The 68,705-nt window shown below is 46.9% G+C and overlaps 4 protein-coding genes across 16 annotated transcripts in view; 2 read left to right on the top strand and 2 right to left on the bottom strand.

Annotated features, from left to right (window-relative positions):
* Positions 1–266, top strand: part of SLC30A3 (solute carrier family 30 member 3) — an 8,414-nt gene extending 8,148 nt beyond the window's left edge. Inside the window, exon 7 of the mRNA XM_055327407.1 lies at positions 1–266. This exon is cut by the window's left edge and continues 556 nt beyond it. The gene's annotated coding sequence lies outside the window, so the exon portion shown is untranslated.
* Positions 267–9,530: 9,264 nt separating this feature from the next.
* CAD (carbamoyl-phosphate synthetase 2, aspartate transcarbamylase, and dihydroorotase) lies at positions 9,531–32,925 on the bottom strand. Of its 4 annotated transcripts, none has more exons than XM_055327649.1 (45): positions 32,822–32,925; positions 32,018–32,157; positions 29,909–30,038; positions 28,902–29,044; positions 28,587–28,728; positions 28,214–28,385; positions 27,819–28,004; positions 27,524–27,636; positions 27,049–27,194; positions 26,648–26,779; positions 26,320–26,553; positions 25,969–26,190; positions 25,576–25,764; positions 25,204–25,328; positions 24,900–25,030; positions 21,870–21,982; positions 20,778–21,022; positions 20,334–20,580; positions 19,842–19,940; positions 19,438–19,662; positions 19,178–19,360; positions 18,751–18,969; positions 18,302–18,469; positions 17,523–17,705; positions 17,282–17,386; positions 16,611–16,850; positions 16,286–16,367; positions 15,835–16,001; positions 15,527–15,691; positions 15,216–15,347; positions 14,800–15,001; positions 14,057–14,247; positions 13,818–13,958; positions 13,523–13,624; positions 12,949–13,045; positions 12,652–12,702; positions 12,316–12,360; positions 12,042–12,211; positions 11,856–11,930; positions 11,136–11,348; positions 10,836–10,961; positions 10,481–10,636; positions 10,295–10,396; positions 9,999–10,093; positions 9,531–9,895 (listed from the first exon to the last, which is right to left on the bottom strand). In XM_055327649.1, exons 2-45 carry the CDS (start codon positions 32,141–32,143, stop codon positions 9,793–9,795), a joined length of 6,633 nt encoding a protein of 2,210 aa, XP_055183624.1. In that variant the 5' UTR covers positions 32,144–32,157; positions 32,822–32,925; the 3' UTR covers positions 9,531–9,792. The 4 variants fall into 4 exon arrangements, with proteins under 4 accessions (XP_055183624.1, XP_055183623.1, XP_055183621.1 ...); XM_055327648.1 differs by having other exon boundaries at positions 32,819–32,895; XM_055327646.1 differs by lacking the exon at positions 32,822–32,925 and adding an exon at positions 32,411–32,741.
* Positions 32,876–37,891, bottom strand: ATRAID (all-trans retinoic acid induced differentiation factor). The gene is made up of 7 exons (XM_055327660.1): positions 37,760–37,891; positions 36,947–37,068; positions 34,344–34,415; positions 34,062–34,133; positions 33,840–33,961; positions 33,454–33,551; positions 32,876–33,234 (listed from the first exon to the last, which is right to left on the bottom strand). The coding sequence occupies exons 1-7, from the start codon at positions 37,856–37,858 to the stop codon at positions 33,130–33,132; spliced, it is 690 nt and encodes a 229-aa protein (XP_055183635.1). The 5' UTR covers positions 37,859–37,891; the 3' UTR covers positions 32,876–33,129.
* Positions 37,424–49,829, top strand: SLC5A6 (solute carrier family 5 member 6). 10 transcript variants are annotated; one of them, XM_055327653.1, is made up of 18 exons: positions 37,424–37,487; positions 38,655–38,720; positions 40,994–41,087; positions 42,291–42,830; positions 43,146–43,211; positions 43,550–43,601; positions 43,976–44,043; positions 44,367–44,521; positions 44,928–45,068; positions 45,269–45,398; positions 45,924–46,012; positions 46,440–46,552; positions 46,907–46,974; positions 47,401–47,487; positions 47,636–47,817; positions 48,012–48,115; positions 48,334–48,452; positions 48,853–49,829. In XM_055327653.1, the coding sequence occupies exons 4-18, from the start codon at positions 42,441–42,443 to the stop codon at positions 49,000–49,002; spliced, it is 1,914 nt and encodes a 637-aa protein (XP_055183628.1). In that variant the 5' UTR covers positions 37,424–37,487; positions 38,655–38,720; positions 40,994–41,087; positions 42,291–42,440; the 3' UTR covers positions 49,003–49,829. The 10 variants fall into 10 exon arrangements, with proteins under 10 accessions (XP_055183628.1, XP_055183629.1, XP_055183627.1 ...); XM_055327654.1 differs by lacking the exon at positions 37,424–37,487 and adding an exon at positions 37,841–37,970; XM_055327652.1 differs by lacking the exon at positions 37,424–37,487 and adding an exon at positions 38,138–38,249.
* Positions 49,830–68,705: the final 18,876 nt, after the last annotated feature.

Below are 68,705 nucleotides of genomic sequence, written 5' to 3'. Positions count from 1 at the left end.
TGTCTATGCAGGAGCCCCAAAACCCGCACTTTGTCTGTTTGTTCTAGCCTTGTGGTTTTGTCTCCATGTGTATGTGTTTCCTGGTGCTGTGGCCTGTGTGTCTCTGTGCCTCTGTGGCTGTGCTATGGTCTCTCTGAGTCTGCACCATCCATGTGTCCTTTTGAGGATCTGTCTGTCCATCCCTCTGTTGGTGCTGTGCCCTCGGCTATCCCAGAGAGAGGGAGGACTCCACCACAGCTCCACCAATAAACTTGTGTCTAACTGCATCTTCCGGTCCGTGTACTGACTCCTCAAAAGAGGGAAAGAGAGCCTCATAGCCAGAGTGACCTCCCACAGCCCTCCTCCCTCCCACCCAACTCCTCCATCTTCTCCACCCTCAAATATCCATTTCCTTGTAGGCTAAAACCCACCAGTCCCTTTGTTACCTTCCCCTACTGCATGCCTGGGTCTCTGGCTCAGGGAGAGTCCTTGCATGCCCTGGGCTTGGTTGCAGGAGAAAGTTGGAAGGCAAGGAGCCAAGGGATCCTGGAGAGTCATTCCTAAATACTCCTATAGGCCATCGGAGCCTCGGGCTGGTCAGAGGAAGCTTAGTCCCTTTGGGGAAGAGTGGTTGCACCACACTCACTCTTTGGGCTGCGGATACCAAGGACCTCTTTTACCATCCCCCTTTGTCTTAAAGAATCATATATTTGGACAGATTTAGTCTTTATAAACCAAACTTTTTTTAAAAAATATTTTTATTTATTTATTCATGATAGAGAGAAACAGAGACACAGGCAGAGGGAGAAGAGGGACGAGATCCCAGGCCTCCAGGATCATATCCTGGGCTGAAGACGGCACTAAACCGTGGGGCCACTGGGGCTGCCCTTTATAAAGCAAACTTAAGGGATTATTGTTACTATTAAGGGATCCCTTAAACTTAAGGGACTGTGGATTTTCTCTTCTAAGAAATCAAACTCTGTGCTTTGATTTTAGATCTAGTGCTTTGGATCAGCAGGAGTTTGCAGGCCCTGCCACCCTAGGTTGATACAATTCCAGCCTGAAGCAAAGACACTGAGCATTTTCATTAGCCCGTGCATACTTCTGCAAGGCTTTCCTTTGCATAGTGGAAATATCTTTAATATAAAATGATTTTTTGGGCAGCCCCGGTGGCGCAGCGGTTTAGCGCCGCCTGCAGCCCAGGGCGTGATCCTGGAGACCCTGGATTGAGTCCCACGTAGGGCTCTCTGCACGGGGCCTGCTTCTCCCTCTGCCTGTGTCTCTGCCTCTCTCTGTGTGTGTCTCTATGAATAAATAAATAAAAATCTTTAAAAAAGGGATCCCTGGGTGGCGCAGCGGTTTGGCGCCTGCCTTTGGCCCAGGGCGCGATCCTGGAGACCCGGGATCGAATCCCACATCGGGCTCCCGGTGCATGGAGCCTGCTTCTCCCCGTGCCTATGTCTCTGCCTCTCTCTCTCTCTCTCTCTGATGACTATCATAAATAAATAAATTAAAAAAAAAATCTTTAAAAAAATAAACAAAATTATCTTTTAAAAATTATTATAAAAACAATATATGCTTGCCTTAAGAATCCAGCAAAGGGGGCAGCCCGGGTGGCGCCGCGGTTTGGCGCCGCCTGCAGCCCAGGGCGTGATCCTGGAGACCTGGGATTGAGTCCCACGTCAGGCTCCTGCATGGAGCCTACTTCTCCCCCCTCCTGTGTCTCTGCCTCCCTTTCTCTCTCTCTATGTCTATCATAAATAAATAAATCCTAAAAAAAAAAAAATCCAACAAAGGATGAGGATCCCTGGGGGCCTCAGCAGTTCAGTGCCTGCCTTTGGCCCAGGGCGTGATACTGGAGTCCCAGGATCGAGTCCTGCATCAGGGTCCTTCCTGGCAAGGAGCCTGCTTCTCCCTCTGCCTGTGTCTCTGCCTCTCTCTCTCATGAATAAATAAATAAATAAATAAAATCTTAAAAAAAAAAAGTCCAACAAAGGAAAAGTGTACAAAGTAGAAAGTGAGTGTTTCCCCTATTCTATTACTCCCAGAAGTAACTGCTATTTACAGTTTGGAGTCTCTCTGCCTATATTTTTACGTTCGTACAAACAGTTCTACATAATAACATAGGTGGGATCACTTTATAGGTGAGATCATGAAACCTGCTTTTATGATTCAACCATACATCCTGGATGTGTCTTTCCATGTCAATACACATAGATTTCATTGCTCTGTGTAAGGTGAGGCTTTTGGACTCATTGAAAATAGGCCTGCCTCCCCACTCTGGTCTCAGCTGCACCCCCGTGCCCCCAAGGCTGAGTGAGTCTTGGCTGGCTGGCTGGCTTGAGTCAAGTCAGGTGTGGGAGGCTGGGCTGAGGTGAAGGGCTGGCAGTCCATCACACTCGGGGCTGCCGAGGCTGCCCCAGCTGCTCTCCATGCTTTGCTAGTTCCTGATACTTTCTCATTTTACGACTCATTGATTATAGACCCCAAGCGACATGATGGGGGTTGGGAAAAGGAAGGAAATGGAGGGTGGGGAAAATGAAGGACAAGATTTCCACCCTATGACCAGCCTTCAGCTGCAGCCCCACTCTTTATCATATTGTTGGGTCCCTTTGCAGGGTGAGGAACAGTGTTCTGGGTGGAATGAGACCTCACAAAGGATGCAGTCCATTTCTGCCCTACACCCTGGCAAGATGAGGAAATGGAAGCTAAGGCTCAGAGAGGGAAAAGGACTTCCCCGAGGTCACCCAGCAAGTGACCAGTAGCAGAGTTGGGGTTCTCACCCCCCACTCAGGCCTCTTGGAAGCTCTGCCCGGTTCAATTTCTCAGCAAACCTTTGCTCAGCTTTTCCAGCAACCTGCTGCCAGCTGGCATGGCAGATACAGGGGCTCTGGATTCAGGCTTCTCAGTTCTGCCTTGGTCTTCTATTAATACACTGGTCACTTTAACCTCTCTGAGTTCCTGCTTTCCTAATTATAAAAGGAAGGATTACATAGCACTGTGGCATGAATGTGCCTGGTACATAGAGGGCAGGTAGGAATAGGTTTTCTTGGGTGGAATCCAGGATGCAGGTGAGAGATTTCAGGGGAACAGGGTGACCCAGCACCCTAATAGCAGGGATAGGAGCCCAAATCTACTGAGCTTACACTGGGTGCAAGACATCCTAGATGGTTTGACCTACACTTTTCAGATGGAGAAACTGAAGCATACGTGCCCAAGGTCGTGCAGTCATTTTAATAACTGTCAGGGTTGAGATGCAAACTTAGTTCTGGCTGCTCTAAGGCTGCAGGCCTTTTACACACTGCCCTCCCTGCCCACCCACCTCCCAGCTCCAGTCTTTGCTCAGTCAGGACAGAAGGATCAGGACCTTTCTCCCTCATTCATGTAGCCCTCTCCGGGGAGCTGAGGAAATCCTTATCTGCAGGAGCTGCCCGCATCCCCCCATTATCTCCCCCACCCACCTCCACTTGCTTATCCAGAAGGTCCTTTCCTCCTGGTGCCCTTCCCTGATGATAAAATATGTATTAGAAGGTGAGGTGAGGAGACAGGGCTGGCAGGGAGGGGATGGAAGGGAAGCTGGGGAAGGGCCCATCCATCAGCCCAGCCCTGGCAGCTCTTTACACAGCTGGTTAACCAGGGGATAGGAGAGAGGGCAGCCTGCGAGGCAGGCAGGGACCAGAGAAAGATGGGGTGGACAAGGGGTGGGTGGAGCGAGGGACAGGCCGGTCGTGCTTAATGCAGTTGTCAGGAGTGAGTGAGTGAGTGAGTGAGTGTGTGTGTGTGTGTGTGTGTGTGTGTGTGTGTGAGAGAGAGAGAGAGAGAGAGAGAGAGAGAGAGAGAGAGAGAGAGATGCGAGACCAAGGAGCAGACAGGAAAGCCAGAAGCAGGTGCGCGCCCGGAGACGGGGCGTGGGAACATCCGGGCAGAAGGGCCGGCCCCGCCCCCCTCGCTGGGGGCTCACCTGGGCCTGCTGGCCGGGCGGGGGCGGAGCGGACCCTCACCGACCGTCGGCGAGACCTGAAGGCCGGCGGCCCAGGGGCACAGCCTGCCTGAGGCCAGGAGGAAGCACAGGGTGATAAGTTGGCGTGCTCCTCATTCTGGTGACCCTGCTTCCTTTCCAGGGACTTCAGTGAGCTGGGAGCCCAGTCCCGCCGCCTTTAGCCAGGCCATCAGAGGGGAGCAGCGCCCCCCTGAGGCCCACGCTAGGATAGCAGCAGAGGCGGCCGGAGGCTCTGGAGGTTATTTAGGGACCGAGGCTGGGTGGGAAGAGCCCTCCCCCGTTCCTGGCAGATTGCCCCAGCCCCGTGGAGAACTGCGTTCAGGGAGTTCCCTTTGTACTTGAAGGAGTCTTTGTCCCCAACTCTGGGAGTTCCCAGGGCTTCTCTGTCTCTGCTTTGATCACCAGACCCATCTCATCACCACCAGGTCGACACCTTCTAAGGGGTGCTAAGCAGTGGGGCAGAGACGGAGGCGATCACAGATGGTCCTACAAAGTGGGTCCTGTTGCTAGGATAGCGGGAGAAAGTGGGCAGCGAAAAGGTGCAGGTAGGAGGGGCCCCGTGTGGTCAGAGCCAGTGCCTGTCTCCTTCAGCCCCCCACTCCCTGCCCTCTCTCTACCCCGTCTCCCCCTCTGGCTGCAGCATCTTGAAGCCCCAGGAAGCAGCACCAACTGGACCTGAAGGAGCTAATGCAGAGAACAGGTTTCCTCCCTTTCAGGGCTGACTCTCAGGGCCACTCATAAGCTATTCCCCTCCTCCCCTGCAGCACCAGAGCTCCTACTCCTGGGAGACTTTCTGGTCAGTTCCCAAGCGGGTGCCTCAGGATGGGAGAGAAGGAAAGTGCAGCAGCCATCAATATACCCTCTCCCACCCTAGCTTAGTACTATGCTCCTAGGAGAAGGCTATAGGTTCCTTGTACAGAACAGCTTCCATTCTTAGAGGGAAACAAGAGCTTCCCAGAATAGAACAGGAAAGCACTGTAGGGGGCCTCCAGGTACACCCCTTCTATCTAAGATTTTCTCTCCAATTTGGTGCTATGCCTGTGGCACCTGGTCCCAGGGATCACTGCCTGACTTTCTCTCTGACCCAAAGAGTCTGAACATTCAATTCCACTCTCTTGTTCTCTTTGGCTCAACCAAGACAGACTATAGATTTTAAAAGAGCTGGAGCCAAAAGCCTAAGGAGAGAGAAGATGGAACCAAACCCAGGAACTAAAAGACAGTTAAAACTTACCAAAATAAGCAGGTTTCAGGCCTTACACTAGCAAACATGCTTTTTCTTGGCCCAGAGATTGCCTCTCTGTTCCCTTCCATCCTGCCCACCTGCTGCACCAGAGCAGGGTTCGGTTCAGAACTCGGTCACACAGGACTTCTGGGAAGCACAGTGATGGGGTAAGATTGCTCTGTAAATCATACAGATTTACAGAGCCCGGAGGGGGTGGTGGGGGTGGAAGGAGGCACTGCTTTCCTCATGTTTGCCTGGCACTTAGACATTCAGTAATGGCTATAAGTGAAGGAATGAATGGAGGAAAAGAGTAAACAAATGGGTGTGAGAGTCATACAAAATCTATAAGGTACCATCTTTTTTTAAAAAATTATTTTTAAGTAATCTCCCCAACATGTGGCTTGAACTTGCAACCCCAAGATCAAGTCACCTACTCTACTGACTGAGCCAGCCAGGTGTCCCTATTAAGTGCCATCTTAGTCCCCAGGCTCCCACCCATAGGCAAATGAGCCGGTGCCTTACAAGCTGGCCCTCCAGGACAAATCTGCAGCAGCATTTGGTGGTAACTTAACCAAGTGCTTCTCAGGGAAGAAGTCATTGACATTGCCAGAGTCCTCCAAGGTGAGTGACTCGCCTGTCCCTGGTCCTGCCCTGGACATTGCTTCCCCCCACCCCACCACAAGCTCACAGTTTGTCTTCCTACTAAGCCCCACCTGGTGACCCTTTTATTACTCTCCTAAGGATTCATCACAGCTTTCCCAGCTTCTTCAGGTCCCTTTCTGGTCCTAAGGCCACACACATTTTTTCCTTGCCTCTTGGTGAATGACAGCTTCTAGACCAGTCCATCACTAAGCCCATGAAATGTGGTGTCCCCCTTATAGCCAGAAAGCATCAGAGTAACTATGATACCAAGTCCCTGCCTCAGACTTCATTCTCTTGGATCTTCTTCAGAATCTCACCTGCTGACACCTCATTCCAGACCTCACACACCTGCAACTCTGGGACTCTTTGATGGCTTTCTTCTGAGTTCTCCTCCACCCTTTCTGAGATTCTGCTCATTTCTCCTTGCTCTCATTCTCTCGGTGAACTAATCCAGAGGTACATATTTAAAGAGCTTCGATCAGGATCCCTGAGTGGTGCAGCGGTTTGGCGCCTGCCTTTGGCCCAGGGTGTGATCCTGGAGACCTGGGATCGAATCCCACGTTGGGCTCCTGGTGCATGGAGCCTGCTTCTCCCTCTGCCTATGTCTCTGCCTCTCTCTCTCTCTCTCTCTCTCTGTGACTATCATAAATAAAAAAAGATTTAAAGAGCTTCGATTACCCTTATGCTGATGATTCAGCCAACAAATGTTTACTGAGCCCCCGGTATGGGCTCAGTACTTTTCTTAGTCCTTGGGTTATATTAGTGAGTAATGTCCCTTATGTAATCACATTATTTATCTGTTGCATGTTGCCCCAACTCCCCAGTTTCATTATCTCCACTGTATCTCCACATATGTCCCACAGCAGCTGAAAAGCATCACACCCAAACAGAATACATCCTTCTGTATCCCAAACTGGCTCTCTGATCTGCATCAGCCCTCATTCTCCCCATCTCAATGTCCCATGCCTGGAAGACTTTTAGTCCTTCCTATCCTTAGGATTTTCATATTTCATAACATCCCTTCCTGCCTTAGTCCAGACCATTGTCATCCATCATCTGCCTTTTGTGCAACAACATTCTAGTTGGCTTCCCTGATGAAATGGCTCCTATCCCCCATCTCTTCCAGATGCCACTGCAAGGTTAGTCTTCCCCGTGCACTCATTTATCCTGGCACTCGCTGTCTGCTCCTCATCTCCACCGGCCCATGTCCCCCCACTGTCTAAGGAGTATTGTCACAGAATTATAGACAACTACCAGTGTTACACTGGGAACTCCCAACACTACCCTTTCAGCTAAAGCCCAAAGCTGCACCAACTTGCCATGGTTGCAGCTCATTAATGGTAACAGGTAGGAATAGGACAAAAGTGGCTAAGCTCCAAAGGGAATGCCTATTTTGAGATTTTCTTCTTCACAAGTGTAGACAGTAAAGAGTTGGGGAAAATGACTTTGCAATGATAATACGGGAACACATTGAGTCAGACCCTTTTTCACAGAGGGATATAGCTTAAGGGTTCATCCAAAAGTAAAAGTAAAAAAGACAATATTTGTAAAATGCTAGAACAGTGCTTGGCACAGAATTAGAGCAATGTTAACTTAAAAAAAAAAAAAAGAAATAGATCAAATTGCTGAAGATTCTCAGGAGGAAAGGAGACCAGAAAACTTTTTCTTTTTAACTTTTTATAGTTAATGACAACCACATGGAGTGTATGAGATTAGATTGTTTCTCAATGGACATGAAACAGCCTTAAGTATGGATATTTTGTTTAAAGCGCTGTTTTTATTTCTTGCTGATAGCTTCATTTATTTCCCAAGGTACTAAGATCTCATTTCTGGTTATAGGGGAAAGAAGTTTATTCAACTTAGAGCTGTGTTATGATTAGGAGAGCCAAAGAAAGGAACAGAGCAGAACACCTCCCACCACTTAGCAACTGAGTAGAATGTGTGTGCTGTTTGGCACAAACCCTTCTACTTGAGGACTAGGCTCTCCGAGTTCTGTGGGAATCTGTGTGTGACACGTTCCCAGGTACTTGGGAAAATAATCTCTTGATTTGTTTGAATAACCTCAGAAGGGTAACTGAAGCTCTAGAAAGGATAAGTGTTCTCTAAATGATACTCTTTTCTAACCCACAAAGTCCTCCAGGCCCCCTGTGAGAGAACTTGTCAGGGTCAGGGCAGGTCCCAGCTCTGCAGGAGCTGATGGAGTTATACCTAGTCCCACCCTCCCTCCAACAGGGCCTGTGGTTATGATTTCCTGTTTCTGTTGGGATGCACACCCAAACCTCTTTGTCTGGTCTGTGGCTTCCCCCAACCCTAACAGTCAAAGCCAGAGTGCTCTGCTGGGTCCAGGTGTAGAGCCCCTCCTCAGTGCTCCAGACCCAGGGTTACTCCTGTGTTCAAGCTGTGCTGGCAAAAATATCCTCTTCTCATCCCACCTGCCCGGACCTGCTCTTTTCTCGGGTAATGGCTCAAACCCTACTCCATGGACAGGAGCCCGGGTTTGTGTTGATCTCTCTTCTGAAAACTGGCTCCCCAGATACCTTAGCCTCATTCTCTGCTTTAGATTTGGCAGCTTTTCTCTCACTCTGGTTTTGGATGCCCTTAAAGCCTGAAGTGACCCTTTCCTTTTTGTTTTACTAGAAAGATGGGTGTGAACTCAAGTGGTCCCACGTATGAATCTTAGCTATGTAACTCTGGGTAAGCCACCTGGTAACTTTTTGCTTATGAGCCAGTTTCAGCATCTGTAAAATGGTTAGAAAGTTGATATTAAGATTACGTGAGAATATGTGGAAGTTTGTGCTCACATCGTTTTCAAAAAATGAGTCCCTTCTTTCCCATCTCTGTAACATGCTAATAGCTCTTTGAAGGAAGTGGGTTCTTCCTGAATGATGCTGGTGCACTTTGGACCACCACGTGCCAGCCAGCATGTGGCAGTCCAGTCTGTAGAGATCATCGGATGCCTTATTAGCTGAGGCCTCAAGTGATCTTGTTCATCCTTAGGGGTGGGAGGTAGGGTGGTAAGTCAAGTCTGCTGAATTAAGAAATTTCTTTAATGCTACTAAAGTTCATGGAATGGAACGGAATAGCTCATACACTTTTATGATCCACAGAAGCCCTGACCTGCAAAGACACATGAGCTACTTCACCCCAGTCCCTAAGCCCAAGGTTTCTAAGCCAAGCGCTCTTCAGCCCTCCATGGCATCTGCCTCTGTGCCCCTGGTCCAGTTTGGGAAGTCCAGTGTCAGCCAGAGGCTCCCAGGGATAGTAGGTAGGAGGAGCTCCTAACAGTGACAACACATGAATTCCAAGGCCAGGTTTTGAGGACATAAGGGCCACCTCAACCACTGAAGGACTGACCACAGAGGGGAGAAGAGGAAAGGCCTTGCCAGATAGTACCCTGTAACTTGTATCAGAATTTTGAGTGCAAATTTATTGAGGAAAGACAGTGGGCTATGTCTCAGTGCAGCACAGGACTCCGCACCAACAGAACAGCACATTCCTGCCCAGACCCCAAAGAGCCACAGCTCTGAAAATGCTGAGCCTGGCTGCTCGGCCCTGGCCAAAGCAAGAGCCTGCCCAGTTAAGGCTGCTCTTGGATTTGGGAAACCATTCTCAAGTTCCAGAAGAAAGTCCTGCCCATTAAACTAGCATCCTCTGCTGAAGCCAGGATACATGTGAGGAAGCAGGCACTTACAAGCAGCTTAGCTGTTTATTTAGTCAGTAGAAAAATGACTTTACAGGTTTGCGGTACATTAAGGGAGATGGGGCCCCACCCCCATGCTAGAACACTCCAGTCCAGTCCAGTGCCTGACACGTGGTCTGCAGATGTGCATATGGGCACATGAGCTATCTGGACGCCCCAGAGCATCTCCTAAGTGTGCTGCCCCCGTGGGGGGCACCGATTTCATGCCCAGCAGCTGGGCCTGACAAGAAGAATCTGAGGAGTCAAGCCCTAGAAGCGGCCCAGCACAGTGGCTAACAGAGCCATGCGTATGTACATGCCATTCTCGGCCTGGCGGAAGTAGGCTGCTCGGGGGTCTGAGTCCACCTCCACACTGCAAGAGAAGGACAATGGTTAGCACACAGCCCACAAGATGGACTGTCTTATTAGACCAGGTGCCCACCCCCAGTGTAGCCTCAATTCTAAAGTCATGTCACCTGATCTCATTGACTCGAGGCATTGGGTGCATCACCACCATCTTCTTCTTGGCCCGTGTCATGATGTGGGGAGTGAGGATGAACTGGCCAAAGCACTGTGAGGCAGACAGGGGCCTGTCAGTGTCTCAGGGCTGGGGTGGCTGTGTGGCCATAAGCCTGGATTCCTCCAGGATCCCTTCCACAGCCACACATGGTTATTACAACCAAGAGGCCTGATCAAGCTCCCAGCCGTCCCATCCACTAATTTGGATGCCTCGAAGCTCCAGCCCCGGCCTCCCCTCAACCGCGGCACTCACAGCTTCATACTCCTGGCTAGACTCAAAGCGTTCCTTCTGGATTCGAGTCATGTAGAGCACATCAGTGTCGGGTAGGGCTTCCTCGATGCTCTCAAATTCCTCCTGGAGAGTGAGGCAGAACCAGAGTGAATGCAGTGCCAGGCTCTCACTGCCCAAACCATGTCCCTCATGGCCTCCTGGGCTCACCTGCTTGGTGCCACGGGCCGCCACAAAGGCCCGCACATTGGATGGCATGCGCAGGCTGGGAGGGGCCACATAACGCAGGCTGACACGGTACTGGGTGAGCAGGCAGGCCAGAGAATGCACTGTGCGTCCATGCTTCAGGTCCCCCACCATTGTGATCTAGGGGAAGAAGCCAATCACCAAGAGGGCCCTCAGATCAAGCACCTGCCCTCCCGCTTCAAAGCTTTCAGTCTCAGGACCAGGATATAGGCCCCCTTCCTGCATGCAGGATGCTTTAGAGCAGAGAAGGTACTTCCCAGCTGCCTCATTCTCCAGACCTACCCCTGGTAGGCCTCTAACCCTGCACCACTACCCTCACCGTCATGCCATTGACAGTCCCAAGCTCCTCCCGGATGGTGAAGATGTCCAGCAGGGCCTGGGTGGGATGCTCTCCAACCCCATCCCCAGCATTGATCACTGGCCTCCGGCAGTGCTTGGCTGCCAGCTGTGAACATAACAAGAAAGGAGAACCTTGTCTTCTGCATCTCAGTGGCCCCCGCTCCTAGCCCAAGCCCCACTCTTCCTGGGTCCCCTTCCCTGTCTGGCCCAGACAGAGACTTGCAGTCATGTCCCTAGATCCATCCTCATGAACCCTGTTCCAGTGTGTAGCTGGCCTCACCTCCACTGCTCCAGGCTGGGGATGCCGAAGCACGACGACGTCGGCATAGCAGCTCATGGTCTGCACTGAGTCAGCCAGGGATTCACCCTTCTGGACCGAAGATGTGGCTTCTGAGAAGCTGAGCACAGCGCCCCCCAGCCGGGCCATGGCTGCAGCAAAGGAGCTGCTGGTGCGTGTGCTCACCTCGTAGAACATGGAGGCCATTACCTTCCCCTGGCGGGAGGGCAAGACTCAAAGTGAACATAGGTGTGTTCATCCTGGGGAAAGCACAGGCTGCTGCTTGCTTCCCCCACTTACACAGGAGGGAACCCCTCCCTTCAAACCTCCTCGTGACCTGTCATAACCTTGACGTTTCCATCAGTGTCACGCTGAGCTAAAGGCTCCACCTCCAAAGAAACCACTACTAGGTATTTGAATGAGATACTCTCATTCTCTGGGGATGAAGGAAACACCCCAGTTCTATCCCGTGAATACATATGCATAGACCAAATGACCAGATCAGGCTGATACACTGGCTCTCAGGGCCTTGTAAGTCAGCTAAATACTCAGAGGGCAGACATGGGGGCTGAGGGGTGCCTAGGGTAACAGAACCTTCCAGAGTAGAGAAAGCTAAGTAACACACTGTAGAGCATTTAGATTTACATGAAGGGACCTACTGCGGAAGAGTGAGATCCCTGCTGACAGGATCCTGGACCCATAACCCACAGCCCTGACCCTGACCTTGAGTATGTCGAGGCTTCGCTCCTTCTGTACCATCATACGCAGCGTGTGTGCCACATTGAACAGGTGAGACATCTAAGAAAGACCCTCAAAGTCAGCTGGAAAGGCAGTGGCCCTCAGAGGTCCTACCCCAACTTTTCAGATTCTCAAAGCTCTGGGTAGCCCCATCCTCCCTCCCCCAGGCACCTGATCCTTGGTGAATTGCTGGACAGACAGGATATGTTGACCCACTAATGAGTGCAGCAGGGGTGAGGTCTGGGGGTGCAGCAGGCCAGGGGTCCCCAGGTTCTGGGGTGACGCCTGTCTAGGTACTGGTGGTGGAGGGTAGCAGGTGCCATCAAGAGTTCCCATCAGCTCTGCAGTGAGGGACGGGGCAGAAGAGGTGGGTCAGAGGGTTCCTCCTACACAGGCCAGATGAGACAGGTCCCCAAGGTGAACGTGTGTTTCAGGGGAGTCTCACCTGGCTCAGCTGCCTTCCGAGACGACTTTTCCTTTGGCTCCTCAGCTACAAACAGGGAAACAGGAAAGATGTAAGTCTGTAACTAAGGTCTGTGAAGAGCCCCCATTTCCCCACAATCTGGATCACAGCGTCTGTGTTAAACCAACTCACACAACAGTAGCTATAGCAGGTTAGGGGAAAACAAGAAGGACCAGCAGCCCCGGGGACACACAAGTGATTTCCCATGGGGGCTGCTCTGTGTGGGCAATGGTGCCCTCCCAGGGCCCCCCCAGGTGGCCAGGGGATCCTAGGCAAGGGGAACGGCCAGGCTCACACCAACCAACAACCTGGATTTACCCCACGTTCTGCTGCCCCGTGGGATCCCAGCTCCCGGGCGGAGGAACACAGCTGCCCACAACAAGAAAGGGCCGTAAGAAGAAGCTGTGGGGTGCCTACCTCACTCTGGGAAGACTGCTTTAGGCAAAGGAGGGTACAGAGGATCAGACTAGGATGAGGTGATGGCAGGAAGAACACAGTAAGTGAACAAAAGTGACCCTAGTCTATCAAGGACACTGTGGGGGAAGAGGAGCCTGTCTCTACACGTCTCTAAGTCCAAGTGGCCCCATCCTCCACATCATAGGATCTCTGTCTTACCTGGCAGACCTGGATCAGAGGCTCGGTGAATTCGGGGTGGCAGGTGGAAGCGGCCATCAGGAAGCCCTGGGACTGCCCGACGGGGCCTCTCAGGTGTCTGGAGAGAGAGGCCTAGTGTTTTGAAATGTACTGACCCAACTCTCAAGTTCAATCCCTTAAGAAATGCCAAACTGCTCACTGTCCGTGGTGAGGATGGACTGGATCCCATTCTCCATCACATCCCCTCAGGCCCATCCTTCTGCTACGCTGTCCTTGATGGAGGGAGACCACCTAACCTTTCAGAGGTGTGTGCTAGCCCCATGACAGGTTTCTAGATGAATCCATCCCTGGTTGGGTACCTGTGTTTCAATCCCTGGTTGGGTTAATGGGTTACCTGTTTCCCCTGGGTAGGTAACCTCCTAAATTGAGAGCTTATTCTATGTTTTGCAGCAAAGAGGTAGGTGGTGGAAATTTTAAGCGTCAAGTGCAGAGTCTTCCACCCCCTAAATCACCAATGAAAACATCTGTGCTGCTAGCCAGGTCCCTGGCTGCATCCCCCAACACACCCACCCTGATCCCGGAGCACTGTGGATACCGTGGTGATCTCACTGGCGGCAGGGGCTGGGGGTGCCAGCTGGGGAACAGTTCCCTGAGGCCACTTGCGGACATCCTGTCCATAGCCCGGGGGCACCAGGACCTGCAGGCAGAGGGCAGGGGCAGGAGAATGAGCAGGGGGCAAAGAGCTAGACCGAGGCCTCACAGGAGTGCAAACCACCAAAGAGGAAAAGCGCCTCAAGGGACCCTTGCCTACCCACAGAGAAGTGCTGGGGCAGCAGGACAATGGCACATAGGAAATTGTGACTGGGATGGGGCTTGGGCCACGCATATACCTGCCCGTCGATATAGGCCACCTCTCCTCGGAGGACCACACGGCGGACGGTGCCCTTCACCTTCTGCCCTTCAAAGGGTGTCCAGTGCGCCTTGGAGAAGGGCATGTGGCCGGGGATGGTCCATTCGTGCTCCAGATCCACCTGCCCAGAGTCACGGGATACACGAGGGTAGGGCCACACCACGGGACAGCTACAGGCTGCAGAGCTGTCCACCCCACCCCAGGCCCACTTGCCCACACCTCTACATAGGTGTCCTCCTGCGGGGGCAGGTGGAAGATCCGGCGGGGATTGTGGTGCAGCCGCTGCAGCAGGTCATCCAGACTCAGCCGGCCCTCACTGACTGCCGTCAGCAGCAGTGGCAGCATGGTTTCCAGCCCTGGGAAGCCAGGAGGAGGCCGGGGCCCACACTTCTCCTCCAAGGTGTGAGGGGCTGGGAGCGAAGAGAACAGTACCCTCAGGCCCAATCATCTCCATGTCTGGGAAGTCACACAGGCCACTGGGACTGGGATTGTACTGACTTACTGGCCCCGATGCTAACCTCTTCTGCTTATAAGGAAAACAGGTAAACCAGGACAGCTGCCATCTTTTGGGGACCATACCTTTTACCTGCCTTCTCTCATTTATAATTTTTTTTTTAAAGATTTATTTATTTATTTATGATAGGCATAGAGAGAAAGAGAGGCAGAGATTCAGGAGGAGGGAGAAGCAGGCTCCATGCCGGGAGCCTGACGTGGGACTCGATCCCGGGACTCCAGGATCGCGCCCTGGGCCAAAGGCAGGCGCCAAACCACTGAGCCACCCAGGAATCCCATTTATAATTTTACTCATTTGCTTGTCAGTTCCTTCAGGGAGTACTTACCGCGCACCCATCACAGCCCAAGTGCTGTGCTACCCAGATCAAGTCCCAGCCCCCAGAGCCCAGAGGCCCTGAGCTGGGGGATAAGCCCTGCTGGGCAGAGAGGTACACTACGGGCCCTCTCACCATGGTCTGAGGCGAAGCAGTCGATGACAGCCATGTTCTCCCACAGGGCCTCCACGTCCTGGCGGGACCCAAGCTCAGGCCGGACCTCCCCTTTCCCTGGCCCCAAGCGTTCCAGGTCATCGCAGCTCAGAAATAGATGGTGGGGTGCCACCTCACAAGTCACTGGCAGCCCCCGTGCCTTTGCAGCTTTAATCAGCAGGATCTGGGGGGAAAGTGGGGAGATCTGAGGAGGCCTCCCTCATGCCCTACCCTACAAGTCCCTGCATCTGACACCCCCTCTAGGAAAGTTATGGGGCAGACATGTTTGAGGGGGCTGGTTCCATGCTCCCCAACCCCTGGTCCCCACAAGGAGTAGCCTGACCTCTTGGTATTACTGGGAAAGCAGAAGGGGCACCGGACCTCTGAAGTACTCTCACCTCCTCCTTCCGAGCCACGTGACATATGTGTACTGATCTCTGGGTCAGTTGGGCCACCATGAGGATGGCAGCGACATTCTGCCTCTCTGCGTGGGCCACGATGGGGAGGTGGGATGGCCATGTCTCAAAGTGCTGGGGACAGAAAGAATTTATCAGAGAGCATGCAGAACCTTTAATTATCTAAGGTCATCAGAGCCCAGCCCAGAGCCCTCACAGAGCTCTTGACACTTCACTGATGTTAGCCTCTGATGTGCGCTCCTCAAGCTAAGAGGCAAAGTTTGGTTGCCTCCTCCCACCGGCCCACTCCCTACCTCCATCCACTGGGCCACATTGTCCAACCGAAGCTCAGAGAAGGTCTCGTTGAGGTAGAGCTTTAACCCAGCAGCAGACCCAGCCACAGCACCCAGGGTCCCTGCATTTTCTGACGAGGCTCCGAGAAATAAGGTAAAGTCACAGCGGGCACCAGCTTCTGCCAGCTGAAGGGGATACATATGAGATAAGGCCCATTGACATCCATGCCAGGGCCCCCAGACTTCTGGGAGGGGCAGAGGGAGGAAGGGTCTGAGAGGCAGGTAGGGACACATCTGGGTCACCATGAAGCAGGAGTGCCAGTGCTCACCTTCTGGGCCAGGGCCAGGGCTGGTGCATCAATGATGGGGGGCCGGGTGTTTGGCATGGCGCATACCATAGTAATGCCCCCAGCCAGGGCAGCAGCCGTGCCTGAGGCAAAGTCCTCCTTGTGTGTGCCCCCTGGTTCCCGAAGGTGCACATGGATGTCAATTAATCCTGGAAGAACATGGATGTGGCAAGATTAGAGGACAGTTCAGAGACACAAAGGACATCAAAGACTTGAACTGGGGTGGCAGGAAAATCAGCAGTTGAAATGAGCGGAGAGGTGGTGAGCTTTCTCAGTCAAGGGTATGGCAGATGGTGGGAGAAAATAGCTCAAAAAGAAAGATTTTGGCCCTCAGGCTCTATGCCGTCCAGGCAGGGTGTGGACCCCACAGCCAGGATCTGTGCCAACTGCTACCAGAGTGCAAAAGCCAGGTTCTCCCAAAATATACACTTACCAGGTAGTCGCACGAGCTTTTGGGAGGTCATACAGTCAACGTGCACTTTCAAAGGAGGGGCTGGCCCAATCTGGCCTAGTGCCTGCAAATGAAAACCACAGCTCTGATTTAAGGGCATCCTGGGAGTCGTAGGTAGTGACTGGGTTTTCCCATAAACCAGGCTCTACTTCTCTCCATCCATCTTCCCTCTCTCTGCAGCCAAAATGCCTACTTATTACCATAACTACTTCATCCTGAGATTTCCTAGCCCCATGACACACTCACTTCTCCTTTCTGCCCCACTAACACTGGCTGTTGCCCTCCCAAGCACCCAGGCCCCAGTCACCTCCACAAACAGTTTGGTGCACTTGATATCAATGATGAGGGGCACGGAGAAGTCAGCAGCCAGGCGCCGGGTGCGGTAGCCCTTGGTGACGAAGGAAGAAAGACGCCGGCCCCCAGCCCCACGCATCGATAGGTTTATCACTAGTTCAAAGTGATTCTCAGCCAGCTGCTCCAAGATACTTCGCTGTGGTGGGCACTCACCATCCACTGCCTCCTCAAAGTGCCAGTCCACAGCTGTTACCTATGCCCCAGAGACATGGTCAAGGGCTAACCTGAGGCTGGCAGGAATCAGAAAGGACAGCCTAAAGGGATCACAGGTGGCCCAGGAACCCATGAGGAGGAGACTGAGGATCCACGGGGTGGGGACCAGGGCTGGCTCTCTCTGCTCCCAGTAAAGTATATTTCCTGACAGGAAAGACATCTACTCAATGGTTACCAAGGGCTCTGTGCAGTATGAGCCTGCACTTTTTATGTATAGAAATACTCCCCTGGAAAGAAACACATCAGGATGTTAACAGTGGTAAAGAAACCATAAGACACTTTTTCCCTTGCTTCTCTATACATTCCATTTGCCCTACATGGAACACACAGGGCTTGTACAACAATAAAAGCTGGGGAACACAGAGATAATTTTCTGGTACAACGCAGGGTAGGCTGCAGGAACCCCTGTACCTTGACGCCGTGCTCCGTATAGAAGTCAGCAGTGCCCAGACTGGCGTAAAGGCTGTAGCCAAGGCTCTCCAGCAGCCGCACGGTTGGGAGCAGCTCACTTTTGTTCTGAACCAAGCAGAAGGAGGATGAGGTTGTGTCTCTCCTGACTTCCCCTTCAAGGAGAGCCGAGGCTCAGAGAGCCAAGGCCACCTGCCCCCACCTCTCTAGGCAGCACCCATTCCCCCCCTCCCAGAGTCGGTACCTTATAGCTGCCAATGGTCAGCAAGATGTTCTTCTTGGGGATCTTAAAGCCAGTGCTTAGCATGGCCTTGAGGTATGCCTCGCAGCGGCTCTCCCCAAAGCCAGCCACTTCCCCGGTACTGGTCATCTCTACACCCAACACCACATCAGCACCCGCCAGACGGGAAAACGAGAACTGAGGGACCTGAGGGAGCAGGACGAGAGAGGCCATGGCAGGAGGGGACCACCTCTCCTTGCCCCTTCCCTTTGGTCTCATCCAAATGGCAAGATTAACCTTCTCTGCAGCTGCTCTTCCTGTGCACTACATTGGTCAGTCTCCTGCTTATTACCACTCGGTTTCCACTCACCTATTCCTTTCCACAAGGCCTATTCTTAGGCCTTGGAACACTTCCTCAACAAGCTCTGTAAATCAAACGTCCTGACTGTCCTTCAGGACTCAATTCAGGTACCACCTCTCCTCCTAGGCCTTCCCAGGTCACCCCTTTTGGAAGGGGCATCTCTTGTTTGTAAACTCCTTCAGCATTTTATTCTCGTCTCTACCATGTAGATTTATCACAGACTGATACAGAAGCAGTTTTTGGACCCAATTTCCCTTGCCTCCCATTACTAGAGCGTGAGCTCCTCAGGGACAAATACCATCTCATCGCCTTTACGGATGGCCCAGTGATGCACTGCCCACAAGAGTTGCTTGGTTTGTGCTTGTGCTATGTATGAGTGAACCCTCACCTACTGTCTCCCTTGGCTTCTGATAGCTAACCTCTAGGTTTCAGTTCTCCATACCTTCACCCCCACGACTCCGGAGCCAGTCATGAGCCCCACAGGTTCCACTTCTTCCCCCATGATGACCCGGGTGGCCAGTGCTACTAGGTCCACACCAAGTGTCTTGGAGACGAAAGGGAAGGAGCGAGACACACGCACGTTGCATTCGATGACTTTCAGTTGGTCATCCTGGGGCAGAGAGAGAGTGGTCAGTCCTTGCACAGGCTGGGCTTGCTGACATTACTCCCCTGACCTACCACTCTGGGGGTCAGCAATCGGGAACAGGGGTCAGGGTGACGGACTGTCACAAACCCCGACAACACTGTGGGCTCTAGCAAGGCCCCCTTTCCTGCCACTTTCAGACCTACTCCAATGAAGGCAGGAGATGGGCTGCTTACTGGCAGCGTGGCTCCACAGAATAAGAAGGTGCTAAGATCCTTTAGTCCCCTCCTTTAGCCCCCTCTTTCTACCTTGGCAATGAGCTGCAGATTGAAGGGTCCTGTGACCTGCAGCTCCTGGCCCACAGCGTGCACGATGGCTTTAATCCGCTCCAGGGTTTTGGCAGTGATGTCTTGAGGTGGGGTCACCAGCGTGGCATCTCCTGAATGTACACCTGCATTCTCCACATGCTCAGAGATGGCAATGGCTGCCACCACACCATCACGGGCCACAGCATCCACGTCAATCTCCTAGTGGGGATGTGAGGGCAATGTGCTCCAGAGCAGGGGCCAATTTCTTCTCCTACTTGCCCCAGGGAGCTCCCTTCCTTTAAGAGCCTTGGTACAAGCCATCCTTCCCAGTCCACTGTGCCCATAAACTGCTGTAGGGCTAGAGGGGGGAGTCTCCACCCAGGCTGAAGAGCCTGCCCTCAGAGACTTCTTTTGTCTGTAGCCCTACCTTGGCCTCCTGGATGAACTTAGAGATGACCACAGGGTGCTCCTTAGAGACGGCTGCCGCACTGCTCAGGAAACGTTCCAGGTCCCCATCGGTGTAGGCCACATTCATAGCAGCGCCGCTTAGCACATAGGAGGGGCGCACAACGCAGGGGTACCCCACTGTCTGGCAGAACTGGCGAGCAGACTAAGGGTGCAGCTGGGTTGGTTACACTCACCCATGACTTAATCCAGCTTCCAGCCTCCCACCTGGCCCCAGCCCACCTCTAGGTCACTGAGCTCCCTCCACTGAGGCTGGCTGATACCAATGGTATCTAGGAGCCGGGAGAATTTGAAACGGTTCTCAGCTGAGTCGATGGCTTCCGGAGAAGTGCCCAGCACCCGGCACTGCTGCCGATGCAAAGCCATGGCCATGTTGTTGGGCAGCTGCCCACCCATGGACAGGATCACGCCTTCAGGGTTCTCTAGCTCATAGATGTCCATCACCACCTTAGTTCAAAAGGAGAATAGAGTGAAGGACCAAGTGGTCAGGGATCCAATCATTCCTGCTCACTGCTCCTCACCCTCTACTTCCACTCAAACCCAAGCTGCAAAGAATCTTAGGTCAGCCAGCCACTCCCACTTGACCCTGGCCACCCAGGCTAATGAGCAGTCTTCATCACTCTCACCTCAAAAGAGATCTCATCAAAGTAGAGTCGGTCACACATGTCATAATCAGTGCTGACTGTCTCTGGGTTGTAGTTCACCATGATGGTCTTATATCCCATCTGTGATAGAGAGGGAAACGAGATTTAGTGAGGAGGTGGGAGGAAGAACATGGAGAAACAGGCAAAACCCGTACTTCAAAGAGCACCTCAGCTTTTTCTGAAATGGCTGTAAGGGACACCCGCCTTGGGAGGGAAGTAGAATCAGCACTGTAGGTATTAGAGAAGTAGGTACAAAGTGCTGGAGAAAAGATACATGCCCTGTGAGGGACACAAGACGGCCTAAGGGGAGGACTCCCTCACTCCTACCTCACCCACCACACTCCTCCCAAACCCCTAAGATAGATATAAGTGTAGGAATTAATAGAAAGCACCAGGATTAAATGGGAGTGGAAGGCAATTGCTGGAACTGAATGGAACAGTAAAGAAAACAGTATGAAAGACTAGCTCTTGGACCTTTCGGAGCTGCCGGATGCAGCCCACAGCACACCAGTCAAACTCAACGCTGGAGCCTATACGGTAGACGCCAGAGCCAAGGACCAGGACGTGAGGCGTTCGAAAGGTGAGGTCGTGCGTGGTTCCCCAGTACGTCAGGTACAAATAATTTGTCTGGGCTGGCCACTCAGCTGCAACTGTGTCAATCTGTTTCACCGCCGGGCAGATCCCCAGTTCCTGACGCAGCTTGCGAACAGCCAGCTCTGTGCTAAAGAAAAAGAAGGGTCAAAACTATATGCCCTGGGAGTAGGCTACAGACTGAGATTCCAGGACAGGGATCTGAGAGGAAAATATTTCAGGGATGAAGGCCAGAAGCCTCCAAAGCTTCTAAGGGCCCCTTACTAGCATAAAGATTCTCTGTCCCACATCCTCAGCCCAAGGCCCGACCTCACCACCACCTCTGACCTCAGAACAGCAAGGGCAATCTGCTTGTCTGAGAAGCCAAGGCGCTTGGCCTGGTGCAGCAGGTCTGGGGGCAAAGGCTGTCCACGATGCTTTTCCAGCAGCTGGGCATGTGCTATAATCCGCTTCATCCGGTGCAGGAACCAGCGGTCGATGCGCGTGAGTTGGTACAGTCGCTCCACCGAATAGCCAGCCCACAGAGCAGCTGCCACCACAAAGATCCGCTTATCAGTTGGTGTCTCCAACTCCTAATGGGGAGGGCAGACAGATGGATATGGAAGGACTGTGGAGAGGGAGATGGCCAAATGTTAAGCAAAATATTCCCAATCTACTTTTAGTACCTCAAAAAGCCTGAGAGCAGGAGTACCACTGTTTTAAGAAAGGAAGCTGTAGAAAAGGAGCCAGACCAAAAACTCTGTAATTGCAAAAGCCTATAGGCAAATCCTGGCTCTGCCTCTTTCTGGCTGTGTAGCTACTGTATTAGCAAGTTCCACAAATTCTCTAGGCCTGTTTCATTGTCTGTAGAAACAAGTTTAAGAATACGTCCTCTTGGGGATCCCTGGGTGGCGCAGCGGTTTGGCGCCTGCCTTTGGCCCAGGGCACGATCCTGGAGACCCGGGATTGAATCCCACGTCAGGCTCCCGGTGCATGGAGCCTGCTTCTCCCTCTGCCTGTATCTCTGCCTCTCTCTCTCTCTCTCTGTGACTATCATAAATTTAAAAAAAAAAAAAAATTAAAAAAAAAAAGAATACGTCCTCTTGGGATGCCTGGGTGGCTCAGCGGTTACGCGTCTGCCTTTGGCTCAGAGCGTGATCCTGGAGTCCCCGGATCGAGTCCCACCCACATGGGGCTCCCTGCATGGAGCCTGCTGCTCCCTCTGCCTGTGTCTCTGCCTCTCTCTCATGAATAAATAAATAAAATCTTTAAAAAAAAATCCTCTTATAACGACAGAGGAGATAAACCACAAAATTCTCAACAAAGTGGAAATACAGCAAATGTCCAGTAATGACTACTGTTCTTAGAGGTACCAAGTCCATGGCCTGGGGAAAGAAGCACCCACTTCAGGGCTGCTGCCAGGGGAAAGGAGCCACTCACCATATCACTGACCGGCTTTACTGTGTGATCAAAGCCCACACAGTTCTCATCCACCATGCGAAGAGCCTTCTGGAAGGCCTCCTCAAAAGAACGCCCAATACCCATGACTTCACCTAAAGAACAGGATATAAGGACTGAGGGCCTGGAGGCAGGAGGAGCTGCCCAGAAATTTCTATGATTTAGTCAGGTCTCTGGGAGATTCTTGGGACAGGTCCCTTAGTGGTGGTTATGTATGGTGTTTCATTATTAAGGAATCTTAAATTGAAGTTCCTCTCCTTACCATTTTCGTAGTTTGCGTTTTTTAGTAGCCACAGAATTAAAATGCCTAAAACGGACATAGAGATACTAGAACATGCTATAGTTTATCAGAGTGGCCTGACCCCTGATGGTTACCCAGTTACTTGCTTTATTCCTGTTGTGATGTGTGACCGTCTGGGATCTGTCTCATCCTTTCAAATTTCTCAACAGGCCTGATAATAGAAGATGATCCTACTACTCTTTGAATTCATCCAGAGATAGTCATGTTTACAATTCTCATTTTAGAGTATCTCTTCCTGGACTTTTTTCAAATGTATGTTTTTATACATGATTATAGTGTACGTATAGTTTCTATACTGCCTTTTCCCTCATCATAAGCTTGTTCCACATTGCTCTGTGGGAGCAGTTTAATTCCTCTATGATTTACCATAACATAACTGCTTACTTATGGATGAACACCTAGCTTTGAAGTGTTTATCCTTCTGAGTGAGGCTGTGATGCCTTCAGTCTTTGGATTACTTCCTTAGGATGAATTTTCACAAGTCCAGGGATAATGCATAGGAAGAATTTTCTGGCCCTTGATAAATATTACTTGCTCCACCGAAGTTTGTGTTTTATAATACACAGAAGTTTAACCACCTTCCAAGAAGTATAACTGTTTTAAATAATTTTTGTTCATAAAAACGTTATCTCATTTTACATAGATTTCTATTAACAAGAAGGAACTCCTCTGTCTCTACAACCTTCTGGGTCTGCCTACTGATTTTATCTTCTATAAAGTTTTGTGATGTCCTCTGACAATTTAAATTTACCCTAGGGTCTTCAAGTATTTCTAACAATTATATTTTTCTATTTACGATCCTAATTCTTTAAAAGAACTTTTTTTTTTTTTAAGATTTTATTTACTTGACAGAGAGAGAGAAAGAACACACACAAGCAGGGGAAGCAATAAATGGAGGGAGAGGGAAACGCAGGCCCTTCACTGAGCAGGGAGTCCAATGTAGGGCTCAATCCCAGGACCCAGGGGATCATGACCTGAGCCGAAGGCAGATGATTTACCAATTGAGCCACCCAGGCACCCCTTTAAAAGAACCTTAAAACATTAAAATGCTAATAGTGTTAGGGAAGCTGATAATTGATTTTCTTCAATTCCTTTGTAACATGGTTATATTATAAAAGTGTATATTATAAAAGGGCAAAAGAGAAACCCAACATATTCATATATGCACACCTGGGAAGATTCTGAAATCATATATATACCCAAATTAATCCCTGTGTGACAATGATTATAAATAACTACTCTTTTTTGGTTTGGTTCAACTACTTTGCTAATTTCCCAATGGTTCACGTATCTCACTTGTTTAATAAAAGTTACAAAAAGTTATCAAAGATCACATTTAAAGAACAACTGAAAAGATATAAAACATTTAAATGTCTCATCTGGGAATCAATCTTTGTCACATTTTCAGTCTACTTCTTTTTACCAACAATTTAATTATGGCTTCATTCCCATGTTTATTATAATTTTCATGTAACAGAAATTCATCTCCAGAAGGAACAACTTGGCAGTCTTGTAAGATTTCTAAAAATTCCAAAATAATATCTGAGCTTACTTAGACTTGCTTGTTTAAAGGCTACTATTGCTCTTGGGTCACTTGAGTGGCTTAGCTGGTTATGTGTCTGGCTTTAGCTCAGGTCATGAACCTAGGGTCCTGGGAGGGAGCCCTGCTTCAAGCTCCCTGCTCAGCAGGGAGTCTGCTTCTCCCTCTTCCTCTGCTCCTCCTTCCTGCTTGTGTTCTAATAAATAAAATCTTAAAAAAAAAAAAAAAAGTCACTATTTATCTTAATGGAAATTCAGAACACAATGAAATGCTCTTTCTTATCCCTAGCTGGAGGCACTGTGGTATGTGAATTGCTTTGGCTGAAATGTTTTAGAACAGTCTAGGGTGTCTTAAAGGGACACTGTAGGGAAGCACGTTAACTTAATTCCAGCACAATTCAACCACTACTTGGATGTTGACCGTTACACTCATTCATGGTTCACTACTAAATTTCCTTGTTTTTATGAACAAGGTCTCAGATGTCCTGTTCTGATCTTAAACGTTGTATTGAAAAAAAAAATTGGTGACCGTGGCAGAAAGTGCCTGGTGGAAATGGGCTGATACTGGCTACCACTGCGCTGACTTAGATGGCGAAGCGTTCGTAGAACAGTAGGCCTCACTTCCCCGAAGCATCAGTATTTAAATTTGCACAGAGAACAAACTGTCACTGGCATTAACAGTCTAGTGATGAAGCTGTGGGTAGAGTTTCACGAACCCGGTCTCGCAGACAACAGGCAACAAAGTGTGACACAGGTGTGCTTAGCTAGCGACTAGATCTAGTTTTCTGTTCTTGGCTGTACCCTCTACTCAGCCATGTCACTTCCTTTCTGTGGGCACTTCAGCCTACTCATTTGTAAGGTGGGAGAGCTGAGCTAGTCTGATGGCTATCACCCCATCCCAGAGATTCTGACACGCCCACCATCTGGGAGTGGAGGTGGTATGTGTATTCTGGCACAGATTTCTAGATGCCTTTGATTCTCACTCTTGATGGGGACTATAGAGTCTGAAATGTCCCTGTGAGTTCTGAGAAACCATGTTCCCAAGCTGCTGGTAATGTAGGACCTGAAAAGCTATGCCAGGAAGCTAACTCTGTGACATTCTAAATTCTTAGGACTGCTGGAATCCCAGAGGGTGATCTGGGGAAGGGTCTCTTGGGGCGCGTCTCTCTCACCAACGCTCTTCATGCAGCTCCCGATCTTTGTGCTGACACGAAGGAACTTGCTGAGGTCCCAGCGAGGGATCTTCACCACACAGTAATCCAGGCTGGGTTCAAAGGCTGCTGTTCCCCCTGTCACGGAGTTCCTGGGAGTCATCATGTGGAGGTGCCAGGACAGAGTGGGGGATGTAAAGAGTGAGCTTCCAGATAGCTTCCTCCATCTCCACACATCCAGACCAATGTCCTTTTCATAATCCCTGTCCCAAGAATGTTTTTTTCTGCTCCCCTCACCCCTCTGATCTTTCCCCCACTTTCGTACCTGAGCTCAGGCAGAGGGATGCCCAGAGCTAGTTTGGCTGCCACATAGGCCAGTGGATAACCTGTGGCTTTACTAGCTAGGGCGGAGCTGCGGGAGAGCCTGGCATTCACTTCAATAATGTAATACTGCAAAGAGAGAGAGAGAATCACCCGATAACTGGCCCAGAGGGCCCAACTAAGAGAGGCATCAGAAGGGCCACAAATCAAAGCCCTTTCCAAAAGGAAGGATAGCAAGTACACCACCCCTATCCCAGTCCAACCCCTAGCACAGACAATCCTGACTTCTACTCCAAGGTCTCTAGGATCAAAAGACCCAAAATTAAGGATAGGGGTCCAAAAGCTAGAGTATCAGCTCCAGGACCTAGAGTCTCACCTGCTCGGATTCGGGGTTCAATGCATACTGCACATTGCACTCGCCAACAATTCCAAGGTGCTGCGTCACCTTGATGGCTGTCTGCCGCAGGAGCTGGTATTCCCTGTCATTCAGCGTCTGGCTTGGAGCCACCACTATGGACTCACCAGTATGGATGCCCAATGGGTCCAAATTCTCCATGTTACACACCTGTGAAAAGGAAGGTCCCATGGAGATCATTGCCAAAGGGAGTCAAGAGAGGCAGGAGGCTGCATCCCAGGATCCTGTTGCTTCTGGGGTTACACCCACCCTGGATCTAAGGGACATGTAGCCCCCAAAGATCTCAGCCTTGGGCTCTACTCTTACTAGAGCTCATAAGCCTGACATTACTCCCACCTGACCTCCATCACTCACCGTGACACAGTTGCCATAGGCATCTCTCACCACCTCATATTCAATCTCCTTCCATCCCTTCAGGGACTTGTCTACCAGCACCTGGCTGGTATGGGCAAAAGCGGGAGCCACAAGAGCAGAGAGCTCGTCCCTGTTAGAGGCAAAGCCAGAGCCCAGGCCACCCAGGGCAAAGGCTGCACGCACCAGCACCGGATACCCCAGCCGCTCAGCAGCTGCTTGGGCCTGTAAAGGGCAGAAGAGAGAAACAGATCAGGCCTCGACTGCTTGCTGCACAGAGGCTTTTTTTGCCCCGGAGAAAATAAGATACAAAGCAAATGACATCATTCTACCTTCCCCCAGCCACCCTCAAACCTGTTCAAGAGAACTGGCCGCCTCACTGGGGGCCACATGTTCTCCAATCTCTGCCATCCTGGAGGCAAAGGCACGCCGATCTTCAGTCAGTTCAATGGTTTCTACAGGTGTGCCCAGGACCCGGACCCCATACCGCGCTAATACTCCAGCCTTGGTCAGCTCCACACCACAGTTCAGAGCTGTTTGGCCCCCAAAAGTCAGTAATATGCCATCTGGGCGCTCATTGCGGATCACCTGAGGGAGGAGAGAAACAATAAACATTAGGACGATGGGGGCCCCCAGAGGTGGATCAGGATCCCCCCTGCCCACATGGGTCCCCTCCTCATACCTGGGTTACATAGTGAGGTGTTATGGGAAGGAAATAGACTTTGTCAGCCAACCCCTGGGAAGTCTGCACTGTGGCAATGTTGGGGTTGATCAGCAATGTCTGGATGTTTTCCTCCTTTAGGGCCTTAATTGCCTAGGGAAACAAAAATGGTGTTATCAGCCTCGCCTGCAGAAGCATTTCTATCAACAGTCTTGGAACACCAGCGTGTCTCTTCTCTCCCTCCCTGTGCTCTCAGACCCTAATAACCAACTCCTATTCCTCAGCACCTCACTTTTCCACACATTTCCCAGATTTCCTGGTTCGTTCCCTTCCTACAACGAATGTCATGCCTCAGCCCTCTCCTCCAGACTATCTATTCCTGAGAGTCAAGAGTCAGAGGGGCAGGGACGGACATGCTTTACCTGAGAGCCTGAGTAGTCAAACTCTCCAGCTTGGCCAATGGAGAGGCCCCCTGAGCCTAAGATCAGAACCTTTCGTGGTGGTGGAAGCCCAGAGCCGGGGGTGGGAATTCCAGGCGGACAGAGACGCTCAATGAGCCGCTCACGAACTGTGGAGCCAAAGAAAGTCATAGAACATTAGAACTGAATGAAACCTGTGAGATCATCTACATTAACTCTCTCACTTTACAGAAGGATCCAAAACAAGTCATGCCTCTAATGAGTGGCAGGGGCAGGACGAGAAACCAGAACTCCTGACTCTGGAGCTCCTTTCAACAGAAACAGCATAAATTAATCATCTTGGCTCAGTTGTTTTCCCAGTCCATTCCCTTAACTTCCCAGACGCATCTCAGTTTCCTGAGGCATGTCCATCTTATGCCCATCCCAGAGCCAACCCTGTTCTTAGTTCTATACAACCCAGTCCTGCTCAGGTGCTTACCTGTCCAGCCCCCACGGTTCCCAGCTGTGGCTTCTTTCACAGTTTCCAAAAAGATATCAAAAAGAAGCTCCATATCTGAAGGACCAGCTTGGTGCTCTGGGTGAAACTGGACACTGTTGAAGAGATGGGATCACAAAACAGGCCATCATCTCTGGCTTGGGATTGGCAGTCTTGAGAGTAGGTAGCAAGATAGAAGGCTGGGGCCCACTGCTCAGCTTTATTTTTTGATTTTCAAGACCCTGGGACTTCCAAGTCCTACAGATTCAGTCACCCTGTCAGAATCACCCAGACTCACCTGAAGAATGGCAGGGTATCATGTACAATGCCTTCATTGGAACGATCATTGGCGTTGGTAAAGAGTGGAAGCCATCCTGCTGGCAATGAGTCTGTTTCCACAGCAAACCCATGGTTCTGGGATGTCAGAAAGCAGCGCCCAGAGCCTACCAGCAAGCATGGCTGATTATGTCCTCGGTTTCCGTATCTGGAGATGGAAGCACACTGAGTACGGGCCCCTTTCACACCCCCCATCCCACCCTTCACCACTGTACCAAACCCAGCTTCTGTTGACCTCAGGACCCTCAACCAGCCCCTGCTCCTGTTCCAACGCTAACACATACCAGTCTATTCCCATCCCCAAGACTCCCCACCGCTCAGGTCAGTAGTGAGGGCCCTTTCTCTCCCAAGTCCCACCTCATCTTGTATGTCTTGGCCCCAATGGCTAAGGCCAACAGCTGGTGTCCCAGACAGATCCCGAAGACAGGTCGGGGATTAGGCTCAGATATGACACGGCTCAGTGTGGATACCACACTGGGATAGGAGGCAGGGTCACCAGGGCCATTACTCAGGAAGACACCCTCATACTCTGGAGTGGGCAGAAAAGATGATGTCAAAACCAGTAGCTTAACCAGAGAGAGACACACTTGCAGCCCTTACCAACAGAGCAAAAGCCCTGATCTCTGTCTCATTCCCTGTAACTCATGTTGACTTATAGCATCTAGACCAAGGGACAGATCTTCTACCCACGCTGCCTGTCCGTAGCCCTGTACACACCCCAGCTACTCACCCTGGCTGTCTAATGTGTGGTCCCACGGTACCACAGTGACCTCAGCTCCACGCTGGCACAGGCATCGGATCTGATTATACTTAAGGCCACAATCCAAAGCAAGGATCCGAGGAGTGCCCCCTGCATTGAAAACCCTTGGAGCCTGAGGAATAAATGGCACAACAGTTGGCAGCTGTGATCAATGAGGATAGATAAACATACACCAACCCCTGCCTTTGAGGCCTCTTCTGATTTGCCCAAGTGTTCATCCCAGTTATGGGCAGAATAACACTACCGTGCTACAGCTTGCAACACTCTCCCACTCTACCTCTGTACCTTAATTGAGACCTCTGGCACCAGGGGGCGGGCATTGGGGTCCAAGAATGGCAAGGCTGAAGGCTCTGTCCCATCCTGGACCAGCTTTCCCAGCAGAGACCCTTGCTCTCGCAACTTCTTAGTCAGCTCTCGAGTATCCACTCCTGTCAAAATAGCACACTCTGAGATCACACTCCCCCAACTCAGTCATGCATGAGGTTAGACTTTTAGAAGCACTGCATTCCAGAACCCTGAGTCACACACAGCTGTTCTAGGGGCATCAAAATCCTGGGCCATCCTGATGGAAGTACACTACCATGAAGTATTCTTGCTAAAAATATCACATCTGAATTGAACCATGACTTTTAGATTTGTTTACAGAAAATAATACCAGGAGACAAAAGAACATGCTAAACGACGCTACAGGAACATAATCAACAAAATGTAGGTTGTGGGACTCTCTAAAGGAAAACTGACTTGTTTTTGCCAAACAGGTTACAAGGCTGATTGATCAAAAAGACATCAACCAAATGCAACATACAGATCTTACTTAGATCCAGACTCAAATAAGCGGTAAAAGACATTTAGATAATGGAGAAAACTTTGCCTGGATATTTCATATTAAGGAATTGTTATTTTTTTTAAAGGTATGATAAGGTTATTATGGTTATGTTTTAAAAAGGATCCCTTTTTCACAGTGAACTATCTGTGGACAAAATGGTACAATGTCTGAGACCTGCTTTGAAAAAATTAGGGGGTTCTAGGTATAGTGGTAAAATAAGTTTAGTCCTGAGTTAATGATTACAGAAGCTGGGGGCTCATTATATATTATTCCCTCCTTTTGTATGTATGAAATTTTCTATCTGATCAAAAGCTGTTTCTTCTCCAATCCCCAGACCCCAATGTAAACCTTCCAAATTCAATACATTCTATCATAGCCTTGGTCTCAAGTTCCAATAACGCACAAGAGACCTGGGCTTGGTAGGATACCTGGGCTCTGCCCAGATACCATTATGCTCGCGCCATACCTTGCAGGCCAGGTATGCCATGCTGTTGCAGCCACTGGTGCAGGGTGCGGGTGGCACTCCAGTGGCTGGGCGTGGGACAGCACTCTCCCACCACCAGTCCTGCCACATGGATCCCCGAGGATTCAAACCACTGCCGATGGAAGATGGAAGGAAGAAATCGTGAGGAGCCCAGGACCATGTCTTCCTAACTTCTTTACCCATTGTATGGCAGGGACCATATACTTCAGCTACATTGAATGACCTGGTCATTCTGTTAACACACCAAGCACCTTGTGCTTTTATTCTTTACCAACAATGCCTTCCCCATATGAAACACTGAACACCAGGCCCTCTTTAACAACTGGAAATGATATTTTCCTTTCCTTTCTTTACTCACTTTATTTCCACTGTTCTTGCTTTTTTACATTGTATACAACTGTGTGTGTGTGTGTGTGTGTGTGTCTCCACCACAGAACTATGAACTATGAACTCCTCAGGAACAAGGTGCCTGACACATAGTAGCAGTCGACATTTACTGAGTGCCCACTTAGTGCCAGGCATTGTTAAGAGATGTTGGGGGAGGAGCAGTGAGTATGCAAAAAGACAAGGTCTCCGTCTTCACTGTTAATTTGCTACTTAAGGAGCCTGAAAATTAACAAAGCAACATACAAATAAACAAGATCATAATTACAGGCTATGATAAAAGGAGAATGTAAAATAGACGTACAATACCTTATCAAGCAAAAATAAAAGTTCAGGGTATAACACTAGGCATGATTATGCACTTCCCCCCACCCTTAGTAGGGGATTATCAGTTTAAAAAAACACAAATTTGCAACCCAATAGATAAGCATTTAATAACTAAAAGAGAAATGGGTCACTTATGTGGGAAGGGATGGCATACTTAAGTCACATATGGTTTAGTGGTAGGAGGTTTAAAAAATGATGGATACTGAGACCGTTTTTTAGGGATCTAAAGGATAGTTTGGCAGATTCCTCCATGGCCAGGTAGACTAGTCTGCATATAGACTGGTGCGTTCACAGTACATGTACCACAAAGGCATCCATGGTTGGCTAGAGGCTCTAGGAAGGCCTTACTCATCCTGGTTCTGTTAAATGCCTTGATTTTGCAGGTTTGTAAATTCTTATTTTGTCAGTGTGTCTACAGCTAACAAAGCTGAAGATCGCCATGTTAACCAACATATCTCATTATAAACGAGAATGCAGTGTTATTTATAGATCTGTGAGAAGGAATGGTCCTTTCCAGGAATAACAAAGTATGTCCCTTACCTAGGGTTCCCTATTGTAAGTGTTAGAGTGAATTAAAGAACTAAAGGGGGATCCCTGGGTGGCGCAGCGGTTTGGCGCCTGCCTTTGGTCCAGGGCGCGATCCTGGAGACCCGGGATCGAATCCCACGTCGGGCTCCTGGTGCATGGAGCCTGCTTCTCCCTCTGCCTGTGTCTCTGCCTCTCTCTCTCTCTGTGACTATCATAAATAAATAAAAATTTTAAAAAAATTTAAAAAAATAAATAAAAAGAACTAAAGGCTCACAAAGTCTGGGAAACCAGGACAAAATGCACTTTGAGGAATACTGTACCTAAGCTAGGGGGATTTCCACTATTAATTTGATTTTTTTCATTAGTTGAACTTTCAGGGTGCAACTTAGTTTCCAGATTCCAAAGGAGGAGGAATAGGTGGAACCTCACTGTGGGAGGAGATTCAGTTTTCTTATCTAGAGATAAAAACTCTACTAAAAAGTGGCACAAAATGAGTCAAGGTAAGGAAAGGACGTTTAGAAGATGATTATCAACTTGACTGGTAGGTGAACTGGGACTCACTGGGATGGATGTAACCCGTTTCCAGTCTCTTTCCCATTATGTAATCTTAAAGCATTGCCCCCATCACTCTACTGCTAAAAAATCTTCGTGGGTTCCTTACTCTTTGGCTTGGCATCCAGTGCTCGGACTTCTCTAAGTACTTCAAGTCCTGGGTAGGATTTGTCTTAACACTTCAGTGTGTATCTTTGTTCTCTCCAGGATGCCTAACTTAATGTCAATGTCTTCACTTGACTAACAGTTAATAACCATTGATTTGAAAAGGAAAGTAGAGAAAGCATTGGGTGTGGCTACCTTACTGAGACCGAACTCATCCACTTCATCTGTGGGGATGCCATAGTTGCCGATCAGAGGATATGTCAGCACTAAGATTTGTGCTTTGTAGGAAGGGTCAGTGAGAGCCTCGGGGTAGCCGACCATGCCGGTTTGAAACACTGCAAGAAAAAGGCAGGGCTGGGGCTCAGGCAGGACACCCTTCACAACACTGCTCAGGGTGATGACAATGCCTCAGCAGAAGCTGCCTTGACCTTGAGGGATAAAAGGGGCTGGGGTGGGGACAGGGGCACCAAAGGGGGGTGGGAGGGAGGGTGTGCAGGCGGGAAAATGGCGGGTTTGGGCAGGGCAAGCTGGGCAAAGAGGGGCAGCAGAAAGTGGGATGAGGTCGGCAGCCGGCCCGAGCTTGCTTACCCACTTCCCCGGCAGTCGACACAGCGGCCCCAAAGGGCTGGCCCCGCAGGACCGACCCATCTTCCAACATCAGGGCCGCCATGGGAACGGAGCTGAGGCGGGGGCGAGCACAGAGAAGCGGGAAGCGCAGCAAGCCCCAGCCGATGCTGGAACCACGTGAGGTCGGCGCGCCAGGAGTCGGTCCACGTGGCTAACCGCGCCGGTGGCTAGAGCGCGGACCGCGGAAGGCGCAGGAGCTCCAAGCGCGCTGGGCGGCGGCAGACTGCGGCGGCGCGAGCAGCCGGCAGCGTGAGGGGCGGGTCTGAGCACGTAAGGGGCGGGGCCAAGCCTGCAACAGCGTGGCCAGCGTCTCCTCTCCACCCAACTCCGCCCCACTACAAAGCCCTGGGAAACCTGAAGAAAACCGACTACCTCAAAACTCTCTCCCGCTCTAACCAAGAAATACACAAAGCCAGGACGCCTCTCTCTAAAAAATAGAAAAAAGAACGACAAAAAAGATGTTTATTATAGTCCAGCACAAATGGGGCACCGATTCTAGTCCATTCTTGGACTGCAGTGTCCACAACACCCCAAGGCTATGCAACTGTCCATCTTTCTGTTAAAGGTGGCTTCAGTCTTGAGGAAGATCTGCAGGCCAACCATGGTTGTCTAGGGGGAAAATCTCCCGGGTTGGGCTAAGATCAAGAAGATCTTTATGTCAGTATGAAGACTTATGTGGTTCATGAAGCCTTGGCTTTTCGGCGTTGGGTCCCCCAAAGCAGAATGGAGATAGATAATGTGATGGATCCCAGGATACCGAAGAACATAAGCAGTGAGAAGTAACCCTGTGAATGACAGACCAAAAAAAACCCCTCATACATCATTACACCAAGGACTACATACTAACACCTAGTTCTTTCCTAGTGTATCTATCCCCTTTCCCAAGGCAATTCTCTTATAGTTTTCTTCTCGAGATGATTTGCAGCAGCTCTCTTATGGCTCTTTCCGAGACGTTCTTCCTTATGCATGTCTCTTACCTTTATTTAGAAGGCCTAATTCCTCACCTGGCGCATACACTTGTAGCCATGGAAGCCATCAGCACAGACACATTGCAAGAGACCGGGTCCATCAGGTACACAGGATCCATTCTCAGGACAAATTTCTGTGAGCCAGAGAAAAACAGAAACATTACTGGATCTCATTATGAAGGTTTCCCAAATATCTGCTTCAACTTAGATTCTCTCAATTATTTCTAGGTCAGACGTAAAAGAAAATTTCAGATAATCAGAATATAGCAAAAATAATACAATATATCTTACATCTTTCGTAAGGGGTTAGAGGTTCAGAAACCTGTACAAGTAGACTTAAGCAACTTTACTGTCAGACCTAAAATGGTGAATAAGAAGGGAGGAAAGGCAGTTCCTGGAAGGGTGGAGGTGAAACAGCATACCTTGGTCCCCAGTGGTGTTGCAAAAGTTCCTTTGCCCTTGGCAGATTTGGTTGTTTATATAAAAGGTGACAGTATTCCAGGCATTAATACCTCCAGGACAGCTGACATCCTGTGGCAGTATCCTGAACACAACATAGGTAGTCATAATGCACAGTTCAAAATTACTGAGCTCATAGTGCTGTCCCTCTTTGGTTCTCTCCCCAACCCTATACCCTTACTTACAGAGTCTGGAGCTGGGTAAAGCCATGGAAGGTGTTGGCCAAGTCATCCTTGAGGGGGTTTGCTTGCAGGTCTCTGCAAAGTACACACTGTTAGCACTGTGCTCTAGGAAAACACTACTTCCACTCAGATATCTTCTTGGGCTGGTAATCCAGTTCCTATTCTGAGTTGTCCAAGTTTGGACATTAATATTCAGACATGTTTTTAGGAGTCCATTCTCAAAGACTTTACTATCAACCCTTCACCACAGTTGCCTTTAGGTAGGGAAGATAACTAACCACTTACATGATGACAGCAGTATGTGCCTGAGGAAATTTTGGACCAAGGTCCTTCAGAGAACAGTTCTGGAGATCCAGCCTGGGGAAAAAAGTAATCAGTGTAATTTTATGTCTCTCCTCATCTGTGGTAAACTAATATAACCCTCTTTTCAGCTAATATTAACTGAATACAGCTATGTTCAGGGCCACAAACTAAATCCTGCGGTAGATGTTTTAATTCTGCACTGTCCAATTCAGTCACCACTAGTTATGTGTAGCTATTTGAATTAGGTAAAAAAATAATGATAATAAATTCAGTTTCTCAGTTCCACTGGCCACATTTCAAGTATTCAGTAACCACTCATCATGTGATCAGTGGCTACTCTATCGGAGAGTGCAGATACAGAACATTTCCATCATGGCAGGAAGTTCTATTGGAAACTACTGTTCTAATCAGTGTATCTATGCATCTGTGCATATATTGGAAGAAATTTGTTCCTTGTCTAAGTGAATCTCACATTGTAGTACTATGAGTCTCAGATCTGCAAAAAGCCTTCAAATAGGAGAAAAAATTGAAGTCACAAAAATGAAAGTTTTTTCCAAGTGCATTTTCTACCATGAATGGGAGGTAAATTATTGGATATTAAGGACTACGCCACCTTATTTTTTCTTCACTATATATTGCTGTCTGTTCCTTTATTCTTTAAATACAGTGCCTAATAACTGCAAAAAATGGGAGAAAAAGAAAACCCTTAGTATCTTAGCTTTCAAGTGGCCTACAGCGTGATAGAGGAAGACCCTCACCAAATGTAAAAACAATATGAACAGTAAAATATAATCTGAAGGGCACCTGTGTGGCTCAGTGGTTGAGTGTCTGCCTTTTGCTCAGAATCATGATCTCTGGGTCCTAGGATCGAGTTCTGCATGAGGCCCCCCACAGGGAGCCTGCTTCTCCCTCTGCCTATGTCTCTGCCTTTCTGTGTCTCTCATCAATAAATAAAAATAAAATCTTAAAAAAAAACCATCTGAAAGAAATCACAGGACAGTATACGAATAATTTTGAGTGGTACTACCCTAAGGATTAAAGAAAGTAAAAAAGATGAGATACTACTCTAGCACTGAGTAATATCATTCACAGAAGATGCTGGAACTGAAGGACAGATATGTTTTAATTTGGTAGAGGAAGGAAATTTCAGGTAAGGAGAGGGGTCTGAACAAAGAAACAAAAACGGAATGCTTTTGGAAGCAGGAGAGTCTGGCTGAAGCCAGATCCTCATGAAGGGCTTTAGTGGACAAATATTTGGAAAAAAATGTTTGAAAGGTGGATTGAGACCAATCTATGCTAGTTTATGCTTTGAACTTTATCTTGAAGGCAACAGACAATTCTAATTTTAAAACCAGAGAGGAAAGATAGAAAAAAATTGATTTTCAGATAGTTTGCTATAGAGAAGAATTTAGGTAATTAGGCAAAGAGAATGAAAGCAGAATAGATGACATTTAGGATTCTCAAGTGAGGGTACACTCAAGAGGAAATATTTAATAGGACGCTAGAAGAATCTTGTGTACCCTCAGCATGGAGAGAGGGCCAAGGATACTAAGAGATCTAGTTTGGGGAAATACCTGCATGGTGGTTAGAGCTGAAGCCATAAGAAGAGGTGGATCCTCAGAGTGTAAAGGGAGAAAATGCAGGGACTAACCATCAGGGAACAGAATTTGCAGAAGAGGAATTAGCCTCAAAAGGCTGAATTAATTGGAAGGGAAGAATACCCTATTAGCATAGTGCCTTGGAGGCTAAGGGAGTCATTTCATGGAGACACACATTAAGTAATCCAGAATTGAAAATAAAAGAACAAGGCTTCTCTTAAAGAGAAATCCATAAAAGGCTTTTTTTTTTTTTAATGGGTAAAAATTATGATTTCTCTGCAATTTCAACCAGGAAGAATCACAGGGTTGTTTACCTAGCTAAAAATGCGATAACACATTTAAATGTGTGAGAATCATGGTTTGGATGCCCCCAAAACGGGCATCAATATTCATCCCAAAAGCCAATCAGACAAGCCTTTAAGAATCCAGGGTGTGTGTGTGGGGGGGGGTGTCACCTAGATGGCTCAGATGTTTGAGTGTCTGCCTTCTGCTCTGGTCAGGATTTCTGTGACAGGAGATCCAGCCCTGAGGCTGCTTCTCCCTCTTGCCTCTGCCTCTCCCCCTGCTCATGCTCTCTCTCTCTCTCTCTCTGTTTCAAATGAATAACATCTTAAAAAAAAAAAAATCCAGTTTAGGGTGTGTGTGTGCCTGGGTGGCTCATTTGGTTAAGTGTTGGACTCTTGATCTCATGTCAAGTCTTTTTTTTTTTTTTTTTAGATTTTATTTATTTATTCATGAGAGACAGAGAGAGAGAGAGAGGTAGAGGGAGAAGCAGGCTCCCTGCAGGGAACCTGACATGGGACTCAGGACACCCTGGGCTGAAGGCCGCGCTAAACCGCTGAGCTACCCAGGCTGCCCTCATGTCAGTTCTTGATCTCAGGGTCTAAGTTCAAGCCCTGCATTAGGTTGAAGACTACTTTAAAAAAAAGAAGAAGAATCCGGTTCGGGAACTCTTCCAGTATCCAAAGTTGTCTTTTCCTCCCTCACCCCACGATGGTGCCCTCTTGATTCAGGCAGCAGCGGTTGTGCAGCATTAGCCCTCGTGTCTGCTTACAATAAAGGGTCACTTCTGACAAATTTCGCACACTCTCTGGACACAGGATGCATATCTGCAGAAGAGGAAAAAAAACTATTAAGATTCCAGAAAGAAAAGCTAAGAAAAGGACAAACAGGTATCAAAAGTTAACTGCCAGTACACTCTTCGGAATCCTTATTTAACATTGGGCAGATAAGTGTCCTATCTTTATCATCAAGTTTGACTAAGGTATTCATTTCTTCTCCTAGAGCCAGGAGCCAAATCAACACACTAGACTTTCTGCACCACACCTTGCCCAGGAAAGGCCCTCATCTTCGAGGATCACTGCTTGGGCATACTTATTATGCCCTCTCCATTGACTTCTCAATCTGACAGACCCGGTTTGGCCAGGTATAAAAAGAACTCATCGAGCTTTACACAAAGTACAGTACTGCCCGAGCACGATATACGGCATTCGCGCGTGACGAGCTTGAAGAGGAGCCAGAGGACTAGGTCAGTAGTCGAAACATTTAAAGTTATTCAAAGATTAAGGAAGAAGGAGATCACATTTTAAAGGTCTACGTCAGCAGGTCGAGGGCACTGGGAGACCTGCGCAGCGTGCGTACTCGGGAGCCGCAGCCGGCTGGGCCACAGCTGGGGAAGCCTCAAGGACCAAATCCGACCCACTGGCGGGCTGGGGAGAGCGGAGAGCCGAGGGCGGGCGATCGCGAAACGAGGCTGCCCAGCAACTCTGTTTCAGCCCGACCTCTAGCTTGCTTCTGTACCTCGGGTAGCGCCAGGGCCCTTTCCGCGCCCAGAGCGAGGAGCACGGCCGCTGCCCAAGGCACCAGGAACGAAGAACCGCCCGACCCGTGAAGAGCCATTTTTTTGCTCCCTTCGTCCTTCTCAGCGCCTCGCGAGATTTGCGCGTGTGGTCCAGCCCTCCCCGGGCGTGGCCTAGTGCCCCGCACGGGCTGGGGCTTACTGCTGCTTGAGGTCAGAGCTCTTCTCTGTGCGCCCCAGTCCCCGCTGGGGAGGACTGGTCAACTCCTTCTCCTTTTTCCCTGTTAGCGAAGGCTACCCCGGTGCCGCTCTCTCAGCTCCGCATTCCTCGCTTCCGGACGCCGAGGTCGCGTCACCGCTGTGGCTCGCGGCCCACTCCGTCCGCCCTCAGTAAACATGGCGGCGCCACGTGAGGCGGCCAGGGGGCGGGCCTCCGCTGTCACTCAGCCGGCACGTGGCGTGCCCGGCTCTGCCGTTCCGCTGCGCCCAAAGGTGGAGGAGACCCGGCAGATGGGCCGGACCGGGGCGGGTCGCCGCATGGGGGCCAGGGCCCAGAGGCTTCCTGAGAGTGGCGCGGGGCGGGAAGGGCAGGGGCGGGGCGAACGGGTTCCCCGCGTGGAGGCGCGGGAAGATCTGAGTTGAGAACGCGTGGTGTAGTGGTTCAGCTACCTCACGTGTGGAGGGAAGGCGGGAAGCCAGCAAATAAAGAGGGTAAGGGTGATAGAGGAGCGACGAGTGAAGGGCAAACTCTGGCGGGAGGAGACAAGCCTGGGAAGGTCCCGGGCACCCTGGCCCTTTCACCTCAGTCGGGAGTCCGCGTGGCGGCCGGAGTCTTGGTGAGGAGGGAGGGGCGGGATAAGCGCTTGCCTGCCTTCTCATCTCCCGCTTCCTTCCCAGAAAAACGAAGCGATGCTGATCTCAGGAAAAACGACTGGACCTTGTTAGCCCTGGCTGAGCCACGAGGTAAGGGAAAGCCGAGCGCTACCAGGGTAGCCCTGGGGAGCCGCGCACCTCGCGCCCGCAGGGACTGCGTGTTCCCTTTGGTTAGGGCCAGGCAGAAGCTCGTCAGAACTGACCCATCTTGAATGGCCAGCCCGGGCTTCCCTTCCACATGTGGAATCTCCTAAAAGGATTTGCTTTCAGCGGGCCACCACGTTCCCTAAAGCATTGGTTTTCTAAGGTATTTTCATAAGGGTACCAAAGCCTTTCAGACCTTGAGGAATTCAAGGCACAAGGACAGATTTTGAAGGAATCTTTTCTGGGACAGTTGGTCCTGCAGGTGTCCCCTTTTGCCTTTTGTAGGAGTCCAGGCGTTCAGTGCAGATGGGTGTGAGGGAGGTAGGGTGGTGTAGAATGATTCTCTTCCCTTTCTGTGTGTATTACACTTTTTAAAAGGGGTCTCCCAGCCCACTACTGTGTGTTACAGTTTTAGTGAAACCAGTCCACCGTTTTGGCACCCCCTGTCTCAAAGAGATGTAAATCCATGAAGTTTAGAACAGTGTACTTTTTAGAAAACCACTAACTATCCTGTTCTTAGAATCAAAATCCTGTCGGAGGAACACTTTGTTACTGGATCAGGTTTTTCTTGTCTTACCTGGTTCTCTTCAGCTTATCCAGGAAGGTTCTTTACACTTCATGAAAATAGAATTGTATCAAGAAGCTCCACCAGTTTACCCCAGCAGGAGAGTCTCTAGTTCCTGTATGTCTATGTTCAAGTCTACACTGAGACCTTTTTTCCTCTCCGTAATTGCCATCGCCTTATCACTAACCCTTTATGGCTATGTGTTTTTATTTGCACACAGCAGATACCTTCTGTTTTTCTCCAGTATTTTCCATTCCCTCTATCATAGTAAAATTTGCCAAGGAGGAGGGAGAACTAAATATGTTGCAATGTACAAAGGCCCAGGACATCTTTAGGTTAAACCAGAGTGGCCTCTTGGGAACATTATTCTGGGTACTAACATTTGTGACTCGTAGAACATGTGATCCAAGAGTTGCGGCTCTGATTTCCTCTCTTTGTTGGCCCCATGAGGTTCAGAGTTCAGGTTTGGTCTGTGTAAGGCCGTATCTTGCCAGCCAGGCAACATCTGCCCAAGAACACAGTGTGGGAGAACTAAAGACAGGCAGGCTGATCTTTTTGCTAGTGGGCGAGAACAGAAGACATAGGTTAACAGGTGTCTAGACTAGTTGGAATCTAAACTTTGTTCCATGAATGACTGACTACAATTAACATTCTGCTTCTGCCCTGGTTCTAGGAATAGTGAGAATGAGCCCCGTGGTAAATCACCTGCCCTAAGGCCCCTGGAAAGCCACCTGTCTTCCGTGCAGATAGCACCTTTCTATTTTTCTTGTTTTTGTTTTCTTGTTATTGTTTCTTGTTTTGTATCATGCTTTGTAACCTTAATCAAGTTCTTTAATTTTTCTGTTTCCTTAAGAACTAGAGAGTTTGTGCAAAGTTCATAAACTGAAAGGTGATACCAAGGGGTACTTTTTCATCGTTTATCACTAGTAAAGCTTGTAACATACGTGGCACACCGCTGGGTTGCAAAAAGAGCTGAGTTGCCTCACTAAAAAAAAAAAAATAAAAAGAAAGGGGGGTGTTCAGAAAGCATTAACTATCATCATTTAGGCTATCTGAAAACCTGACATGCTTTTGAATTTTTTTTTTCTCCATGTCAGCGAGTAATATCTCTCATGGATATCCTCTAAAGACATTGTGGTATACATGGAGAGTGGATGGACAGGGAGTCAGTAGACCTGAGCTCTAATCGATGATAATTAGCTCTGTGGTTCTGGAAAGATCACTTGAGTCATCTGGGCCTCAGTGTCTTTGTTGGTAACTAAGGGGGTTGTGATAGTGATCTCTTAACGTTCTCTCAAGTTTTAAAGTAATATAATCCTGTCCTTGTTTTGAGGATAATGCTATATTCTTTGAGGATTAGTATTTTTTGTGCAGGAGTCAGGAAAGCAACTTTCCCATTTCTCTGGGCTCCTCCTTTCTAATTCTCTCTAACTCATAGTGCCAAGTGTGACTTACAGTGAAAGCTTAATCCAGCTAGGAATGCTGTTGAATGTGAGCTCCCTATTCCCCACTCTGGAGCCTCTAGGACTGAGCTGGAGTTTGGGGGCCACAGGGTAATTAGGGCCATTTGGATCGCATTGATTGGTTCCCTGAAGGGGCCAGAGCAAATAGCTGCCGAGCTTCACTCCGCCCCTAATTCCTGATTTCACCTCAGCTACTTATAGAGCCAGACCCTCAGCTTCTGCCCAGCTCCAGACACACACAGCTTCTCCAGACAGCACTGCCTCAGAACAGAGAGTCTTCTCCAGGTAGGTGCCTGCCCCAAAAGGAAATGAACACTTTCCCTGGCTGGTTTGCTTTTCTGTAATCGTAACTCTGAACCTCTGGTTCCAGCATGTTGCCCTCTCACTTTTGAATCCCAGCACTTTTCCCAGATTTGCTGTCACTTATAGTGTTATACAGAGAGGGTCTGAGAGGTAGGTGGCAGGGCTTATCTAGTAGTGTTGGGGAGAATGAAGAGATTGGCCTGGGGATGCGTGGAATGGAGTTTGGGGCTGCCATGTAGATAATCTTACTGGGGATCAGTACTGAGAAGGGACCCTGTTAGGAAGGTGACACTGGGAATATGAGAATTGGGGGCTTAGGCTAGGGGAAAGAGAGGAAGCCATGCTGTTATTAGTCTCCATTTTTTCCTTTTTTTCTTTCTTTCTTTCTTTCTTTTTTTCTTTTTTTTTTTAAGATTTTATTTACTTATGGGAGACACAGAGAGGCAGAGGGAGAAGCAGGCTCCCTGCGAGGAGCCTAATATGGGACTCGATCCCAGGACCCTGGAATCCGGCCCTGAGCCAAAGGCAGGCTCTCAACCACTGAGTTACCCAGGTGCCCCCAGTCTCCATTCTTTCTTCCCTGCTGGGCTGTGGCGCCAGGCTGGGGTCTGCTGGCTTGGTATATTGTAGAGACTGCGTCTGTGCCTGTAAGTGGGCAGGGAAATCTTTGAAAAGAAATGCGGGCCAGGGTTGATTTGTGTGTGTGTGTGTGTGTGTGTGAGAGAGAGAGAGAGAGAGAGATTGAGGTAGAGACCTATGAAGGTTCTCTTTCATTTTAAGATTTAATTTATTTTAGAGAGGAGGCTGAGGGGCATAGGGAGAGAGAATCTTAAGCAGACTCCACACTGTGTGCAGAGCCTGATGCACAGGGTTTGATCTCACAATCTGAGCCAAAACCGAGTCGGACACTTAACTGATTACACCTCCCCCCCAGGCACCCCAAGAAGGTTCTTATATTTCACAGCTGTGTATGCCAAAAATGGTCTTGGACAAGCAAGCAGTTGTCTCCTGGCTGTCTCATTCTGCTGCATCCTTCCTCCCTCCCCTACCAAAGCCATACCTCCAGACCTACAAGGGCTGTATAGAGCTGGCTGGTCCAAGTTTGATGGGTGTGGGATACACAGGCCTGAGGATGGGTGCCCATGAAGGCAGGGTAGGCCTGACTAGGAGATGATTTCTTTGCAGCTCACCTTGGACAATGTCACTTGGTGGAGAAGGACTGTGAGATCGTGGCTGGAGTCCAGGCTGTAGCCACCTGCCTGCTACTGCCCAGCTGAGTGGCAGCCCAGAGCCTAGGAGCAGCAAGTGGCTGTAGGTCACAGACAGAGTGAAGATATGAGTGTAGGGGTGGACACCTGCCCCTGGCTCCCAGGCACAGACACAGATACGGTCACATCTACCTTCTCCCTTGTGGACTATGTGGTGTTTGTCCTGCTGCTGGTTTTCTCACTTGCTATTGGCCTCTACCATGCCTTTCGGGGCTGGGGCCAGCACACCGTTGGCCAGTTGCTCATGGCGGACCGCAAAATGAGCTGTCTTCCTGTGGCTCTGTCCCTGCTGGCCACTTTCCAATCAGCCGTGGCCATCTTGGGTGTGCCATCTGAGATCTACCGATTTGGGACCCAGTATTGGTTCCTGGGCTGCTCCTATTTCCTGGGCCTGCTGATCCCTGCACATGTCTTCATCCCTGTTTTCTATCGCCTGCATCTCACCAGTGCCTATGAGGTAAGCAGGGAGGAAGAGGAGTACATAGGACCATTAGGATCAGGGATGGGAAGAAGGAAGAGGGCATATATGAGGAGTCTGGGCCCCTGGACCTCTTCTGCCTAATGAGAGTGATGGGACACATCATGTTTCCAAGTTCTTTCTGGGTGAAGTCAGATGAGGGGAAGGAGGGTGCTGTGCTGAGAGGCCCAGAACGGACAGGATTTGGATATTTCTTTGTGTTCCTGGGCTTCTTGAGGGAAGTTGTGGATGAATTGTGGGGATAGAGTGGGGAAGAATACTTTATTTATTTATATATATGCGTATACATTCTAGTACTTGGAGCTCCGATTCAATAAAGCTGTGCGGGTTTGTGGGACCGTGACTTTCATCTTCCAGATGGTAAGTAGAAATGAGGGTATAATTTGAGCCTGAGATGTGGTAGAGGGACTCAGACTCCAGTATATTGAAGTATTCTGAGCTTTCCCTGCTCTCAGACTGGCAAGATTGAAGGTCCCACTAGGGGTCAGTGTCCCTGAAGTCACCAGAGGCATCCTGCTTCCTATTCTTTCCAGTTCCAGCATAGTCACTTTGGAGGCAGCAAGCCAAGATTTAGAAGGGAAACGGAAGTGAGCCTCGATGAAGGGAGGCCATTAGGATATTGGAGCTGAAGTCCATCTTTTCTCTCTACCCACCCTCATTTCCCTTCCCCCTCACATTCTCTTTTCCACACCCAACAGGTGATCTACATGGGAGTTGTGCTCTATGCACCATCATTGGCCCTCAATGCAGGTGAGGAGTCATAGCCCTTGGCTCTCAGCCACAGCAAGCTGGGAAAACACCTCTGGGAGGGGCAGCTAGAGGAGAGTGCAGAAAAGAATCCAACCTTGGCTAGGAGTTACTTCACTGTATGAGCCCTTGGCTAGTCTCCTAGAGGTACTTCTACCTCTTGGTTCACCTCACTCTGAAAGCTAATCAAAGATTACCATGTCTCATCTGAATTGGTTAATCAGCACCTTTTGGTGGGGTTCAAACATTTTTCATTGTGGTGAATGATTTATTTCATCCTTAATTACCAAATGTTTCATGTCTTACTGAGGTTTTTTGGTTTCTCTGTTGGGAAACCCTCTTCCAAAGATAGGAATGTGGTTTTTATCTGTTTGCAGTGACTGGCTTTGACCTGTGGCTCTCAGTGCTGACCATAGGCCTTGTCTGTACTGTCTATACTGCTCTGGTAAGCGTACCAAGTCTTAGGAGAGGTGGGGGAGAAGGGAGGAAATAAGAAGGGGTGAGGTAAAAGTGTAGATGAAATGGAATAAAGTTCTTGAGTGGGATAAAATACTATGTAGGAGTTGGAATGGGACTTTGGTGGGGGATAGGATGTAGGAGAGGGGATGGTGTACAAAAGTAGGGGTTGGGGTGGGAATGATGTCAGCAGAGTCTCGGCAATTATAGCCCTCCCTGGTGACAGTATGGTTCCTTGCTAGTGGTATGGTGTCTTCACTTGTGGGTGGTTTTAAAGACATGTGTGGCAGGCATGCTTTCTTTGCCCTGCAGGGTGGGCTGAAGGCAGTCATCTGGACAGACGTGTTCCAGACGCTGGTCATGTTCCTAGGACAGCTGGTGGTTATTATAGTGGGGTCACGCAAGGTGGGCGGCATGGTGCATGTGTGGGAAGTGGCTTCCGAGCATGGCCGCATCTCTGGGATCGAGTAAGTATACCCCTACCCCGGTGATCTGTAGTGTCTGGGAACCAGTCCATCCTAGGGCCTGAACTCAGGGCTGCAGTAGGCAGAGGACAAACTCTGGAAGCCTTAGGGGCAGCACTGAGACAAGCTGCCACTGCATAGATGGAGAGTGATCACAGGGATCTCGCTGGTGGGGAAGGAGGGTCAATGTGTTTTTAGTACCTGGCATGAGTCTGTGGGGTGGAGGAATGGGACCTATCCTCCATCTTGCTGCAGTGTTTGTTGTATCTACCTGGTTCTTCAGTAGCTCCAGTAGCTCCTTAGCCCTGCAGCAGCATCTCCACTCTGTTCAGTCCCCCATTGGAGGAGTTCAAGGAAGACTGTGTCTGTCTGGGCCTATGCCACAGTGAGCAGTTGGTGTCTGTTGCAGGCTGGATCCAGATCCTTTTGTTCGGCACACTTTCTGGACATTGGCTTTCGGGGGTGTCTTCATGATGCTCTCCTTGTATGGAGTGAACCAGGCTCAGGTGCAGCGCTACCTCAGTTCCCGCACAGAGAAGGCCGCTGTGCTGTGAGTGCAGGGACATGATGTCCAGGGAAGAGGGGAGAAGAGGGGTCCCAGTTCCATGGGGCATTTGGGGTTAGGGCAGGATGCGAGAGCACATACACACCCATTGGGGTCAGGAGATGGGTCTGTTTTCTGGGGCTCAGAGGCATGCCTAAGGGTGTCGATTAACAGCCTCGGTTTCTTTGGCACTGGTCTCTTTGCAGCTCCTGCTATGCAGTCTTCCCTTGCCAGCAGGTGGTCCTCTGCATGAGCTGCCTCATTGGCCTGGTCATGTTTGTCTACTACCAGAAGTGTCCCATGAGTACCCAGCAGGCTCAAGCAGCCCCTGACCAGGTGAGAAGTCCTCGGCACCCTTCTGTGCCCATGAGGCCCGAATGGACTCTCACCCTGGGTAGGAAATGGATGTAAGTCGTTTTTCACTGTGGGATACTACAGTCTAGCACATGAGGGTCCCAGCCCCTGGCCGGCATCACCTAATCATAGTGCTCACCCTGCTGGGGTGGGGCCCTTTCTTTATTGGCTCACCACTGTGTACTGTGCAATGCGCTTTGCTGGGAGCTGTCACGTATCTGGTCTTCTCTAATCCTTACACAGCCTCATTTTACGGGAAAGAAAAAGCCTCATCCAGGTGGTCAGAATGCTCATCACACTGCTAGTCAGGGGCAGGGCTAGGGTATGAACTGCATTATACTCTATCTAGAGCCCATTTTCTCTCCACTAACTGTGGGTCACTTTCAGTGCTTAACCCTCTTATTTAATCACCCACTCTCCATAGACTGGTTAGGGGCACACCTGGGGACTTCCCTTGGAGAAGGGCTCCTTTCTCAAGAGAGCTGTGCACTTCTGCTCTGCCTGCAGTTTGTCCTGTATTTTGTGATGGATCTCCTGAAAGGCCTGCCGGGCCTGCCTGGGCTCTTTGTTGCCTGCCTCTTCAGTGGCTCCCTCAGGTATCTCCTTTGACCATTTCCCTCAGGCTTGGTGCACCTGATCCCTACTTGGCACAAAGTGATGGGCGGAGGAGGGGACCTCTCTGAATTTCTCAATGTGCCCATCCATCTGTGGATGACAAGGGACAGCTCATCTGTGTAGAATAGAGTATATCCTCTCCAGGAGATGCCTCCTTGTTGGTGAAGGATTCTTGTTTTACAACACCAGGAATTGATTCTACTTGATTAAAACCTGTACCTCATTCAGAAAAGGACAAGATGTCCTTGCCTTCCGGGCTTCTTCTTCCACTGCCAACTGTGAGAACAGCTTCTGGCTGCATATGTCCTCTCCTGCCTTTAGGGTGCTATTCCCTCAGTAGGGCCCCTGTTGCTTTTGCCTCTCAACTCCCAGACTCAGTATGGTTCGTCTTTGTCTTCCTCCTTTCAGCACCATATCATCTGCTTTTAATTCATTGGCAACTGTTACGATGGAAGATCTGATCCGACCCTGGTTCCCTCAGTTCTCTGAAGTCCAGGCCATCATGCTTTCCAGAATCCTTGGTGGGATTGTGCTTCCTCATCTTTTCAGTTGTGTTTTTTCTAAGACGCACCCTTAGAAGGGGTGCTTTTTAAGTCATCAGCCTGCTTTACAGCATGAGCTTTAGCTTAGGCTCAGCGCTTGCCCAACGAAGCACACAACCTTGTTGATATCAGGGCATTTCCTGGGAAGGTCTCTGAGTCACATAGGAGGGAAGACCAGGTGGGAGGGACCTGGAGCTGGGGCAGGAGGTAATATGCCCTTTTTCCAGGAACACAGAGATAGTGGTTTGGCTGGGGAAGGAGGTGTGCTCTACTTTTCCCCCTTTGTAATGCGTAAACTTACCTTTGCCTATTTTCTCCCTTCTTTTTCCCCAGCCTTTGGCTATGGGCTGCTTTGTCTGGGAATGGCCTATATTTCTTCCCAGATGGGACCCGTGCTACAGGTAAGGACTATGCAGAGAAGAAATTAGTTTTTAAGGGAGAGAAGAAGCTGATTAAAACAGGAAGTTGAGGAAGACAGCTGATGTGAAGGAAATAGTACAGAGATGAGTATTACAAATTCACCTTTGATGGACACCTTTAGCTGTAAATAGCCTTCCCCAGAGTCATTCCCAGGATATTGTTGGCTCAGAGACATCTTAGGGATCAGTCTCAGAGGAGATCCCGAAGCACATTCCATTAACATTCCCAGGATTCACCCTCTGGAATCCTGCATTCTGTTGTTTCCAGGTAGAAGATATAGACAGATCTGATGAGTGGGGCACTGAGGTGTTGATGGGTGGCCGTGCTTAACACTGCTGAGGCTGGAGGTCTCTGAGCCTGAATGTTCCTTTATCTCCCCCCCCTGCCCCCCATCCTGTCCTCCACAGGCAGCACTCAGCATCTTTGGCATGGTTGGGGGGCCGCTGCTGGGACTCTTCTGTCTTGGGATGTTCTTTCCTTGTGCCAACCCTCCTGTGAGTGATCCGTCTGGTTCCACAGTTGTGTACAGGGGTGGATGTGAGGAATGGCTTGGCAGGGTTCTCCTCGTGAGTTCTGGGAACTGGTGTGAAGATTTATTAAGACTGGCATCATGACAGGAGAATGTACTGTGTCTCTGGGCAGGGTGCCATTGTGGGCCTGTTGGCTGGACTCATCATGGCCTTCTGGATCGGCATCGGGAGCATAGTGACCAACATGGCCTCCGGCATGGCTCCCTCTCCCTCTAATACATCCAACTTTTTCCTGCCTAGCAACCTGACCACTGTCACCATGACCACATTGATGCCCTCAACCACCCTCTCCAAGTGAGTTGGGTCTTGCTCACTCCTTGGAGAGAATAGCTCATTTTTGAGGGGTTTTCCAAAGTTCTTGGTAAGGGATGGGCCACCAGAGTCTTCAGGGACGTGTTGGGTGTTGCGTCCCAAGATCCTGGGACTATGTCCCTGAGGAATAACTCTGTAAGCACATTGCTGACTATCCTTATTCCTGTTCTCCCCAGACCTACAGGGCTGAAACGGCTCTATTCCTTGTCATATTTATGGTACAGCGCTCACAACTCCACCACTGTCATTGTGGTGGGCCTGATTGTCAGTCTGCTTACTGGTAAGGGCATGTTGAATGGGGACCCAGAAAAGTGAGACTGAGGTAGGCCACTCAAGGAATCTGGACTCGGGGAGAACTGACCCTTTGGGCTCCTTGGGCTTCTTGGCTGAGCTCTGGGAGGTGGTCAGGGGCTGGGGACTCATACCCCTGAGAACAGATGGTTTGTTGGATGTACACTGGTTACACGGTGGGAAACTCAGGAGTACCTTTGCCTTCAGGGGGAATGCGGGGCCGGACCCTGAATCCTCGGACCATTTACCCAGTGTTGCCAAGACTCCTTGCTCTCCTGCCCTTGTCCTGTCAGAAGCGATTTCACTGCATAAGCTACAGCCAGGTAGCAGCTGTGTTGTCTAGATTATACCCTTTCTTCTCCAGATCACTACCAGACCTTCCAGATTCCCTTTCATCCCTTTCCTTTTTCCTCCCCAGCAACTCTCATTATTCGTCTGAACCTGGACTGTCCCCCAGCAACTGTCCCAGCGTCTCCCCTCAGTGGAGTGCTGGCTTAGTGGGCAGAAGGGTCCCAGCCCAGAGAGGTGCCCAACTCTGTTCTGCTGTCTGCCCCCCACCACTCACCTTGTGCTTTGCTACTCCCTTTCTTCCCCACCGCCCTTTGTTGATCTCCCGTCCAGTAGGGATCAAAGCAAGGTCTTTCACCTTTTCTGCCTGAGTTCCTTCACCCCTTTGTCCTCATGTTCACCCCACCCCTTCCACTCCTTTTGCTCTGTGTTCTCTAGGACCTCTCGGCAGACACTGCTGCGTTTCCAGAGAAGATGAGTAATGGGATGTTGAAGAACAGCGGAGATGAGGCCGTGGCGGTGCCTGAGGAAGGCTCAGCCCACCAGGGGAACAGCCCCACCTTCATCCTCCAAGAGACCTCACTGTGATCTGGGCTCAGATCCCAATGCTAGAGGCCATTCTGTAGTATAGAGATGAGTCACATGATGTACCATGTAGGGACAATCAAGGACTGGATTATCTAGCCCACCAAAGTACCTAAAAAGGTGTTTGGGCTGCAGTAGAAGCTGTCGTGTCACGGGAAGTGTGAGGGCAGGACAGGGTTTTTACTTGTCCCTTGACAGTCTATTCTCGAGAGGACCAGGCTTGTGGGGGACAGGATTTTGTTAGAAGAGGGGATCGAAGCAAATCCTCTGGGAAATGGATAATGGCTTCTGATTAACCATCATCAGGCTTCTTTGAAGTGAATAGAAACAGTAGTGCTAGGTATCACTGCTCTGGAGCCTGATTTGACAAGGTTGGCCATGTTTACCATGAAACACAAAGCTGCCTTGGCCAGCTGTTGCTTCTCTTGTGGTACTATTTAAGCATAGATTCTATTACCCACAAAGGGTCTGTGACTACTTTCCAGTTGTCTATGATGCCCAGACCCCTCTCATTCTTACCTGTCTACCTCCATTCTTGAGGGGGAAGGTTTGGTGTTCCTGAGAGACCTCAGAATAGACTCGTACGTTCATCTCCCTTGTATAGAGTAGGGAAGCTTTCCACCTCATTGCCCCCACCCTCCACCTATGCTGTGGGCCCTTGGAGATGGGGCACATGTCAATCTGAGAAACCAGGGCATGACCAGGTCCACTGTGGAGTGTGCCATCCATCTGGCATACTATCCTAGTGTCTTTTTTGTTCACGTTTTCTTTTGGAGTTTCTTTCCCACATATCTCTGTTCTGAGGGAATAAAAACTTACCGGACCTGGAATCTGGACTCCTGTACTGTTCACAGCTCTTCTGGTCCACCCCTGTCCTATCCATGGCAGGGGTAAAGTGCTCCCTCTTCCCCTGCACAGGTTTTCCTCTGCTGGGGAGAGGTGAGAGATTGGCACTGGCTCTTTAAGATCTGGTGACTGGTTGGCATGTCCTCAGGGTACAGCATTGTGTTCATCTGATGCACACTCTCCCTCTGCTGTTTTTCATCCCCTGTGCCTGTCTTCTGTGCCCCTACACCTTTTCCTTGATCAGGACAATCACTGCTGCTCGGATTTTCACTTTTGGGGCTGGAGGAAGAATGCTGTTACTTGGCTTTAAAAATAGAACATGAGCTGGACTCTTGTGAAGAACACTTCTCAGTCCCACTCACCCCTGGGCCCTGCCCTGCCCTAGCCTCATCCAGCTTCTCAAAAGTAGCTCTACATAGGCTCTCCAGGCCTCTCAGCAGAGACTTAATCCCAGGCAGGCCTGTGGATTCTGCCCCAAGATCTGCCCTCTAGACAGCCCTTCATCCTAGGGGCTGAGGGGACATTGGTCTTGGCTAACTACCCCACCCCACTGAGCTGCCAGAGTTCCAGACCTAACCAGGCTCCGATGTGTTCATTCTCCAATATATGTTCCCATCACCTACATGCAAGGGCCTTAAACTTGGCCACCATTTTGCATCTAAGGAAATGACTGCCACCCCAGGACCCTGCACCAGATACCACCGTCATTTCACAGTTGCCTCATTTGGTTTGAATCCTTGCTTGTTCACTATGTTTGCATGGAAAGGGTGAAAATCCAGAGGATTCAAAGCTTTCAAGAATCAGGATGTTTAAGAGGAAATGGTAAATACATTTGATTCTCCATATTCATATAAATAATTCAAACTCCGTAACAACAAAGATGCTCCACTTTTAACAAAGTTAAGTATTCACACATTTTGAAAGTACCACTTATATAGCACCTGGTTGGCCCAGTCAGAAGAGCAGGCAGGCAGCTTGATCTTGAGGTTGTAAGTTTGGGCCCCACATTGGGTGTAGAGATTACTTAAAATCTTTAAAATTACCACTTAATGAATATGAGAATGAAGCTGAATGTACAGACCTAGATTGAAGTATTGTTTGATCCATTCAACATTAACCTTTAATCTCATCTATAAAGTGAATTTCAGAGTTTAAAGATTCACTTAGGTTGCATGTAGTGAACTTACATGTTCCTTGGATGTCCGTTGTGATTGTATTTGCAGGTTTGGGTTTTGTGTGTGGGGTTTTTTGTTTTGTTTTGTTTTTGTTTCTTTGTTTTTAGATTTTATTTATTCATGAGAGACACAGAGGGGCATAGACCTAGGTAGCGGGAGAAGAAGGCTCCCTGCAGGGAGCCTGATGTGAAAGTTGATACCAGTACCCCAGGATCACGACCTGAGCCAAAGTAGGATGCTCAGCCACTGAGCCACCGAGGTGCCCTTACAGTAGTTTTCAAAGCACTTTTCGTGTACTACCTGATTTTTTGTCTTGGGAGAGAAGTTTGTTGCATATCATCTGCATTTTTAGTGTGTAAGGTAACCAGATTGCTTGGCTAGCAAGAAGTTGAGTGGCAGAACTAGAGCCCAAGTCTGACTCCCAGTAGCCCAGCAAAGTGGATCTGTTGCCAGGGAAGAGTGTGGATGGGGTTTTCACACAGGTGGCAAGGAATCTTGAGATGGGAGTCCAAAAAACACACTAAATGGGACGCTACTGTATCATCATTCTAAAACTTCCTAGGTCAATGGCTTTCAAATCTTTGACCCACAGTAAGAATATGTTCATGTTCTGAGCCAGTACACTCGTACATTGCATTATGTGACTAGAACATTTAATGAAAAATATTTCTGGGTATAGTTAATATTTTCTGAGTTCTTTCTCTCTCCCCTTCTCTTCCTGGATGATTCAGTCCTAAAATCATTGGGTGGAGCAGTGCAAGGTAGTATTGGTGCTGTTGGCTGTATGGTGTGCATATGAGAGCTCAAGTGAAATGAGGGAGACCATACATGGGAGTAGCCCAGCTTGGACGTCATAGTCTGAGGAGGGCAATCACATGGAAGGTGGCTTGATGTGGGTTGTCAGAGCCAGTGTGTGTGTGTGTCCCACCTGGAGAATTAGAACTCAAACGGTATTTGCATATGGGATCAGCCTAGCCTAGGCTGTGAACCTGAGTGGAGTAAGGGCATGTGTATGGGAGGAAGCCCTGTGGTCAGATGGGAGCCCAAGTAGGGTGAGGCAGTCTAGGGTGTGGTGTCAACCTACCAGGGTGATGAAGACATCCACATAGGGGCCAGCCCTATGCAAAGAGAGTTTGGATTACAGCAAAGCAGAGCAGTGAAAAAAAATCTGGAAAATCGCTAAAAAGCTTTCCTGTGGATTTGCAGTCTAATTTCACATTGCTCAACAAGTCAAAATTTGGGACTTTGAGAGAATAATAAAACCAACTGGCAAAAATTCTCAAGAGAGGGATGCCTGGGTGGCTCAGCAGTTGAGTGTCTGCCTTTGGCTCAGGGCTTGATCCTGGAGACCCAGGATCGAGTCCCACATCGAGCTCCCTGCATGGAGCCTGCTTCTTCCTCTGCCTGTCTCTGCCTCTCTCTCTGTCTCTCATGAATAAATAAATAAAATGTTAAAAACTTTAAAAAATTATCAAAAGAAGACAATTCCAGAAATGACAAAGGTACATAATTACAGATACCTAGATACTAACATAAATTATGAACTACTTTAAGCCAAGAAAATTGAAATTTTAGATTAAAATGGACAAATTACTAGCAAAATATCACTAAAACAGACTCCAGAAACAATAAGATATCTGAGTACTCCTAGTCCCATTAAAGAGATAGAAAAAGGGCAGCCTGTGTGGCTCAGTGGTTTAGTGCCACCTTCAGCCCAGGGCGTGATCCTGGAGACCCGGGATCAAGTCCCATGTCAGGCTCTCTGCATGGAGCCTGCTTCTCCCTCTGCCTGTGTCTCTGCCTCTTTCTCTCTCTCTCTCTCTCTCTCTCTCTCTCTCTCTCTCGGTCTCTCATGAATAAATAAAATCTAAAAAAAAAAAATTAAATAAAACCATCTAATGGGAAAAACCCCAGGCTCACCTGGCTTCACTGTTAAGTTTTAATCTATTATCTAGCAACATTTAAGGCATGAAACTTTAGATGTCTTTTACCATAGCATCAATCCGATACCCAAACCAGACAGCATAAGAAGGAATAGGTCAAGGTTACTCATGAATATAGCTGTAAAATCATAAAATATTAGTGAACTGAATTCAGCAATGTGTATAAAAAAGATAAATATCATTGAGTTTATCTTACATGAGAGGTTGCTTTAACAATAGAAACTCAATAGGATTCTTAACAGGTTAGGACAAAAATCTCGCTATCATCTCAGATGCAGAAACTTTCATGAAGTTCAACATTCATTTAGAAAAACTAGCACTAGAAGGACTTCCCTAATCTGATTTAGTGTATCTATGAAAACAACCTACAACAAAGCTTTTAAAACTGTAATGAAAATTAAAGGTAAAATAATTCTTTTAACTAATCAAAGTTCTTTTTAAAGAGGAAAAATTCAATGTGAGGTGTTAAGAGTTCTCTCTGAGAGATCAGGTACAGATGAAGATGCTATTATAATTTCATTTCACCTTTGTACTTGATATTCTAGTGGGCAGTCACAAAAACTCCAAGGAAAAGTGATGAATTTGACATGTTAAAAGTGTCTCAGTAAAAGACATTAAAGTGAAAAAGAACATTAAAAAGGTGGGGAAAATAGAGTTGTAACATATTTTAAAGACCTTAAGATCACTTAAAGAGCATGTGACAACTAAGAATCTAAAAACAACTCAAAAATGGGGAAAAGATTTGGATTGACATTTTACAAATGAGGAAATCCAAATGATCTACAAATATGACAAAAAGAATTCAGTCTTATTAGGAACCAGGGATATGCCAATTAAAACCAAGATAACTGGGATCCCTGGGTGGCGCAGCGATTTGGCGCCTGCCTTTGGCCCGGGGCGCGATCCTGGAGACCCGGGATCGAATCCCACATCGGGCTCCCGGTGCATGGAGCCTGCTTCTCCCTCTGCCTGTGTCTCTGCCTCTCTCTCTCTCACTGTGTGCGTGTCATAAATAAAGTAAAAAATAATAATAATAAAAAAAAATAAAACCAAGATAACATGCAATTACATACTTAACCCAAAATGGCAAAAAATGACTCCAGGTATAGGTTGGAGCCGTCAACTTGATTTTGTGCTAAGCTGACTATAATTTTACCATCATAACTTTTGCACCATTAGTGCAAATGCTCACAGCGTGAAAAGGGCAAATTACATCTTAGTATGAACATGAAAGAAAAATTAACTTCAGTGACTCCTGGATAAGGCCCCAGAGATCCCTAGGGGTTCATGGACCACACTTTAGGAATTCTTGCCCTAACCAAGGAGATGTGCAAGAACTTTCTTAGCAACATAATAGCCCCAAACTAAAGACAACCCCAAACTTCATAAAGACTCGTGTTAATTCTTACGGGAATGCTAAAAAATTAACAGCAACCAAACACACCAACAAGTGTTGATCAAAAGAAAGCAAGTTATGGAAGAAAACACTGTGATTCCATTTGTTAAAGTTCAAAACAAAAATTATGCTTTGTTTTGGACCCATCCAAAGGTGGTAAAATCTTTTAATAAAGAACAAAAACAAAAATACCAAGGGAATGCTTAACCCTAAGGCCGGGAGAGAGCTGACCTCAAGTGAAGAGGGTGGTTAATGTGATCAGGGAGGGACTTTGCAGTCACCTGCAATATTCTAGTTCTTCACTGAATGAGAATATCATAAAGGTTCATTTTAAGCATTACAAGTATGTCTTACAGGCTCTATGTACATTGTTCAGCAAAAAATTTTAATCGAATATTCATTAACATAGCTGTTTCCTAACATTAAGAAGAAAAGCAAGATAGAGAATAATATATGTCATTGTAGTTAAAATGATGTGGAAAAGAATACATTAATATTTGTTTGTGGGCAACCCAGGTGGCTCAGCGGATTAGCGCCACCTTCGGCACAGAGCCTGATCCTGGAGTCCCGGGATTGAGTCCCTCATCAGGCTCCCTTCATGGAGCCTGCTTCTCCCTCTGCCTGTGACTCCGCCTCTCTCTCTCTCTCTCTCTCTCTCTCTCATATGAATAAATAAAATCTAAAAAAAAAAAACTTGTTTATACATGCACAAAGTGTCTCTGGAAAGGTACAGAAGAAACCATGATGAAGAGGGGAGTCTCCCTGCATGTGAAAGAGGATGGGATGACAAGAAGACAGAGGTGGAGGGGGGTACCTTATCTCTTCATCTCTCTACACTTTATTACACATTTTGGTGTTGAACAATTCCGTATTACCAATACTAAAATATTTCCTAAAGCCCTATACACTTGGAAGTTTTTTTTTTTTAATTTTTTTTTTAATTTATGATAGTCACAGAGAGAGAGGCAGAGACACAGGCAGAGGGAGAAGCAGGCTCCATGCACCGGGAGCCCGATGTGGGATTCGATCCCGGGTCTCCAGGATCGCGCCCTGGGCCAAAGGCAGGCGCTAAACCGCTGCGCCACCCAGGGATCCCAAGAAGAGCTATTTATGTATTTGTTCACGTATACAAAAGTCTGGAAGAATAGGCAAGAAACTGATAATAATGGTTGCCTCCAGAGAAGGGAGAAAGGAGACTAGGATGGCTGGGGGACTTATTGGTTTGAATTCTATACATGCCATATGCATATATAATCTATTAAAAGTTTTAAAAAGTAAAAATGTTTGCCACATATACAAATTGTGGCCATTAAACAGTTGATAAATTTTATTCATTTCAGAATAAAATAGGAAATATTTGGAAATAGGGATGCCTGGGTGACTCAGTGGTTTAGCGCTGCCTTCAGCCTAGGCCGTGATCCTGGAGTCCCAGGATTGAGTCCCGCGTCAAGCTCCCTGCTTAGAGCCTGCTTCTCCCTCTGCCTGTGTCTCTGCCTGTCTCTCTCTGTGTCTCTCATAAATAAATAAATAAATAAATAAATAAATAAATAAATAAATAAATAAATAAATAAATAAATAAATAAATAAAATCTTTTAAAAAAAAGTGACAGCACAGATGCTACTGATGCTAATGATATGTCAGTCAATAACCTCAACTTCTCTGGGCTAAAGATTGCCTATCTCAAACCCACAATTGGGAAATAGTATCCATCTGTCCCATATTATTCTAGATAAATAGAATAATTATTCTATCCTAAGAAGCAAGAAATAGTCTCCTGCCCACCCCAAACTCTGTGGGAGGGTTTCTGTGATTCTTTTGTGAGAAGTTGAGAAAGTCCATGCCAAATTTCAAGGCCAAAAAAAAAAAAAAAAAAAAAAAAGAAATTTCAAGGCCAGAAGATGTTATAACAAAATAGTTTTGTTTATCTGGATAGGAGATTAGGTCTATTAACCACAGCCATTTAACACCCACTGAGTGAGACTCAAAATACTTTCAGCTGAATCAATTAAGATGTTTCCAGCAGCATAAACAGAGTACCCAACTAAAAGAGGCTCAAACAGTGAGGACATTCATTATTTCACATAACAAGAAGTCTGGCGAAGAAAATTCCAGAGCTGCCTCATTCAGAAGTTCAACAATGGCAGAGTTCAGGCTCAATGTCTCTGACTTCCTCATGACTTTTCCTTCATGGTGACAAAATGACTGTTGCTGTTCCCAGCAGTGTATTTTCACATGAGATTAATGAAGGCAAAAAAAAAAGAGAGAGAGAGAGAGAGATTAATGAAGGTACGAAGAATGAAGAACTTCCACATTGCTTGCTTTTTTTTTCTTAAGATTTGATTTATTTATTTGACAGAGAGAGAGAGAGAGAATGCACACAAGGAGGGGGAGTGGCGGGCAGAGGGAGAGGGAGAAGCAGGCTCCCTGCAGAGCAGAGGGCTCCATGTGGGGCTCCATCCCTGGGCTCTGGGATCATGACCTGAGCCAAAGGCAGCCGCTTAACCAACTGAGCTACCCTGGTACCCACATTGCTTGATCTTGTGCTTTCTCTCACTTGCTCATGTGCTGGCTCTCCTGTTTTTAATCAGGGAACAAAATCTTTCCCAGAAGTCCCCTAGAAGCTTTTACCATGTGCAGTTGGTCAGAAGTGTATGATATGCCCATCTCCGAACCAATCTTTAGCAAGGGGGAATGATATTACCACCCTTGTCGTAACCAATCACAGTTCATCCCCAGAGGAGGTTGAGGGGGTGGTATAGGTGAATAGGGTTGCCTATTATTTGTTTGTCTGAAATTCAATTTTAACTGGATGTCCTATATTTTTATTTGAGACTCTGGCAATGCTGCTGGGTGACACCCTTATCTTTCCTGAGTCTATTGCCAGACCATACTTAACAAAATCAGTGTTCCATTAGCAAGAATAAGACAATAGTGCCTAAAAGTAGCAATTAACAGTCTGCATCTTTGATTTACAAGATTTCTTTCAACTTCTGTTCAAGAAAATCCTGGCTCCCTTTGGCTCTCTGGCCCTCCCTATTTGACATCAGCTATGTCCTTGAGACATGGTGGTGAAGGCCCAACTAAATGGCTTTGGCTATATTAAGTGCCTGGCCACCAGGGCTGCTTTTAACTCTGGCAAAGTGAATATTGTCTCCATCAATAACACCTTCATTGACCTCAATACATAGTCTACATGGCCTGGTATGATTCTACCCATGGCAAGTTGAATGGCACAGTCCAGGCTGAGAATGGGAAGTTTGTCATTGAATGGACAGCCCATCTCTATCTTTCTGGAGTGAGATAGGTGCTGAATTTATTGTAGAATCCACTGGTATCTTCACTAACCTGAAGAAGGCTGGGGCTCACTTGAAGGATAGAGCCAAAAGGGTTTGCCTCTTCTGCTTGTGAAGGGCATGAACCATGAGAAAGAAGTATAACAACTTTCTCAAGATTGTCCACAATGCCTTTTGCACCACTAACTGCTTGGCTCCCTGGCTAAGGTTGTCCATAATGACTTTGGCATCATGGAGGCTCTCATGATCACAATACATTCCATCACTGCCACCCAGAAAACTGTAGATGGCCCTACTGAGAAGCTACGTGGTGATAGCTGAGGAGCTGTCCAGAACATCATCCTTGCTTCTACCAGTATTGCAAAGGCTGTGGGCAAGGTCATTCCTGAGCTGAATGGGAAGCTCGCTGGTACAGCCTTCCATATCCTCACCCACAATGTGTTGGTGGTGGACTTGACCTGCCATTTGGAAAAAGCCGTCAAATATGACAATGTCAAGAAGATGATGAAGTGGACATCAGAGGGCCCCCTCAAAGACATCCTGGGCTATGCTGAGGACCAGGTTATCGCCTGCAGCTTTAATGGTGACATCTACTCTTCCACCTTTGATGCTGGCCTGACATGCCCTCAATGACCACTTTGTCAAGCTCATTTCCCGTGATGAAAATGAATCTGTCTATGGCAACAGGGTGAGGGACCTATGGTCCACATGGCCTCCAAGGAATAACAGCTCCTGGAACACAGCAGCCCCAGGAGAGCAACGGAGGCCCCAGCTGCTGAGGAGTCCTTGCCCAAAACAAACCCTCTGATACACTGAAAATCTTTTGTCCTCGACGCCGTTTCCATCCTAGATGCCTTGAATAAGGGGAGGCATTTTGGCAGCCCTACCTTGTCATGTATCATCAATAAAGTGCGCTGTACACCCTTATACACAAAATAGAAAGTCCTGGTTTACATGGCCCAGGGTTTTCACATAGCATAAAGGTGCCCAGTTCTATCTTTGTGTGTATGTTGTGTGTGTGCGTATGTGTGTGTGAGTGAGCTGACAAAGATGAACAGTGACAGAACTGTTAAAAGTAAGATGTGTGTAAAGCATACTACAACCTGCAATTTACATTTGTGTGATCCAAAGTCTTAAAAGCCACTACCTAGTATTCTTTAGCTTTGCTATGTGGCCTCTAAAGAAGAGGAAAACAACAGCCCAGCTGCTTCCTGAGACCTTGGATTCTTCCTGAGGTGAAAGATTTGAGTATTACTGCCTTTTCAAAGATCACTTGGGAGTGATGATATCATGGTGCCATAGAAATGATGAGAGAGATTAAGAATGTTTCCTATGGGAGTCAGTGTTATTTCAACACTATTTTTATGCATTTATGTAAGGGGATGATTATGACGTAAGCAATAAGAAGGCATTTCTGGGTCCTGATTACAAGTGTGACTGCTGGGATGTTACTCATTGACACACACAGATCTACAACTCCTTTGCTGAGTCACCAGCTTACCACTGTTAGGGGCCTGCCCCAGCTCCCATGGCCTCATGTAAAACTGTTGGTTTGCCAGACTCTCATGAACTCTGGCCCACAACCTAGGCAGCAGTTGGAAATTCTCACTATCAGACGAGAAACTGTGAGACAACTCTTTTAAGAGTGTCCCCTCTGGTAGACAAAAATCAGATGGCTTGCATGGATATACTTACAGAGATCATATCTGGTAAATGCCTATATTTTTTGAGGTTGGCCAGTGATAAACTTTATATATATTTACGAGAAAATAGTATCCATTTCCTAAATTATATTTATGTTGTAGAGTTTTTAAAAGATTTTTTTATTTATGTATTTATTCATGAAAGACACAGAGAAAGAGGCAGAGGGAGAAGCAGGCTCCACGCAGGGAGCGATGTAAGACTTGATCCCGGGACTCCAGGATCACGCCCTGGGCCGAAGACAGGCACCAAACCACTGAGCCACCCAGGCGTCCCATATGTTGTAGACTTGATTAAAGGAGAGCTGTGTCAGTTAACATGAGAGATTGAATATGTATTTATCTGTTACCTCCCAAATCCCCACTGTAATAACAATAAAGAAATAAAAAGACCATAAACCCATAGGGTTAAAGAGAAGAGAGAAGATGACAAGAGTTAAGAAATGTCAACACAATTCTGGAAAATGAAATCAGATGGAGGAGTAATATAACTGATTTAGTGGAATGGAGAAGTTTAAGCCTAAGTGCACTGGTGGGAAGGTGCTGCAGGTGGAGGTGGGGGGTGGCGGGCCTTTCAATAAAAAGAAAGCGGTTTGGGCCAGCAAAACACAGCAAAGGGTTGGGAGTGAAAGGCAGTGTATCTCTGGCAACCACTGATTGGTTCTTTGTCTCTACACTTCTGCCTTTCCAGGATATTACATAAATGGAATCATGCCAAAGTATGTAAATTTTTGAATCTGGCTTCTTTCATTTAGTATAATGCATTGGAGAGTCCCCTGTGCTGTTGTAGTATCAATACTTTTTTCCCTTTAATGGCTAGCTAGCAATCTATTTTTTAGGTGTGCCACTTTGTTTTAGATTGTTTCCAGGTGTTGGTGGTCACAGACAATGCTACTACAAACATTTGTGTAGTGGTTTTTCAGTTATTTTGTAAACACAGATTTTTGTTTCACTTGGGTAAATAACATGAGTTGAAGTTCCTGGGTCATGTGGTATGTGTATGTTTAAGTTTGTAAGGAACTTCCAAACTGTTTTCAGAGTGGCTGTACCATTTTGCACTCTTACCAGCAATATATGAGTTTTGGTTCCTCCACATTCTTGGCAGCACTTCATATTGTCATTTGTGTTTTGTTTTATTTTTTAATATTAGCCATTCTAGCAGATGTGTCATGGTATCTTACTATGTGTGTGTGTGTTTTAAGTATACAATTCAGTGGGTTTTAGTATATTCACAAAGTTGTGCAACCACCACCATTATCTCATTCCAGAACACTTCCATCAGTCTCTGCCTGGACTGAATTGCACCCAAATTCATGTTGAAGTCCTACTCTCCAATTTGAAGGTATTTGGAGATGGGGTCTCTGGGAGGTAATTAGAGATAGATGACATTATGAGGGTGATGGCATTAGTGCACTTATAAGAAGAGGAGAGATCTCTCTTTCCATGTGCACACACCAAGAAAAAGCCATGCAAGCACATAACAAGGCTGTCTACAAGCCAAGAGAAGAGCCTCAGAATAAAACCTACTTTGCCAGTACCATGATCTTAGACTTCCCAGCCCCCAAAAATGTGAAAAATAAATTTCTGTTGTTTAAGCCACTCACTCTATTTACACCTTTGTGGCTCAGCAGTTGAGCGTCTGCCTTCAGCTCAGGGTGTGATCCCAGGTCCGGGGATCGAATCCCACATCAGGCTCCCTGGTGGGAGCCTGCTTCTCCCTCTGCCTATGTCTTTACCTCTTTCTGTATGTCTCTCATGAACAAATAAATAAAATATTTTTAAAAAGCTACCCGGTCTATAGTATTTTGTTATGGCAGCTGCAGTTGATTAAGATAACCTGCAAAAGAAACCCTGTACCTGCTGAATCCCTCTACCTCCATCTTCTGACAATAACTAATCTACTTTTTGTCTCTGGATTTGTTGATGCTGGATGATCGTATAAATGGGATCATGTCATGTAACATGTGGCCTTTTGTAACTGTCTTCATTCACCTAGCATAATGTTTTCAAGGTTTATCCATATTGTAGTATGTGTCATTCCTTTTTATGGCTGTATGATATTCCATTGTATGGATATACAATATTTTGCTCATCCATTCATCACTCAAATATTTAGGTTATTTCTACATTTTGGCTGGTATAAATAATGCTGCTATGAATATTTCTGGACAAGTTTTTGTGTGGATGTGTTATCAGTTCTCTTGGGTATATACCCAGGAAGAGAATTGCTGGATCATATGGTAATTCTATGTTTAAGTTTTTGAGGAATTGCCAAACTGTTTTTCACAGCAGTTGTGCCATTTACATTCCCATCAATGGTATACTGGAGTTCCAATGTCTCCACATTCTCATCAACACTTATTGTTGTCTGTATATTTTATTATAGCCATCTCAATGGGTATGAAGTGGTATACCATTATGATTTTGATTTACAGTTTCCTAATGAGTAATGATTTTGAGCATTTTTTCAAAATGTACTTATTTGTGATCCACATAGCTTCTTTGGTGAAATGTCAGTTCAAATCTTTGCCCCCCACTTTTTAAAAATTTAATTCCGGTATAGTTAACATACAGTGTTATAGTAGTTTCAGGTGTACAATATAATGATTCAACAATTTTTTACATTGCTCAGTGCTCATCATAAGTGTAATATTAATTCTTTTTACCTGTTTCACCATTTCACCCATCTCCTCATGAATCTCCCCTCTTGGAACCATTAATTTGTTCTCCATAATTAAGAGTCTATTTTTTGGTTTGTCTTTTTTTTTCTTTGTTCATTTGTTTCCTTTCTTAAATTCCACATATGAGTGAAATCATTTAGTATTCATCTTTCTTGATGGAATGATTTATCATTATACTCTCTAGAACCAACCATGTTGTTGCAAATGGCAAGATTTCACTATTTTTATGGCTGAGAAATATTCCATTGTATATGTACCACATCTTCTTAATCCATTCATCTATGGATTGACATTTGGGTTGCTTCCATAATATGGCTATTGTATTTAGTGCAATAAACATAGGGGTGCATATATTTTTTTGAATTGATGTTTTCATATTGTTTGGGTTAATACTCAGTAGTGGATACTAGGTCATATGTAATTCTATTTTTATTTTTTAAAGATTATTTATTTATTTGAGAGAGAGAGAGCAAGCGCATGAGTGGGGGGCAGGGGGAGAGGGAGAAGCAGCTCTCTCCAGAGCAGGGAGCCTGACACAGGGCTTGATCCTGGGCTGAAGGCAGATGCTTAACTGACTGAGCCATCCAGGCATCCCTGTAATTCTATTTTTAATTTTTGAGGAAACTGCATACTGTTTTCCACAGTGGCTACACTGGTTCTCATTCCCACCGACACTGCATGAGGGTTCATTTCTCTCCACATCCTCCTCAACACTTGTTTCTTGTGTTTTTTTAGTTTACTCGTTCTTCCTGGGGTGAGGTGGTATCTTATTGTGGTTTTGATTTGCATTTCTCTGATGATGAGTGTTGTTGAGCATCTTTTCATTTGTCTGTTGGCCATCGATATGTCTTCTTTGAGAAATGTCTATCCATGACTTTTGCCCCCCTCCTTTTTTTTAAATAAATTTATTTATTTATTTATGATAGTCACACAGAGAGAGAGAGAGAGGCAGAGACATAGGCAGAGGGAGAAGCAGGCTCCATGCACCGGGAGCCCGACGTGGGATTCGATCCCGGGTCTCCAGGATCGCGCCCTGGACCAAAGGCAGGTGCCAAACCACTGCGCCACCCAGGGATCCCTCCCCTCCTTTTTTTTAAGTAGGCTCCAGACCCAGTGTGGAGTCCAATGTAGGACTTGATCTCATGACCCTGAGGTCAGGTCCTAAGCTGAGATCAAGAGTCAGATACTTAACTGACATGAGTCATCCCTTCTGCCCATTTTTAATTAGATTATTTGGGTTTTGTTTTGTTTTGTTTTGTTTTGTTTTTTTCATGTTGAGCTGTGTAAGTTCTTTATGTATTTTGGGTACTAACCCTTTATTGGATATATCATTTGCAAGTATCTTTTCCTATTCAGTAGGTTGTCTTTTAGTTTTGTTGATTATTTCCTTTGCTGTGCAGAAGCTTTTTATTTTGATGTAGTCTCAGTAGTTTATTTTTCCTTTTCTTTCGTTGTCTCAGGAGACATATCTAGAATAATGTTGCTATAGCCAATGCCAGAGAAATTACTGCCTGTGCTCTCTTCTAGTGTTTTTATTGTTTCAAAACTTTGTGTGTTTTTAAAAATTTGGTTTCCTTTCACTGCATTCTGAGAGTTCTTTATGTATCTTATACATAAGTCCTTTGTCTGATGTGTGATTTTTTAAATATTTTCTTCCCATCTATGAATTGTCTTTTCATTCTCTCTTTTTAAAAATATTTTATTTATTTATTCATGAGAGACACAGAGAGAGGCAGAGACATAGGCAGAGGGAGGAGAAGCAGGCTCCAAGCAGGAGCCCAATGTGTGACTCAATCTTGAAACTCTGGGATTACGTCCTGAGCTGAAGGCAGACGCTCAACTGCTGAGCCACCCAGGCATCCCTGTCTTTTCATTTTCTTAAGAGTATTCTTCACAGAGTCAGTTTTAAGTCTTGATGAAATCCCATTTGTCAAGTTTTTCTTTTATAGATTGTGCTTTTTGTGTCATTTCTTAGAATCTTTCCCTATGTTCAAGTTACAAAGATTCCCTATTGTGTTTTCTTTTAAAGGTTTTATACTTTTAGGGGCCCTTGGATGTCTCAGTTAAGCATCTGCCTTCAGCTCAGGTCATGATCCCAGGGTCCTGGGATCAAGTGTTACATTGGGGTCCCTGTTCAGTGGGGAGTCTGCTTCTCCCTCTCCCACCAACCCTCCCCCCTGCTCGTGCTCTCTCATTCTCTCTCTCTTTAATATATAAATAAAATATTTTAAAAAACAGTTTTTATACTTTTAGATGTTATATTTAAATTTATGATCCATTTTGAGTTAAATTCTTATACAATGTGAAATATGGGTGGTGGATCATTTTGCTTTGCAAATAGATATCCAGTTTTTCCACCACTATTTGTTCAAAAGACAATTATTTCTCCATTGAATTGCCATTGCACTTTTGTGAAAAATCAATTGTGTAGGGGTGTCTGGGTGGCTCGGTCAGTTAAGCATCTGACTCTTGATCTCAGCTCAGGTCCTGATCTTAGGGTTGTGAGTTCAAGCCCCGTGTTGGCCTCCAAACTGGGCCTGGAGCCTACTCTAAAAAAATCAATTGTGTGGGTCTATTTTTGGACTCTGTGCTCTGTTCCATCGACCTATGTGCCAATCCTTTAACCTAATACCACACTGGTTCTGGTTTTGATATTAAGGTAATTACATTTGGACTGAAAGTTTGTTTCCCCCAAAATCCATATGTTGAAATACTATTCCCCAGTGTGGTGGTATTAGGATGTAAGGCTTTTGGGAGCAAATTAGGTCATGAAAGCAAAGACTTCTTGAATGATATTAGGGTCCTTATGAAAGGGATCCCAAAGAGCTCTCTTGCAGTGTTTCTACTATATAAAGATACAATGAGAAGACAGCAATCTGTAACCCAGGGGAGGGCCTTCACCAGAATTCTAACTATTCTGGCACCCTAATCTTGGACTCAGCCTCAGTAACTGAGAAATAAATTTCTGTTGTTTATAAGCCACCCAGTTTATGCTACTTCATTATAGCAGCCTGGACTAAGACAGAAATGTTGGTTTCATAAATGGCTTGGGATGTGTTTCCTTCTCTTCTATTTTCTAGAAGGGATTATGTCAAGTCGGTATTATTTCTTACTTAAATATTTGTTAGAATTTACCAGTTAAACCATCTGACCTTATTTGTTGGAAGGCTCTTCACAATGAATTCAATTTCTTTGATAGATATAGGACTATTTAGCTTATATATTTCTTCTTGAATGGATTTTGGTAATTTGTATCTTTTAACAAATAAGTCCATTTTATCGAAGTCATCAAATTTATGGGCATAGAGGGCTTTGTTTGGTTGATTGGTTGGTTTTGGTTTTTTGAAATATTCCTTGTTACATCTAATGTCTTTAGGATCTGTAGGGTCTGTAGTGATATTTCCCTTTTTATCCTATATGGATAATTTTCTTCTTTTTTCAGTCTGGCTGGAGGTTTATCAATTTTATTATCCTTCCCAAAGAACTAGCTTAGAGTTTTATTGATTTTTCTCTGTTGTTTTCTTCTTTTCAATTATATTGATTTCTGCTCTTATCTTCATTTTCTTTTGCATGCTTTTAGTTGAATTTGTTCTTATTTAAAATTTTTTAAAAACATTTCTTAAGGTGGGAACTTAGATGATTGATTTCAGATCATTTTTTCTAATAAAAACTTTTTATGCTATAAGTTTCCCTCTGAGCAGTGCTTCATCTGCATTTCACAAGTTTTAATATACTGTATTTTCATTTTAGTTTAGCTCAAATATTTTCTCTAATTTCACTGAAGACTCCTTCCTTGATCCATGGGTTACTTAGAAGTGTGTTGTCTAATATCCAATTATTTGGGAATTATTCAGATATCTTCCTGTTACTGTTTTTAATCTAATTCTTTTGAGGTTAGAGAATATACTTTGTGTGATTTAATTCTTAATAATTTGTTAAGATTTATTTTATGGCCCAGAATATGGCCCACCTTATTGGATGTGGATATTTCATGTGCATTTGAAAAGAAAGACTTCCTGTTGTTGTTGTTGTTGTTGTTGTTTAAATGTTAATTCCATCAAGTTAATTCCATCCAGAGCTTCTTTGTCTTATTGATTTTCTGTCTACTTGTTCTATCAGTTACACAGAGAGAAGTGTGGAAATCTTCAGGTATAATTGTATTTGTCAGTTTCTCCTTTTGTTTCTATCAGTTTTTAGTTCATGTGTTTTAAAACTTTGTTATTATATGAATATCTACTTAGGATTATTATTTCTTCCTTGTCAACTGGCCCTTTTATTACAAAATGTTCTTCTTTATCTCCGGTAGTTTTATCATTCTGAAATCTACTTTGATATATTTTCTAAAGATTTTATTTATTTATTTGACAGAGAGAGAGAATACAAGCAGGGGAAGTGACAGGCAGAGGGAGAAGGAGAAGCAGACTCCTTGCCCAACAGGGAGCTCAAAGTGGGGCTTGATCCCAGGACTTGATCTATACCTGGGATCATGACCTGAGCCAAAGGCAGGCATTCAACCAACTGAGCCATCCAGGTGCCCCTACTTTGTCTGATATTAACAAAGCCACTGTAGCTTGCATTTTTTCCATTTTTTTTCTTGTGGTAAAACATACATAACATAAAGTTACCATCTTAACCATTTTTAAGTGTATGACTTAATGGTATTAAATACATTCATATTGTTGTGCAACCATTACCACCATCCACCTCCAGAATTCTTTTCATTTTGTAAAACTGAAACTCTTAATCAATAACTCTCCATTCACCCCTCCATCTAGCCCCTGGAAACCACCATTCTATTTTCTGTCTCTATGATTTTGACTACTCTAAGTACCTCATGTAAGTGGAATCACACAGTATTTGTCTTTTTGTGTCTAGCTTATTTCACTATGCTTAACGTCTTCAAGTTTTTCATCCATGTTGTAACATGTTGCAGAATTTCCTTGTTTTAAGGCAGAATAATGTTCCACTGTACATATATAAGCCATATTTTGCTTATTAATTCATTTGTCAATGGACACTCAAGTGGCTTCCATATTTTGTCCTTATAAAAATGTTTTATTCCATTTATTTAAACTAAAAAAAAAAATCTACCTATTGCTCCCACCCCCTACTCCCTGCCTCTTGAAATCACCAATCTGTTCTCTGTATCTATACAGGGTTTTTTTTGTTTGTTTGTTTAGATTTCACATATAAGGGAAATGATATGTTTTGTCTTTTAAATCAATTGATTGTGTGGCCTCCCTTGCTTGGTCAGAACATATTTTGAATGATGGAAAGGACAGCACATTCTGATGCTGTAAATGTTCAGTGAGAGTATTTCACTTGACTGTCCATTTCCTGCTCTGCCTCTCAGATTATTCATAGCCACCATATTGACACATTTCATATGAAATAAGCTCATTGTCATTCTGTGTTGCCAGGAGGATTCCTATTAACAGAATGTTTGGGAAATGTGTTGTAACATCCTGTTCAAGGGCTGCCAAGAAACCATTGCACCACATTATTTTTTCTGGCACTTTAGATACCCTTTAATCACCCTTTTGATGTAAAAAGAAAAAAAAAGTTCTCTGTCAATTAACTTTCTCTGAAATAAGCAGTCATGCCAGGATCCAGATACACATACAAAATATTTTGTGCAATTGTACATATAGGAGTCATAGCCATAGGGTACATTTCAAAACTTCTGGATACCTTTTTTAAAAAACAATATCTTATTTTTATCACATATAATGGTGTGCCTTTTAGGACATTCTTTGAACCATAGTTCTTTGTTTCTTTTGTTAAAAGCTGTACACTTGAAAGACTAACTTTCATCTTATCCCCCATCCACTCCAGTTCCCACTGCAACAAATAACAGCTTTTCATTGTTTTGTGTTTGTGTATATCCTTATGAAAATAAAAATGGAAATCATATACGTTCTGGGAGCATAGTATATAGGCTGGTTTATCCTTTTCTTTTTATTCATTTAAAGATCTAGCTCAGAAATCTTTTCATATAAATTTCACAGCAATATGTGAGGCCTGTTTTCCCATAGAACATGCTGTCAAACTTTTGGGTTTTTATCAGTATGATAGTTGAAAATGATATTTTGGTGTGACTTTCATCTTTATTTCTCTTTATTTTTAATCAATTTGTCTATATCTTTGTATCTTAAAGAGTATTTGTATCCCTTTCCTGAGGTCCATCTGTTCATATTTTTTTCTCCATTTTTCTATTGGGTGGTTGGTCTTTTTCTTTTCTTTTTTTTTCTTTCTTTCTTTTTTTTTTAGATTTTATTTATTCATGAGAGATACAGAGAGAGGCAGAGACACAGGCAGAGGGAGAAGCAGGCTCCCTGCAGGGAGCCCAATGTGGGACTCGATCCCAGGACCCGGGGATCATGACCTGAGTCGAAGGCAGATGCTCAACTACTGAGCCACCCAGGCATCCCGATTGGTCTTTTTCTTACTGATTTCTAGGATAAGGAGAATTCTCTTGAAATATTAGGGATATTATCACTATGTCCATGACCTGATCTGTAGATACTGTTATGAGAAAAAAAAGAAAATATATATGTTGGCCTCTGCCCCCAGCTCCTAAAACCCTTGTAATTTCGTAAATGATAAGAGCACCAGGAACTCTCAAAACCCTCACAGGTTTCTAAGGGATGAGAGAACCAGGTGTATCTTTT

Source organism: Nyctereutes procyonoides, unplaced genomic scaffold, assembly GCF_905146905.1.
Source record: "Nyctereutes procyonoides isolate TBG_1078 unplaced genomic scaffold, NYPRO_anot_genome, whole genome shotgun sequence".
NCBI classification, from domain to species: domain Eukaryota; kingdom Metazoa; phylum Chordata; class Mammalia; order Carnivora; family Canidae; genus Nyctereutes; species Nyctereutes procyonoides.
This window is presented reverse-complemented; position numbering and strand designations above follow the sequence as displayed.

What these genes read in the sequence shown, in the direction of transcription:
- ATRAID (XM_055327660.1), bottom strand. Translation starts at nt 37,858, where the DNA reads ATGGCTCTTCACGGGTCGGGCGGTTCTTCGTTCCTGGTGCCTTGGGCA. An exon ending in TTTACCCAGCTCCAGACTCT is followed by an intron (nt 33,962 to 34,061) that starts GTAAGTAAGGGT and finishes TGTTGTGTTCAG; the next exon opens with GATACTGCCACAGGATGTCA. An exon ending in GCTACAAGTGTATGCGCCAG is followed by an intron (nt 33,235 to 33,453) that starts GTGAGGAATTAG and finishes TGTCATTCACAG; the next exon opens with GGTTACTTCTCACTGCTTAT.
- SLC5A6 (XM_055327653.1), top strand. Translation starts at nt 42,441, where the DNA reads ATGAGTGTAGGGGTGGACACCTGCCCCTGGCTCCCAGGCACAGACACA. An exon ending in CTCAAGCAGCCCCTGACCAG is followed by an intron (nt 45,399 to 45,923) that starts GTGAGAAGTCCT and finishes CTCTGCCTGCAG; the next exon opens with TTTGTCCTGTATTTTGTGAT. An exon ending in CATGCTTTCCAGAATCCTTG is followed by an intron (nt 46,553 to 46,906) that starts GTGGGATTGTGC and finishes CTTTTTCCCCAG; the next exon opens with CCTTTGGCTATGGGCTGCTT.
- CAD (XM_055327646.1), bottom strand. Translation starts at nt 32,492, where the DNA reads ATGGCGGCCCTGATGTTGGAAGATGGGTCGGTCCTGCGGGGCCAGCCC. An exon ending in ATACGGAGCACGGCGTCAAG is followed by an intron (nt 16,851 to 17,281) that starts GTACAGGGGTTC and finishes TCTGGGGCATAG; the next exon opens with GTAACAGCTGTGGACTGGCA. An exon ending in ATGTGGCCCAGTGGATGGAG is followed by an intron (nt 15,348 to 15,526) that starts GTAGGGAGTGGG and finishes TTCTGTCCCCAG; the next exon opens with CACTTTGAGACATGGCCATC.